The sequence below is a fragment of the Myxine glutinosa genome, chromosome 6 (assembly GCF_964187855.1).
Source record: "Myxine glutinosa chromosome 6, kmMyxGlut1.1, whole genome shotgun sequence".
Classification (NCBI taxonomy): domain Eukaryota; kingdom Metazoa; phylum Chordata; class Myxini; order Myxiniformes; family Myxinidae; genus Myxine; species Myxine glutinosa.
This window is the reverse complement of record NC_136266.1, coordinates 184,862,418-184,934,506: the sequence shown is the minus strand read 5'-3', so window position 1 is coordinate 184,934,506 and position 72,089 is coordinate 184,862,418.

The following is a 72,089-nucleotide window of genomic DNA, read 5'->3' as shown; positions in this document are numbered from 1 at the left end:
CCCCCTTGATAAGGGGAGAGCCGACGTTTGAGATCCGCAACAATATATATATATATGACGTCATGCAACATTTCATGTTGTCATTGTAAAGGAAATCGAGGTAAACCTACAACAGCACTCGGTAGAGGCAAGCTGAACAGTTTACCATTTGAATCCCACTGATAGGCTGGATCTGGATTCTGACCTGAACCAAAATCGAATCGAATCGTCTTGTTCTTGTCACCAAACCAACTCATCCACGACGTTTTGTCATTAGTCGTCCATAACTTTTTGAAATATCATGATATTCATCCTTCTTTGTCCAATCACTCAATGGTGGTGAAGAATCACAATTTTTTTTAATTCTCGTCCAAATCCGTCAACAACCTTTTTAGATTTTCTGCTCACAAACAGGCAAGAGCGAATCCATGACGTCGGTTCACCTTTGGTGGTCGAGGTAATAATTGCTCGTCCAAGGTTCACTAAACACCTTAAAATGTGAATTTAGGGACGTCTTACACTGTCACGTGACCATGTAAGTAACCATATGCATTGATTTGTGGTGGATTGGATTGAAAATTTTAAAAATCTGGATTTGTTCATGGATGAATGGTGGATATGCGTGGAAGTTACCTGATGCACCCTTTAAGCCTCATTTACATATCCGTGAGCACACCTTGTTCATTTAGCCCAATCCGGCACATCGTCACATCCTGCGATTGGCCATTCCCCCGGAGGGAGGAGGCGCTTCCCCAATCTCGGAGGGAGGAGGCGCTTCCCCAATCTCGGAGGGAGGAGGCGCTTCCCCAATCTCGGAGGGAGGAGGCGCTTCCCCAATCTCGGAGGGAAGAGGTGCTTCCCCAATCTCGGAGGGAGGAGGCGCTTCCCCAATCTCGGAGGGAGGAGGCGCTTCCCCAATCTCGGAGGGAGGGGGCGGTTCCCCAATCTCGGAGGGAGGGGCGGTTACCTAATCTCGGAGGGAGGAGGCGCTTCCCCAATCTCGGAGGGAGGAGGCGCTTCCCCAATCTCGGAGGGAGGGGCGGTTACCTAATCTCGAAGGGAGGAGGCGCTTCCCCAATCTCGGAGGGAGGAGGCGCTTCCCCAATCTCGGAGGGAGGGGGCGGTTCCCCAATCAGAGAATATAAAGGAAACACCGAGCTGTAAATTGTGCAGAAAGCAACACCTGTGCAGTCTCGAACCCAGGTCCTTCATTTTCCAGCATGCCTCGTACCATCCACAGAACTCAGACCGCCCAGGGGATCTTCCCCATGCTTCTCGTCCTGGGGGCCATTTTGAGCGCAGCCCACGGGGCTTCTCTGGTCCCAGGAGTGTGGGAAGAACGAGTTCAGCACCTGGAGAACGCAGCACGCCAGGTAATTGGTACTCGGGTGAACAAAAATTTGGTGGAATGATGTTTTTGGTGTAAAAGGGATAGTGTAATATTTAAATACAAATGTCTCGGCCTATTCGTTTACCTGTGTCGTCATACAAAGAAGCCAGGTTCGAATCTAATCCACCGGAATGCTCCCCTTGATCACCAGTTCCCTTGTACTTCATATCAGAGTATTAATTAATACCTGTTCATAATATAATACGGAATCATATAATTAACGTTTGTCCTGCATGTGATAAATTTACCTTGATGTCTCTTCAATCCTAATTTTTAAAAAATCACAAAAAATAGCGAAACTTTTTGTGGTGTTTATCCCAAGAGGGCAAGGAGGAATAGCCGGCACTGCCAGGCCAGGTGATCTTTTACCGGTGGTGGTGTCGGGATGTGTTGGACATTGAAAAGCTATGGAGTTATTGATCTCGTGGTAGTTACCTTTTACCTGCGGAGCCTTGTCTGACCCACATCGCAATATGCACTTTATAGAAACCTTTAGTGACCTCAAAATGGGCATCAAGCCCAACGATTGGTAGATTAAAACCTTGCACACATTCTGTGATACTGAGACACAAAATATGGAGACTCTTCGTACTACATTTCGACCATGAAAGAATAACCTAAACGCACACACACGAACACAAAGAAACAAACACACAAACAAATACAAACAAACACACAAACAAATATAAACACACAAACAAATACATCCAAACGAACACACAAACAAACAAACGAACACACAAACAAATACAAACGAACACACAAACAAATACAAACAAACACATAAACAAATAAACAAATACAAACAAACACACAAACAAACAAATACAAACAAACACACACACACAAACACAAACAGACGAACACACAAACAAATAAACAAATACAAATGAACACACAAACAAATAAACAAATACACACAAACAAATAAACAAATACAAACAAACACACAAACAAATACAAACAAACGGACCCACAAACAAACACTTGAAAATATGCTGTAAGCATCTCTGGCCATTCATTGGCTCTGCAGACCCACGATGTCTGACCCTTGTGAATCTTAATGGGAAGAATAATTAATAAACGCTCTCCCTATCCCCCTCCCTTTCTCTCTCTTTTTTGGTGATGCTCCAGGAGTTTGAACGGCAGCAGAGAATCATTCTCGCCACAGATCTAGCGGAGTTCGCAGCCAAATCAAAACTGGGTCCAGCTGGTTTTGGCTCTCGAGAAACCGCCGGAGAGCCGTCCATGCTGGCTGATCCCGCCTGGAGCGATGCTGCTGGAGCCATGGCGGGAGTCGGGCTCAATGCTGTGGAGCCGCGGGTGCGCAAGGCGAGCTGCAAGAATTTCTTTTGGAAAACCTTCACGTCGTGCTGAGAAGCCGCTTCCAAAACGTATCTCCATCCCAATACCTGAATCCATCAAACATGCCTTCACTATGTTCCTTTAAATCCTATATAAACACACCTCCATCCCATTCCCTAAACCCATCAAGTACACCTTCACCACAAACTCCTTAAATCCTATATAAACACACCTCCATCCCAATCCCTAAACCCATCAAGTACACCTTCACCACAAACTCCTTAAATCCTACATAAACACACCTCCATCCCAATCCCTAAACCCATCAAGTACACCTTCACCACAAACTCCTTAAATCCTATATAAACACACCTCCATCCCAATCCCTAAACCCATCAAGTACACCTTCACCACAAACTCCTTAAATCCTATATAAACACACCTCCATCCCAATCCCTAAACCCATCAAGTACACCTTCACCACAAACTCCTTAAATCCTACATAAACACACCTCCATCCCATTCCCTAAATCTCCCAAACATTCTTCCATCCCATTCCCTAAATCTCCCAAACATTCTTCCATCCCATTCCCCAAATTTCCCAAACGCACCTCCATCAGGGATCCACTCCACCAGGAACCCCAAATTCCCATTAGATCATGGATCTCATTTCCTCATCAACCTGATGCATCAATCCTCCGATTTCGCATCCCAATCACTTTCCTTCTCTTTTTTCGTTCGATTCCATTTCTTTATTTCACTTCATTTTCAGGCTGAGGTGTCACGTTTTGTTCTTTCTTCAAGTGTGACGTGTCTTTGGCAACGTCTTTGTATGAAGATGTGAATAAAGATGGCGAGTTCAAAACACCATTCATTCTGTATTTTTGGAATGTTACATTCAGGTGAAGTTTGCAATTTACATAATATTTACAGAACGAAAGTTTAATTTATTTTATTTTTAAAAAATAACTATTTGTAACTCAATGATTTTCCTTTTGGCAAAGGATGAGTGTTTGGAATTTTCATAAGGATAAGGTAAAAACACGAGCGCGTTTTCTGGGGGTCGATGCAGACAGATTATTATGAAGAGAGCAAACGCATTTTTTATTATTAAAAATAAACATAGAATTATTTTATTATTTAACATAAATATAAAGTATTATTTGCGGGAGAAAAGAGGAATGAAAGAGTTTGGTGAGCAGAGCAGGGTGCCAGACCGTATCGAAGGCACGTGATATGTCGAGGGAGACAGCTCTAATTTCCTGTTTGGTGTTGAGGACCTCCATCCATTGTTGAGAAAGCAGAAGCAGCATGTCCAGAGTAGAGTGACCAGGTCTGAAACCAAATTGATGATCAGAGATCAAGCCATTGGAGAAGAGGAAAGATTTAATATCTGAAGCAATGATGGATTCCATGACTTTGCTGATAATTGGGAGAAGGCTGATTGGTCTGTAGTTGCTGGGATCTGTTTTTGCACCTTTTTGTGCAAAGCGGTGATGTTGGCTGATTTCCAAGCAGATGGCAGATGAACTTGAGCAAAAGAGAGGGTGAAGAGAACAGAAAGTGGGAGTGAAAGAGCAGAAGAACATGATTTTAGGACCCGTGGGCTGATGCCGTCAGGACCAGTTGCAGAATCAGAGTCGAGGGTTGACAGAAACTTTTCCACCTTGTCAGGAGGAAAGGACACAGAGTCCAGGAGCAGCTGGTTACGACTGGGTACGGTGGGTACAGAGAGGGATGGGTTTGGGACACAAGATTTAGAGGCAAACACAGAGTTGAGGCATTCAGCTTTTTCATGTGCGGAGTCAGCTGTGTAGCCGTTTGAGGTAAGGGAGGGGATGGAGGGGGAACAAACACCAGAAACAGATTTGACCAGACGCCACCAGGATTTGGAAGAGGGAGACAGATAAGAGAGTTCGGTCTTGAGAACGGAGAGATATTGTTTCCTGGCTCTCCTGAGGGTGGACACTTGTTTCGGGCTTTGTGAAAGGAAATGAGATTTCCTTCCGTTGGATTTGCTTTCCAGGAGACGAAAGCAAGTTGTTTCTGGGCAATAGCCTCACCACAAGATTCCGTGTACCATGGATGGGAGGAAGGGTATGACAACTGAAGACGAGATTTTATTATTAAACATAAACAAAGAATTATTTTATCATTTACCATAAATAAAGTATTATTTTATTATTAAACACAAATAAAAAATATTCTATTATTAAACATAAACAATGAATTATTTTATTATTCAGCATAAATAACGTATTCTTTTATTATTGCACATAAATAAAAAAATATTTTATTATTTAACGTAAATAAAGTATTATTTTATTATTAAACATAAATAAAGTATTATTTTATTGTTAAACATAAATAAAGTATTATTTTATTATTAAACATAAATATTCTTTTATTATTAAATATAAATAAAGTATTATTTTATTATTTAATATAAATAAAGTATTATTTTATTATTGAACAAATAAAGTAATATTTTATTATTAAACATAAATAAAGTATTATTTTATTATTTAACATAAATAAACTATTATTTTACTATTGAACAAATAAAGTTTTTTAAATATTATTAAACATAAATAAAGTATTATTTTATTATTATTTAACATAAATAAAGTATTATTTTATTATTAAACATAAATAAAGTATTATTTTATTATTATTTAACATAAATAAAGTATTATTTTGTTATTAAACATAAATAAAGTATTATTTTATTACTTAAGATAAATAAAGTATTATTTTATTATTTTATTATTAAAGAAAGTTATAACATGGTGGGCTATCAGAACAGCCTTCATAGAGGTATGGGCATTGGGCACTCTCCTTTGAGTTGTCAGAATGCAAAAGACCTCAGACTGTGGTGAAGATTTACGTTCCAACAGGACAACGACCCCAAACATACAGCCAAAGCAACACTGGAATGGCTTCAGAACAAGAACTGGAAAGTCCTTCAGTGACCAGGCCAAAACCCCGACTTGAATCCCATTGAGAATCTGTGGAAAGACTTGCTGTTGAATATTCCTGTTCACCGACGCTCCCCATCCAACTTGACAGAGCTTGAGCAAATCTGCAAGGAAGGATGGGAGAAAGTCCCCAAATGCAGATGTGCACAGATACAGACAAACCCAAGAAGGCTCGAAGCTGTAATCGCTGCAAAAGGTGTTTCTACGAAGTATTGACTCACGGGGCGAATACTTATTTAAATCAGATATTTCTGTGTTTCATTTTTATTTAATTTGTACTGATTCCTAAAAAGAATTCCACTTTGATATTATGGGATATTATGTGTAGATCAGTGACAAAAAAATCTCAATTTAATTCATTTTAAATTCAGGCTGTAACAACAAAATGTGAAAAAGTCATGGGATGTGAATACTTTCTGCAGGTGCTGTATTCCTGGTGTATATCCCACTATTAATTAGCAATTGGTCAACGCCTTTGACACCGATACGATTTTTTAGCTCACCTGGAACGAAGTTCAGGGGAGCTTATGCGATGGCACGTCGTCCGTAAGTCAGTCCGTCCGTAAGTCAGTCCGTCCGTAAGTCAGTCCGTCCGTCGGTCCGTCCGTAAACACTTGCAACTTTTTCTCCGAAACCGCTGATGGGATTGCGACCAAATTTGGCACAAATGATATTTGTTGTGGTGTGACGAAAGTTTGTTCACGGCATTAAAAAATAATCGCGGTCTAAGGGGGTTTACCGGGGTCAAAGTGGATCCAGGTTTGACCCCCCAAAATAGGAATTTGCTTTTTCCTCTGAAACTACACACACTATTTTGCTGAAACTTGACCACAACCTTCATCACCCGTGATGTACCAAAGTTTGTTCACTGCACTAAGAAAAATTGTAATCCGAGGAGGTATACGGAGTTGGGTGAAGGGTGGGGGAGTTCCCCCCCAAAATAGGTATTTTTTGTTAATTTAAAGTCTTATGATTATGTTAGTTTGATTGTACCTGCTGCCCTGTCTTCCTGCAACCATTGAAATTGGTTTAAAATACCTTTAGTCAGTGCAGTATACTGTTTATTCCACCAGGTGTGTGCCAGGGGTATTGCCCATATGTTTTATTAGGTAAACGATACCCCTACCAGGGGTATTGTTTACCTCATCGCCATTAGAGGTTTTAAATTGCATCAGATGTGGCAGTAAATGTGATTTGTTGCTCCCAGCTTACCGGTTCATGACAGAATACGCCATTTGTGTTTTTGCCACCGCTTCCTCCATCCCTACTGCATTTGGAATCCAGTGCGGGCACAGATGGACGACTTGTCTTCACACAATGCGGGCACAGATGGGCAAATTGTGTTTGCACATTGCCAGCATGGATGGGCAACCTGTGTTCGCACAATGCAGGCACTGACGGGCAACTTGTCTTCACACAATGCGGGCACAGATGGGCAACTTGTGCTCTCACAATGCGGGCACAGATGGGCAACTTGTGTTCGCACATTGCCAGCATGGATGGGCAACTTGTGTTCGCACATTGCCAGCATGGACGGGCAACTTGTGTTCGCACAATGCAGGCACAGACGGGCAACTTGTCTTTGCACAATGCGGGCACAGATGGGCAACTTGTGTTTGGACAATACGTGCACAGATGGGCAACTTGTGTTCACACAATGCGAGCACAGATGGGCAACTTGTGCTCGCACAATCCGGGCACAGATGGGCAACTGGTGTTCACACAATGCGAGCACAGATGGGCAACTTGTGTTCTCACAATGCGGGCACAGATGGGCAACTTGTGTTCACACAATGCGAGCACAGATGGGCAACGTGTCTTCGCACAATGCGGGCACAGATAGGCAACTTGTGCTCACACAATGCGGGCACAGATGGGCAACTTGTGTTCACACAATGCGAGCACAGGTGGGCAACTTGTCTTCGCACAATGCGGGCACAGATGGGAAATTTATGTTCGCACAACGTGGGCACAGATGGGCAACTTGTTTTCGCACAATGCGGGCACAAATGGACAAGTTGTGTTCGCACAATGCGGGCATGGATGGGCAACTTGTCTTCGTGCAATGCGGGCATCTTGTTTTCGCACAATGCAGGCACAGATGGGCAACTTGTGCTCGCACAATGCGGGCACAGATGGGCAATTTGTGTTCGCACGATGCGGGCATGGATGGGCAACTTGTCCTCGTGCAATGCGGGCACAGACCGGCATCTTGTTTTCGCACAATGCGGGCACAGACGGGTAACTTGTGCTCGCACAATGCGGGCACAGATGGGCAACTTGTGTTTGCACATTGCGGGCACGGACGGGCAACTTGTGTTCGCAATAAAGTATCAGGTGCATGATCTACCTGTATTATGAATATATGAATTCCATACAAACACATTGTAGATTGCGAGGAACTGTCGAAAAAGCTTTGTGGGCAAGGAAACGCATTGGGGGGTTTGCCGTTGCCTTCCCAGCAGAAGTAGTTGGGGCAGGAATATTTAATTTGGTCACAATAGCGGCGATAGGTGAACTACTCTTCACGTAACATATCGTGGGAGTCTTCAACCAACGACCATGATGCTAGATGGGACACACAGCGCTGGGTGTGGCACACTCATTTATACACTTTGCTGTGAAGCACCAGGCCCAGGTAACCTCGGGAACACTAGAAAGGAACTCGGTAGAGAACGTACCTCCGCCATGTTGAACAGTTTCGGTATGTATTCCACTGATAGGCCAGACCTGGATTCGGACCTCAACCAAAATCGATTTACCTTGTCCACGTCACACACCCAACCTGTCCACCAAGCTTCATCCGATCTTCAGTGGCGGAGGTAATAATCCAGACTGGACTGCCCAAAGGTGCGTACCTTCCAACTGCACCTGGAAACTATATCCTGCCAAAACTACAGAATGTTCGAAACAACGAATGTATAACCGACCGGAATCTAATCATGAATATGATCACCTGGTTTCATCACCACAGTGCTGCTGATGCAGTGCCCCTGCAGGTTCGGAAAAGTAGGCGGGGCAGACGATGCCATATTCATTTCGCAAGGCATTGTGGGATCTTTACCATCCAATGTTGAATGTTAATGGACGGGACAGCGAGTTCATCGTCCCAGTCACCTCGAAGGACCCTACCTGACATAATTAGATAGGTAGTAGTAGTATGCTACTCCTGAAGGTGTGTCTTGAGTCCGCATGATGGACTCGAGATGATCATGGAGCGGGATGAAGACATCTTGCATCGCACAGATGCTTCCCAGGATTTGTAACACCAGGTGCCAGGTTTGTGTAAAATCTCCGGGTATAAAACAGGTATGACGGCTCTGGAATGATGAGGTGAATGCAAATTTCAGGTTATTACAACAAATACCGTCGCTATCGGTCTGAATTACGGAATGTCGCATCAACAGGTCGTTCTTCATCGATGCCTAGACCATTCATCATCATCACCTGGCACGTCAGGCCTCACATGCATGGTTACCTGCACCTGCACCCACCTTACATTTTCCTCCAACAACAAAACCCCCTACCACAAACAAACGCCATTCCTTCGACACTCCCATCGTCCAAACAAAATGGAGCACAGGTGCGCACTTACCTTTAAGCTAGATAGTCCAGGTTAAATTTACAACCCATCAACTGTGAGATTTGTGCTTCGCAGGTAGCGCTTTGTATCGCAAGGTGGGCATGGGCTCGGAGGGACTGGGCCGGCATTAGTTAGCGGATCCCACGTTGACCTTCATGAACGGGTGAGTTATCGCCGGCATCCTCTGGCAAATTACAACTTCCTGCTCTAACAGGGGGCACTGCATCAGCAGCAAGAACTGATGCAAACCAGGTGCTGAAAATAAAGAAAAAAAGCAAACAAAGCAGGTGGATGTTGAAGATCGTATAACGTCTTTCAATGAAAGGTAGGCGAGTTATCGCCAGCACCATGATAAGATTACAACTTCCTGCTCTAACCTACAGGGGGCACTCCATCAGCAGCAAGAACTGATGCAAACCAGGTGCTGAAAATTAAGGAAAAAGGCAAAAAAGCAGGTGGATGTTGAAGATCTTATAACGTCTTTCAATGAAAGGTAGGCGAGTTATCGCCAGCACCATGATAAGATTACAACTTCCTGCCCTTACTTGTCTTGTCTTGTTTTATCAAAGTAATATCCCATTAGAAGTTGACACTGGAAGCGATATTGGGATGATACTATAATTTTCCATGTAAAACACAATGTCGGTGGGAAGGAGATGTGAAAAACGAAGGAGATGGGAAAAACGAAGGAGATGGGAAAAACGAAGGAGATGGGAAAAACGAAGGAGATGGGAAAAACGAAGGAGATGTGAAAAACGAAGGAGATGGGAAAAACGAAGGAGATGGGAAAAACGAAGGAGATGGGAAAAACGAAGGAGATGGGAAAAACGAAGGAGATGGGAAAAACGAAGGAGATGGGGAAACGAAGGAGATTTTTTTTTTTTTTTTTTTTTTTGTATACTGAATCGAGGCTCGTGAAAGAGCTAACATTTACTTCACAAACAAATCAACCAGACAAACAAAACACACAAAAAGAGGGAGCGGAAAACAAGATGGGGAGAGAAGGGGAAGCACACAAACACAACATTTGAGAGCAGGGAGATGTGTGGAAGGGAGAGGGCTTGGGGGGAGGAGGCGTGGGAAGGGGGGGGGGGTGGAGGGAGAAGTATAAAACACAAGGACACCAAGGACTTCCAGGACAGAAGTTGGTATTTCAAAAAAGTGGAATTGGGGTGAAATTAGCGGGGGTAGAAAAGATCAAGGTTTTGGATGGGGGAAGATAAGAGATGGTGGTGAACAGCAGTTTTAAAGACCTGGAGGGTGGAGTGGGATTGAAGAGAGTGAGGGAGTTTGTTCCAGAGGCGGGAGAAGAGAGGAATGAAGGAGTGAAGGTGAGCAGAGAGTCTTGATTTTGGCAGTTTGACCATAAGAGCGTTGCAGGCAGATCTTGTGCGACCTGTAGGAATATTTGCGGGACAGAGCCCAGAGAGAGAGCTGGGGGGGCAAGGCCAGAGAGGAGTCGGTAGAAGATGGAAAGACCACCAACCTCCCTGCGGTGAATGAGTGAGAGGCCCTCGGAGTTAGCTTCATCGCGGGAGATTCCAATGATTCTGAATGCTTTGGTTTCAACAGAGTGAAGACGAGCTAGGTGTGAGGCAGGAGCACCAGCCCAGAGGGGAGAGCAGTATTCCATTGAGCTGCGGATGAAAGCCTTGTATGTGGTGAGGAGCTCAGGTATGCCAAGGAAGGACTTCGCACGACGGAGGATGCCCAGTCGGCGACTGGCTTTGGAGGCCAGATTTGAAATGTGGTTTTCCCAGGAAAGATCATGGCAGATAGTGAGACCCAAAAGCTTGAGTGACAGAACTTCTTGGAGAGGATTATTCAGAAAGTGGATGGGAGGGTTGGCCAGTCGGTCTTTTCGGAGAGACATCGTAAGAGTGTGAGATTTGTCAGGATTGAAAGACATGTTCCACTTGTTTGCCCAGTCTGTGATTTTGTCCAGGTCTGCAGAGAGTGAGGAGGCAGCAGACTGCCGATCTGAGGGATGAAGAATGGAGCGACAGAGAGTAGAGTCATCAGCAAAGAGATACAGAGGATTTTCAAGAGAGTCAGAGAGATCATTGATGAAGACCAGAAAAAGCACAGGGCCCAGAACACTGCCTTGTGGAACTCCAGCCTGAACAGGAAGAGGAGATGAGAGAAACCCATTCAGGGCCACACGTTGACTACGACTAGAGAGGAAGTCCGCCAGCCATGCGTGGAGATTTCCATGGATACCAAAAGAGGAGAGTTTGGTGAGCAGAGCGGGGTGCCATACCGTATCGAAGGCACGTGATATGTCAAGGGAGACAGCTCTAATTTCCTGTTTGGCATTGAGGACCTCCATCCATTGTTGAGAAAGCAGAAGCAGCATGTCCAGAGTAGAGTGTCCAGGTCTGAAACCAAATTGATGATCAGAGATCAAGCCATTGGAGAAGAGGAAAGATTTCATATCTGAAGCAATGATGGATTCCATGACTTTGCTGATAATTGGGAGAAGGCTGATTGGTCTGTAGTTGCTGGGATCTGTTTTTGCACCTTTTTTGTGCAAAGTGGTGATGTTGGCAGATTTCCAAGCAGATGGAAGATGACCTTGAGCAAAAGAGAGGGTGAAGAGAACAGAGAGAGGGAGTGAAAGAGCGGAAGAACAGGATTTTAGGACCCGTGGGCTGATGCCGTCAGGTCCAGTTGCAGAATCCGAGTCGAGGGTTGACAGAAACTTTTCCACCTTGTCAGGAGGAAAGGACACAGAGTCCAGGAGCAGCTGGGTACGACTGGGTACGGTGGGTACAGAGAGGGATGGGTTTGGGACAGAAGATTTAGAGGCAAACACAGAGTTGAGGCATTCAGCTTTTTCACGTGTGGAGTCAGCCGTGTGGCCATTTGAGGTGAGGGAGGGGATGGAGGGGGAACAAACACCAGAAACAGATTTGACCAGACGCCACCAGGATTTGGAAGAGGGAGACAGATAAGAGAGTTCGGTCATGAGAACGGAGAGATATTGTTTCCTGGCTCTCCTGAGGGTGGACACACACTTGTTTCGGGCTTTGTGAAAGGAAATGAGATTTCCTTCCGTTGGATTTGCTTTCCAGGAGACGAAAGTAAGTTGTTTCTGGGCAATAACCTCACCACAAGATTCTGTGTACCATGGACGGGAGGAAGGGTAAGACAACAGAAGACGAGATGGGATAAATCTGTGCATGAGAGAGAGCAGTTTGCTTTGGAAGAATTCCCAGGAAGAATTTATGTCAGAGGCAGTAGAGATGGGAGACCAGTCCAGATGATTGATGGCTGCTTGAAGACCGTGCCAGTTGGCCTGAGTGAAATGCCAGACTCGTCGACGCTGAGGAGGCTCTCTGAGAATGGTCAGAGAGATGTCCACTTTAACAAGCACATGATCAGATGAGCCGATTGGAGCAGAAGAAGAGCAGCAGACATTTTCAGGGAAGTTAGTCATAACCAAGTCCAGAAGAGAAGATGCTCCATTGACTGAAATCCGGGTCGGGAAATTGACAGATTGTGTCAGTCCCAGTGAGTCACAGAAGTCCTTTGCTGAAGAGCCATGGCTGGTGAGAGCGGTACCCACACCCAGCCAACTGGCATGGTGACAGTTGAAATCACCACATATGAGGAAGAGAGAGTTGGGATGGGTAGATAGAAGTTGGTCCATATTCTCAGACAGCGAGATGTAGATGGAGTCATCACTGTTTGGTGGACGGTACAACACACATATGAACAAAAGGTGGGAGCGAAGGGGAAGCCGTAGCCAAAGGTATTCCTGGGGGTGAGGTGGAGAGAGGGCAGTGCAGGGCGAGTGAGGAAGAGAGTTTGTTGTAAAGATAGCTACCCCACCTCCAGGACGAGGCTCAGGTCTATCATACCGGAGGAGGGAGTAACCTGGGAGAGATACCAAGGAATCAGAGACATCATGAAGGAGGAAAGTTTCTGTTAAGCAGATCACGTCTGGTTTGTCAGAAGCAACCTGTATGGAGAGATCAGACAAGTTTGAGCGAAGGCCTCGGATATTTGAGGTCCATACTGTTAAGGAAGAGGAAGGGGGAGCATCGGATACAGAACAGGGGGGGGGGGGGGAGCAGTAGGGTAAGATGTGGAAGAGGAGGAAGAGGTAGGGAGAGCTGTTGAAGGTGTGTCGGAGATTACAGAATAGCTCGGAGAAAGGGAAGAATGGGGCAAACAAAAGGTTTGATGGTGATTGGGAGAGGCGCAGTGAGGTGTTATTTGACGAGGGGGAAGAGCGAGGCAGAAGGTTGAGGGAGATGAAGGTGAAAGTTGGAAGGGGGAAGAAGCGGGGAGGACGCTTTGAGGGGGAGGGGTGAGAGGGGAGTCTAGGAGGGGAGGAGCGAGGGAGAGTCTCGGAGGGGAGGGGTGTGGGGGGAGATTTGAAAGGAATGGGTGATTGGGAAGATTTGGAGGGGAGGGGCAAGGGGGAAGATTTGAAAGAGATGGGTGATGGGGATGATTTGGAGGGGATGGGCAAGGGGGTAGATTTAGAGGGGAGGGGTGATGGGAAATGGGATTTTGGGGTGATGGGATTTTGAAAAGTGTACGATTAATGGGAAACGAACATTTATTGCAAAATGAGTTTCTTGAGACATTCGAGTCAAAAATACCTTTGAGGACGCTGAAGGATGGGTGGAGTGCTGGAGAGTTTAGGGAATGAATGAAAGATGCACTATAAGAGATGGAATTTTTTTTTGGAATGAATGGATTTGGTGAGCAAGTCGAAAGCATCCTTTTATAGAAGAAGAAGAAAAAGGTGTTATAGAATATGACAGAATACAGGTCTTCAGGGTTCAGATGAGACATTTTTTAACAACGTGATCACAAACGAAACAACGTGGTCGAAAAACGAACGAACGAACAAATAAGAACGAATAAACGAATAAGAACGGAAGGAAATGTTTTTGGTTTTATTTTTATTTTTTTGAGATTTTAAAACAAGGAAGTATGGGATGAAAAGACCGTGAAAAACAGAGACCGGAAAATAATTGCAGCGCGATCAGAGAACCGCTGAGACAAAAACGAAGCCTCAAGCCAAGGTCGGACACGGTAGCCTAGTACTACACTTAGGCCTCAGAATACGCGATAAGAGAGACCGACGATTCTGTACACAGGTATGAAAAACCAACGCCAAGAATACTATTCAAGACACCCCAATAGGTACATACAAGACCAGTTTCGACAAAAACACAATTGAGAAAAGTTACTTAACTTCTAAAACGAGCGTGCATGGACAGCTTTGAAGAGACGAACCCTCCAATCTGGCGTATGCGCATCAGCCATTCATCAGCCATTCAGATGGGAAAAACGAAGGAGATGCCCTTGAGATGTGTTTGTCTACTTCTGTGTTTACTTGTGACCATCTACTTGTGTGTATATCTACTTGTGACCATCTACATCTACTTGTGTGTATATCTACTTGTGACCATCTACATCTACTTGTGTGTATATCTACTTGTGACCATCTACAGCTACTTGTGTGTACATCTACTTGTGACCAACTACAGCTACGTGTGTGTGCATCTACTTGTGACCATCTACATCTACTTGTGTGTACATCTACTTGTGACCATCTACTTGTGTGTACATCTACTTGTGACCATCTACATCTACTTGTGTGTACATCTACTTGTGACCAACTACATCTACTTGTGTGTGCATATACTTGTGACCATCTACAGCTACGTGTGTGTGCATCTACTTGTGACCATCTACATCTACTTGTGTGTACATCTACTTGTGACCATCTACTTGTGTGTACATCTACTTGTGACCATCTACATCTACTTGTGTGTACATCTACTTGTGACCAACTACATCTACTTGTGTGTGCATATACTTGTGACCATCTACAGCTACTTGTGTGTACATCTACTTGTGACCATCTACATCTACTTGTGACCAAAAACCATCTACTTGTGACCATCTGCATCTACTTGTGACCAAAAACCATCTACTTGTGACCAAAAACCATCTACTTGTGACCATCTACATCTACTTGTGACCAAAAACCATCTACTTGTGACCATCTGCATCTACTTGTGACCAAAAACCATCTACTTGTGACCAAAAACCATCTACTTGTGACCATCTACATCTACTTGTGACCAAAAAACATCTACTTGTGGCCAAAAATCATCTACTTGTGACCAAACAACATCTACTTTTGACCAAAAACCATCTACTTGTGACCAAAAACCATCTACTTGTGACCAAAAACCATCTACTTGTGACCAAAAACCATCTACTTGTGACCAAAAACCATCTACTTGTGACCAAAAACCATCTACTTGTGACCAAAAACCATCTACTGGTGCCCAAAAACCATCTACCTGTGACCATATATATCTACATGTGACCAAAAACCATCTACTTATGCCCCAAAACCATCTACTTGTGACCAAAAACCATCTACTTGTGCCCAAAAACCATCTACTTCTGCCCAAAAATCATCTACTTGTGCCCAAAAACCATCTACTTGTGCCCAAAAACCATCTACTTGTGACCATATATATCTACATATGACCAAAAACCATCTACTTATGCCCCAAAACCATCTACTTGTGACCAAAAACCATCTACTTGTGCCCAAAAACAATCTACCTCTGCCCAAAAACCATCTACTTGTGCCCAAAAACCATCTACTTGTGCCCAAAAACCATCTACTTGCGACCTTATACATCTATATGTGACCAAAAACCATCTACTTGTGACCAAAAACCATCTACTGGTGCCCAAAAACCATCTACTTGTGCCCAAAAACCATCTACTTGTGACCATATATATCTACATGTGACCAAAAACCATCTACTTATGCCCCAAAACCATCTACTTGTGACCAAAAACCATCTACTTCTGCCCAAAAACCATCTACTTGTGCCCAAAAACCATCTACTTGTGCCCAAAAACCATATACTTGTGTGTTTGTACTGATGGTTCCCCCATCAGTGCCCTTGTGCCCAAATCCCCCCTCATAAGAACGATTTGAGTCGGGTTTTAAAGGTCAATCTTTTAACACGATTTTGTGTTCACTACGGTCTATTTTTGAGGATAAAACAAACTCAAGAAACATTTTCCATCTTACTATAATTCACCAAATGTCTGTCTGTCTGTCTGTCTGTTCGAAGGTACCGTAAAAACTGCTGAACCGATCGCAAAGATATTTTGGGTGGATAATCCTGTGATCTCCAGGAGTAAAATCGGCTATTTAGTTTTCCCAATTTCAGCTTTAGTCTCCAGCATTCTCAGGTTTGGACTCACGCATAACATTCGCGTTTGCATGACGTTCATTGTGACGTCTTCTTACGTCGAGCAACGGTACCCGCCCTATGGGCGGGGCTTCAATTTGGAGGCCCAAATGAAAAGGCTAAATATCGGAAATTGAAGGCTTTTTTTTCTTTTAAACGCTTTATATAAACATCCGTTAAATACGTGAACGTACCCGTTTGTTTGCGAACAGGTACGTTTTTCATGGAAGTCCTTCACGGACTTGCTGTCCATGTCTGACGTGCGTCTGAAGGTGCTACAGGAATGTGGAATTTATTGGTTTCATGCTTTAGCATTCACCGTATCTGCATTGCCTGTTTGCTTCTGGCCTCCCACCCGTGCGTAGCACAGGTATCTCACTAGTAAAGAACAATTAATTATGTCTCTTCTTTTGGAATTGCAGACGGTGGTTTGAAAACCGAGTCTCAGGGGCGGTGTACAGAAGAGTTTTTAAAAACAATAAATACAAGGTGTGGGGAGGTGAAATTCACTATACATGATGTGCAACGTGCCCAAAGTAAAACAGGTGTTCATTTACATCTATATGAAGTCGAGTAAATAAAGAAGATACAAGCACACCTGACACTAGGCCGAGGCTTCAGTCTTGAGCATGCTCACGAGGCTGCACCGTCGAATAAACTGTTCCAACCCGTCATTTTGACGGGATTTTATACTAGTATCTTACTATAATTCACCAAATGTCCATCCATCTGTCTGTCCATCCGTCTGTCTGTCTGTCCGTCCGTCCGTTCCCAGGTACCGCAAAAACGGCTGAACCGATCGCAACGATATTTTGGGTGGGTAATCCTGGGACCTCCTGGAGTAAAATAGGCTGTATTGTTTTTCCAATTTCAGCTTTGGTCTTCAGCATTTTCAGGTTTGGACTCCTGCCTAATGTTATTGTCCCAGGTAAAGCAAAAACGGCTGCACCGATCGCAATGATACACCTCCATGCCCGTGGGATTCCCACGGGTGACCCCACTAGTATCTAAAATGGAGCAAACGTGGATGTCACCAAATCTCCAAAATTGACATTTAACAGTTCTTGGGCCTACGTAGAGGTTCTACCTCTGGTTTCAACACCAACACAGTACTGGCCTTACGTGGTCGCCCAAGTCCAGCAGACGAGCATGTACCCAGCCACAGCTCAGATAAATGTTGGGGTCGGGTACGGTCCGCAACACCGATTCTGAGTAGCAAAGGTAAAAGAATCGTGCTGCGTAAATACTTCAATGTGTACCTTAATAATACGTGGTTCTAAATACCCTTATTTTACAATGGCAAGGTGGTCGCAAGAGCATCAAGCTGGCATTGGCCAGATTTTTGGTAAATATAATCGATCAATAATTTGGTCAAAAGGTCAAAGGTCAGCATCACAAAATAATCTATTTCCATCCGATTAACCTGAAATTTTAAGAATTTGCAAATTGGATCACTAAATTTGTTCACCAATCAAAAGTTAGTAGCCGATTTTTTTTAGATCAAAAGGTCAAAGGTCAAGGTTACATAAAATCGTCAATTTTGTAGATATATTTTTTTAGCTGGTTTTTATTTTCATGTTTAGCATACAGAAGAAGAAGAAGTCTGAATACAAAGCGGATGCGGACGGGCTTTCAATTTCCAGATGTTTTCTAGTAATTATATCGAGAATGATAAACAGCTTTAGTAACCTTGTTGTCATACTGGCGGAAAGTATACCAAGATCACCTGTCTCGTTGCTCTGCGCGTTTTTTGAAAAATCTCCGGGTGTAATTTGAAATTACTGAGAGACTGAAAAACGAGAATCCAGTGAATCAACTGTATTTGCCTCTCAATTTGATGGAAGAAACTCAGTTGTAAATATTAGTGATATTTTCCAATCATTGTGAATCCGCTTTGTCTTCTAATCTCTTTTTAAAAAAGCCGCACCAGAGTTTTCCAGGAGCAGGACGAGCAACTTTTGGTGGCTGCTGCCACTGGTTAAATTAGTCCTTTACTTAAGAGGTGAGAAAGGGATTTTTCCGCTTATTGTGTGATGCGTCTGAATGCTGAAAATGATGTTTAAATGACGATTTGAATGACACATTTGGTGCCATCAACGGCAGGGTAAAGGGGCCCGGTGATCAGAACCGAATCAGTGGAAACTCACACGCAGCGCATGCGCCAAACTCCTCGTTTACCATTCATTTGTCGTTTTGGAAGTGCCGTATTTGTTGTACGAGACGCGTACTTTTGTATCACGTGGGTCAAAGTTGCCCAGTGCATGCCACACCCTGAACATGTCATGTACATACCATGTACCACATTACAGGGAAATTGCACATGTTTTTATTTCAGCACAAAATGTGTGCATCTTTGGTCGATGCGTAAATACCATAAATACCATTTGTCCGATGGGGAACAGTTTAGAAGGGTGTTCTATATAACTGTACGTACTGTATATATAATTTAAAGCGTGCTTATGATCGTCGTCTGTGTTGAAGAAAAGTTGTACACAACTACAACTCCAATGTGAGACATTCTGTATCGTGTACACAAAATGTTGGTCTGTCAGTGTATGCCCACCTTTAATGCGTAGAGTTTCATGCGTGACCCAACCACGCAGCCTTGTACTGCTTACAGAGGAACAAGAAGATCACTTTAACATGTTACTGGTAATCTCTCTTGAATAATCACCTGTATTCACGTTATCAGGTGGACACGTCACCACAGTGTATGGCCAGCTTTCAACCTTGGCCTAGGCTAACCAGACTCGGTCGGTGGTGTACTGAGTGAGAGCAACCAACCCCTCTGAGTCTGAGAGGTTGGGGTTCAGAAGCCCGGTGAGTCATACAAAAGACTTTAAATGGTACGTGCTGCTTCCTTGCTTAATGCTCAGCATTTAAATAGGACAGAGCACGGACAAAGAACCATAGGTTGACAAAAGACAAAGAACCTCCTGGCTCCAGCATTGGAGTTCCTTGTATTAGGAAACTGAAGACATATTATTGAAACTTTTGTCATTCTTTATATTCACAATACACTGAGATTCCTTTGTTTGAGATGAATCTACGCAACTTCAGGGTCATCGTTCGGGTCTTCATTTTGCATCATTTCCTGTGAAATCGTCATGGGTCTTGGCTTTGCCGGTCTTGGCTATGCGGGTCCGACCTGCGGAGTAAAGTACAATCAGAGGGGAATCAGCAAAGTACAATCAGAGGGGAATCAGCAAAGTACAATCAGAGGGGAATGAGCAAAGTGCAATCAGAGGGGAATGAGCAAAGTACAATCAGAGGGGAATGAGCAAAGTGCAATCAGAGGGGAATGAGCAAAGTACAATCAGAGGGGAATGAGCAAAGTACAATCAGAGGGGAATGAGCAAAGTGCAATCAGAGGGGAATGAGCAAAGTACAATCAGAGGGGAATGAGCAAAGTACAATCAGAGGGGAATGAGCAAAGTGCAATCAGAGGGGAATGAGCAAAGTGCAATCAGAGGGGAATGAGCAAAGTACAATCAGAGGGGAATGAGCAAAGTACAATCAGAGGGGAATGAGCAAAGTACAATCAGAGGAGAATGAGCAAAGTGCAATCAGAGGGGAATGAGCAAAGTACAATCAGAGGGGAATGAGCAAAGTACTGTCACGCAACCGTGATTAACACCACAGTTACGGATGGCCGATTTCGAGACTTTACACTCCCGAGGCGAAAACTCAATGGCGGATTCAAACTCAACACAAAGTTAAACGCGCGGAAGGGCAGACACAGCAAGCTCCGCAGCCCTATCTATTAAAATGAAACACCCAGGAAAACTGCGTTCAGATATATACAGAAAATAATATAAGGATTTATTATTTATAAGTAAAGACAGTGAAAAAGCCCGCGCCGGTAATACTAATAACTCGAATAAGCCTAAATTGGGATCCCACACACAACAGATATCAAACACGATACGAGGGAGGTGAATACGAAAATAACACGTCTTTTAGTTTTATGCAAAGTGTATTCGCGGGTACGGCCTTATCTCGTCCTTGTCGTCTTGGTGACCGCCGTCCAACACCCGGCTCCTTTCGTCCCGCGGCACGCCTCACTCCAAGTTCCACGGCCCCGCGGCCCTCTCCGTCCGCCTCCAAGCGCCACCAGGCCTCGTCGGTTCAACGGCCCACCCACACCACGAGCTCCTTTGCTCCAACGGTCCAACGCAGGGCTGCACAAAGCAAACGAACTCCACTTGACTCGACTCGACTCTCTTCGGGAGTGCTGGCAGCCAAGTCCAACTGTTCAGTGCCAACTGCCAACTCCAACGAACTCTCCCTCAAAATGGCGTCCGACCGTCGAATATATCTCTCGCCGATCACGTCACATTGGCGCACTCCTCAGCCAATAATAGCCTCCCAACTCGCCGGCTCGCCCAGGTCACGCCCTCTGCGGCATCGCTCCTCTCCCGTCCCCGACCCCGCGGTCCTTGTGTTATAACACGTGCCAGGCGAGGTTTGTAGGCCTTGGAGGTGTAAACGGTGGCGGCCAATTGTGGCGGTGTTTTTGGCCTGGTTTCCTGTCCATTTGTTCCGAAGTCATTGTCAGGGAAAGGAATTATTTAATGTTGCGCTAAGGACCTAACTAATGTTTATGTGGTTTGCAGTGCCATAATGGACAAAGGTTTGACTACTAGGTGAGACTCACAGGGGCGTTACCTTTAATCCCTCACTATTTAACACTCGAACCTCCAGGTAGATCCACAATCATACATCTTCCCCCGACAAACGCCTAAACATCAAGAACTTATTACATGTAGAGTCCCTGTCACGACAGCCGAATACCTACCTATTCAGATCTACCTAGCTCTAGATGTTGCTCTACCAAATTCATAACAGTACAATCAGAGGGGAATGAGCAAAGTGCAATCAGAGGGGAATGAGCAAAGTACAATCAGAGGGGAATGAGCAAAGTACAATCAGAGGGGAATGAGCAAAGTGCAATCAGAGGGGAATGAGCAAAGTGCAATCAGAGGGGAATGAGCAAAGTGCAATCAGAGGGGAATGAGCAAAGTACAATCAGAGGGGAATGAGCAAAGTACAATCAGAGGGGAATGAGCAAAGTGCAATCAGAGGGGAATGAGCAAAGTGCAATCAGAGGGGAATGAGCAAAGTGCAATCAGAGGGGAATGAGCAAAGTGCAATCAGAGGGGAATGAGCAAAGTGCAATCAGAGGGGAATGAGCAAAGTGCAATCAGAGGGGAATGAGCAAAGTGCAATCAGAGGGGAATGAGCAAAGTACAATCAGAGGGGAATGAGCAAAGTGCAATCAGAGAGCAAAGACTTCAACAACAAAAACCCAATGATTCAACAACAAAAACTGATAAACTCTCCAATTGTACGAAGTACAGTATAGTTATTTTACTACAATTTAACCTTTGCTTATTTTTCATATCTACTTCTATAGTCCGAAGGCTTACGGATCAAGCACCCACCTGTTATAATGATATCGATAATTGAAGGCTTACGGATCAAGCACCCACCTGTTATAATGATATCGATAATTGAAGGCTCACAGATCAAGCACCCAACTGTTATAGCATCGACAATTGAAGGCTTACATATCAAGCACCCACCTGTTATAACTTCGACAATTGAAGGCTTACAGATCAAGCACCCACCTGTTATAACAGAGACAATTGAAGGCTTACAGATCAAGCACCCACCTGTTATAACATCGATAAAATTGAAGGTTTACAGATCAAGCACCCACCTGTTATAATGATATCGATAATTGAAGGCTTACTGATCAAGCACCCACCTCTTATAACATCAGTAATTGAAGGCTTGCAGATCAAGCACCCACCTGTTATAATGATATCGATAATTGAAGGCTTACAGATCAAGCACCCACCTGTTATAATGATATCGATAATTGAAGGCTTACTGATCAAGCACCCACCTCTTATAACATCGATAATTTAAGGCTTACAGATCAAGCACCCACCTGTTATAATGATATCGATATATAATAATTGAAGGCTGACTGATCAAGCACCCACCTGTTATAATGATATCGATAATTGAAGGCTTGCAGATCAAGCACCACCTGTTATAATGATATCGATAATTGAAGGCTTACAGATCAAGCATCCACCTGTTATAACATCGACAATTGAAGGCTTACAGATCAAGCACCCACCTGTTATAATGATATCGATAATTGAAGGCTTGCAGATCAAGCACCCACCTGTTATAATGATATCGATAATTGAAGGCTTACAGATCAAGCATCCACCTGTTATAACATCGACAATTGAAGGCTTACAGATCAAGCACCCACCTGTTATAATGATATCGATAATTGAAGGCTTACAGATCAAGCATCCATCTGTTATAACATCGACAATTGAAGGCTTACAGATCAAGCATCCACCTGTTACAACATCGATAATTATCTCACAATAAGATAATTATCAATAAGATAATTATAAGATAATTATAATTGAAGGCTTACAGATCAAGCACCCACCTGTTATAATGATATCGATAATTGAAGGCTTACTGATCAAGCACCCACCTCTTATAACATCGGTAATTGAAGGCTTGCAGATCAAGCACCCACCTGTTATAATGATATCGATAAATTGAAGGCTTACTGATCAAGCACCCACCACTTATAACATCGGTAATTGAAGGCTTGCAGATCAAGCACCCACCTGTTATAATGATATCGATAATTGAAGGCTTACAGATCAAGCACCCACCTCTTATAACATCGATAAAATTGAAGGCTTACAGATCAAGCACCCACCTGTTATAATGATATCGATAATTGAAGGCTTACAGATCAAGCACCCACCTGTTATAATGATATCAATAATTGAAGGCTTGCAGATCAAGTACCCACCTGTTATAATGATATCGATAAATTGAAGGCTTACAGATCAAGCACCCACCTGTTATAACATCGATAATTTAAGGCTTACAGATCAAGTACCCACCTGTTATAATGATATCGATAATTGAAGGCTTGCAGATCAAGCACCCACCTGTTATAATGATATCGATAATTGAAGGCTTACAGATCAAGCATCCACCTGTTATAACATCGACAATTGAAGGCTTACAGATCAAGCACCCACCTGTTATAATGATATCGATAATTGAAGGCTTACAGATCAAGCATCCATCTGTTATAACATCGACAATTGAAGGCTTACAGATCAAGCATCCACCTGTTACAACATCGATAATTATCTCACAATAAGATAATTATCAATAAGATAATTATAAGATAATTATAATTGAAGGCTTACAGATCAAGCACCCACCTGTTATAATGATATCGATAATTGAAGGCTTACTGATCAAGCACCCACCTGTTATAATGATATCAATAATTGAAGGCTTACAGATCAAGTACCCACCTGTTATAATGATATCGATAATTGAGAACGGTTGGTGAGTCACATGAGTTATTCGTGGAGCAAACAGTAGAAACCGGATCGGGTTTGTCATTCCAAGTGTACAAAAGGTGGGAACACAGAGCGGGGATTATTTATTTAATGCGAAACGACCACGTTCATTAGCTACAGGTACACACACGTATGTATATATTATTGCCATATACAATAGTATTTACTGGAACACCAGTTATATGGCTCGAACGTAATTAGAAGACAAAATACGGAAATCCTAATAACTCCACCCACACATGCTTGGCACACACACATACACGATACACACACAAACCATTAACCCTGACACACACACACACACACACACACACACACACACACACACACACACACACACACACACACACACCATTACCCCTAATATAACACACACGAGATGCTCGCGGTTGTGGTCTGACATTTAGACGCACACCAAAGCTCCCGGCGGTGATTCAGTGCGCGTCACTCGTTCGGAAAATGGTCGGATGGTCGGACCCGGCTCGCGGCGATAAAGCGATGCGCGCGACGCACGTGCGGGATAACGCGCTCCGGGGGGCGTGGGGGGCGCGTGGGGGGCACGCTGTCCGACGCGTGATAAAATGAAGTGAAAAAGAGAAACAAAGTAGAAAAGGCGCCGTTACCGTTCATGCTCGTATATCAGTCCGTAATAGACAGGTTTTTCATAAATATCTTCTTTATCATCACTCACTTATTCACTATGTTCGCAGCGATACGAAGCTTATTGTACACTGTGCAGGTACAGCGTACAGGTACGCGCGAAATGATAATACTTGTAACGGGATTCATAAAAGGATAAAAGGGCGCACTCAGGTTAACATTTTACATTATATTATATCTATGGACATAATTAGACATTGTCCGAACAGCTCATAAAAACACAGCCAACGATACATTCATAAAACTAGAAAGAGCAGGTTTCAGATCCTCGCCAGGACGTATTTTCAGTGGTTTTTAAGGCTTTTGTGTTAAAACAAATATGGCGGCCGAACCACGTGACCGATGACGTCATCATTACGATTTCTCCCCCAATTTATCCCAAGATGATGCTCAAGAAATTTCCATCTTGATCTGATGAAGTTTTGTACTTGTCGAATTATGATGTCATAATGAGGGCACCTATGACATCATCATTAACACATGTTATTCCACATGGAGAGTTCTTTACAATGAGCCATGTCTCAACTTTTTCTATTCTGCGCTTTCGGAGATATAGAGGTGCATAGTTTTTCGGTTTTCCAAGATGGCGGTCATACCACGTGACCTATGACGTCATAATTATCACTCAAAAATTATACAGGTGGAGTTGCACCTCTGGTGAAAATTTCCTGTCAATCGGACCATATATGGTGAACTGTCGTGTCAATCGGACCAAGATTTGCAGAGAAAAAAAATCATACTGATCGAATCAAGCGTTGTACTTGTCGAATTATGACGTCATAATTAAGGTACCGATGACATCATCATTAACAAACTTTATTCCCCAAGATGAGTACTTGACAATGAGCCATGTTTTAATTTTTCCTGTGCAGCGGTTTGGGAGATATAGAGGTGCAGCTTTTTTCGATTTTTCCAAGATGGCGCCTGATGGCCAAGATGGCAAGATGACGTGACATATGACGTCATAATTATCATTTTAAAAATTCTCCAGGAGGAGCCGCTCATATTCTGAAAATTTCGTGTCAATCGGACTAACAGTTGCCGAGGATTTTTTTTTTTCATACTGATCAGATCACGTGTTGTACTTGTTGAATTATGACGTCATAATGAAGGCACCGATTACATCATCATCAACATATCTTATTCCCCATGTGGAGTACTTGACAATGAGCCATGTTTCAATTTTTTCCATTGAGCGGTTTGGGAGATATAGAGGTGTAACGTTTTTGCAAGATGGCGCCCGTACCACGTGACCTATGACGTCATAATTATGAATAAAAAAACATTATACAGGCGGAGGCGCTTCTATGGTAAAAATTTCGTGTCAATCGGACCAACAGTTGCTGAGAAAATGAATTTTAAAAATGCAGACACGCACGTACTCACCCGAATGCTTAACCCTGCTTTTCGCTTCGCAAGCGCAAGGTAACTAGAAAACATCTGAAAATACGAAGCCCGTCCGCGTCCACTTGTAATCAGACGCCTTCTTCTTCTTCCGTATGCTCAAAATAAGGAAAACAGTCAAAAAAACACACAAAGTGAAAATTGATGAATTAATGCAGAATTAACTTTTTGATCTAAAAAAAACAATCGACTCATACCTTTTGATTGGTGAACCAATTCAGTGACCAAATATGCAAATTCTTAAAATTTCAGGACAATCGAATGAAAATTGACGAGTTTATGTCATACTGACCTTTGACCTTTTGACCAAATTATCAATTTGTCTTCTCCATATTCTCATAATAAAGCTTTTTTGAAAATTTGATGACCAAACTCAAATGGTAAAATGGTTACAGCCCGGAAAGACACACAAACACAGGCAAAACCTTGAGTAGAACTTGCTTCAAAGTGCAAACGACCTTAGACTGTGGCAGAGATTTATGTTCCAACAGAACAATGACCCCAAGCATGCAGCCAAGGAAACACTGGAATGACTTCAGAACAGAATAAATTCTGATCAGCTGTGTGTTGTCGTGATGAGCCCACAACAAGGGTGAAGTCTAGATCGACATCTCTGCTTTCGTCTATTCCTGACACCTGAGGCACACCTGAGCTCCTCACCACATACAAGGCTTTCATCCGCAGCTCAATGGAATACTGTTCTCCCCTATGGGCTGGTGCTCCCGCCTCACACCTAGCTCGGCTTCACGCTGTTGAATCCAAAGCTTTCAGAATCATTGGAATCTCCCGCGATGAAGCTATCTCTGAGGGCCTTTCACTCACTCACCGCAGGCAGGCAGGTGGTCTTTCCGTCTTCTACCGACTCCTCTCCGGCCTTGCTCCCCCAGCTCTCTCTGTGCTCTGTCCCCCAAATATTCCTACAGGTCGCACAAGATCTGCCTGCAACCCTCTTCTGGTTAAACTGCCAAAATCAAGACTTTCTGCTCACCTTCACTCCTTCATTCCTCTTTTCTCCCGCCAGTGGAAACAAACTCCCACACTCCCTTCAATCCCACTCCTCCCTCCAGGTCTTTAAAACAGCTGTTCACCACCATCTCTTATCTTCCCCCATCCAAAACTTTGATCTTTTCTACCCCCACTAATTCACCCCAGATCCACCTTGTTTGTAATTCCAACTTCTTTCCTGGAAGTCCTGGCAGTGTCCATATGTTTTATGCCTCTCCCACCCCCTTTCCCATGCCTCCCCCCCAAAGCCCTCTCCCTCCCACAGATCTCTCGATGTCTCCATGTCTCTCGGTTCCTGCTCTCAAATGTTGTGTTTGTGTCCTTCCCCCTCTCTCCCCATCTTGTCTACCGCTCCCGATGTTATTTGTTTTATGTGTCGGTTTGTCGGTTATGTGTCGGTTTGTCGGTTATGTGTCGGTTTGTCGGTTTGTCTTTCTGTGTGATAAATGTTCGCTCTTTCACGAGCCTCGATCTTGTATACAAAAAAAAAAACAACACACACACACACACACGCACAGACAGACAGACACACAGACACACAGATACGCACACACACACACACACACACACACACACACACACAGACACACACACACACACAGACACACACACACACACAGACACACACACACACAGACACACACACACACAGAGACACACACACACACACACACACACACAGACTGACACACACACACACACACACACGTTTATCCGTCATAACCGTGGTACGTTTATCCGTCATAGCCAGGTATATCTGGGAGGAGGTAAAGAAGGGAATTACTGTTGATAAAGGCTGGTGGAGGCCCAGGGCACGCCGGGTTGCCGAAACGTTGAGTTTTTAAGACAAAACTATAGTTTGAAGAACAGTAGAATTGATGTATTGGATATAATTCCAAACCGCCGTTCATTACTTGATTGATATATATATATATATATATATATATATATATATATATATATATATATATATATATATATATAGATAGATATATATATATATATTGTAACGGTTTTGAGAAGTGTAACGAATTTGAGAAGTGTAACGGTTTTTGAGAAGTGTAACAATTTTGGAGGAAGTGTAACGAATGTAAAAAGTATGGTTTTGTTATGTGTAACACCCTCGCAATGTAAATAATGGTCGCAGCCGTCCTCCTAGTTAATTCCATGAAACTTACACACAGGCCACGATATATCTTTTTAAATAGTGTATTTCCTTATTCTATGTAGGCTAAATATGTGTTTCCCACTAGATTGACTCTGCATTGTATCAACCGAAATAAGCGTAGGCCCTTCCAATTTCCCCAATCATCTCCGCCCTCCAAAGTTCCTTTCAAAAGCGGTGCGAGTGGTGTTCAATCCCGCAAGCCGCCATTGCCCATGTGCTAATCTCGGAGAAGAAAGGCGTGTCTCCACCTCGTCATAGAGGGGAGGAGTGAGCCAACCCCACTTGGCCAACCAGCACCGCGGTTAGCGACCCGGTAGGCGTGCCCTCGCAGCCGACGGCTTGATTCCGCCCGGAGTAATAAAAGGGACTGGAAGGGACTGCTTCAAGAGATGAGCGAAGAGGCGACATACAAGAGGAGCTGTGAGCTGAGCTGTGAGCGGTGAGATGCGAAACGCTCCAAGCCAAAGAGGAGAGGTACTCGGAAAGGAAACCAGCTTTGGAGAGACGCGCTGAAAGGAGGGAGACGGCTCCACCAGAAGGAGAGGAGCAGGTGTGCCCGAGCCAGCGCGTGACGTCTACAGCATCGGCAGCGGATACGCGAAGGAGGGTTTTCCCGCCAAAAACGCAAGGAATTGAGAGCTGCTGCCTCCGACCCTGCCTCCCTCTCCAGCAATCCACCTCAAGCCCTACCTGCCTGCAATATCCCCCGTGTAAGTGTGAACGTCGTCTGTCCTACTCGTTGTCTTGGGGTTAAGTAAATTGAATAGAATAAGCTAACGATGCACTGTGTGACTGTTTTTTTTCCATCCATTGCTTGTAAATAATTTTGGTCGCTCTTTCTTTTTGCTTGTGTGTGTATAATAAATCTGTTCTTCCTCCGTACTCTGTCTTCTTCTCTTTTCCTTCTCTTTCGGTCGCTTTAGAGGTTTCCCGATTGAATATCTGCGGTGCGATCTGGTCAACGTCGGGTGGAATCGGGCCAATTGGGGATCCTGTTAGGTCGCGGTTGAACCATCCGCTCGGCCCATCATAACATCTAAACCGCGATCTGTAACAATTGGTTGTCAGGAGTTGGATTCGGACCTGGGACTAAATTCATTTAGCCCAAATTTTGGAACACCAATTGTACTATTAGAGTAACAATTGGTGTCTGGGAGTGGGATTCGAAGCCCGAACCAAATTTTTAAAACGTGTAGAGAAAGAAAAAAAAAATTTGGTCAAAATTACGAGCTGCCGAAATTGTTTTGTTTTATAAAACCCGAATTTTGAGATCGCGCCATGGACAATCAAGGCGATCGGATGTCGGTGGGGGAGATAGACGGGTTAGGGGTAACCCAGGACTTCGGGGAAGAAAGGGAGGAGGAGAACATTGGCAATGTGGTTGAGGGGGTATCAGGCGCGCAAAATGGCGCCTCGCACATGGCTACGGCGACGGCGCCCGTGACCGTAGTATTGTTGGATTCGAACCTTTTGCTACAAATGGAGGCCCTCATGCTAGAAATGGAAAACAGAATAAACGGAATGAGGGCCGATAGGGAGGAAAGGGAGCAGAGGGACAGAGACCGCAAGTTCGGCGAAAGGGTCCCAGGGGTGCACGACGAGGTAACGCGGGTCGAAAAGCGCTGGTTGAGCGAAGCGGAGGAAAGCGCGGGTACAATGACGGGGGTAGAAATCGCGACACGGGGTTTGGAAAAGCCGGCGACCGATGAGGTAGAGGGAATTTTATTAAAGCCAACGGTCGTCGAGGTGAGTAAAGAAAAAGCGGAAGTGGGCATTGAAATTGAAGAGATGACGGAGGTAGCCCGGGAATTGCAGGGAGAAATGGAAAATGTACAAAGTCCCTGCTCAAATCATGATGATGTACTCGCTAATCCAAATGGAAGTTTGCAGGTTTTGGTGCAGGGAAGAAGAAGAACCCCGAAGGTGAGCCGTGCTGTTGTGTATTGTGCGGGGAGATTTTGTAAGAGGATGTTTGGCGACAAAAGAATTTTCACGCGCTTGGGATCGAGGAAGCATCCGGGCGTTGGTGAGGGGTCCCGTGTGAGTGGAAATGGCACGCGTGTGGAAAAAAAGTGTGCGTCAAGGGGTGAGCGTGTTACGAAGCGCGAGTGTGATACCGAGTGCGAGCGAGAATGCACTTCGGGGTGTACGGAGTGTGACACGAATAGTGAGTTGGTGATGGCGCAGGTGCGAGAGGGCACATCGGAGCGCGAGTGTGAAACCGAGTGCGAGCGAGAATGCACGTCGGGGTGTACGGAGTGTGACACGAATAGTGAGTTGGTGATGGCGCAGGTGCGAGAGGGCACATCGGAGCGCGAGTGTGAAACCGAGTGCGAGCGAGAATGCACGTCGGGGTGTACGGAGTGTGACACGGAGAGTAAGGTGGTGGTTGAACGTGTGCGAGGAAGCACACCTGAGTTGGTGGTAGCGCGAGTGTGGGAGAGCCCATGTGAGCGCGTTAGTGGGTGGATGCCAGAGTGCACGCCCATGGTGAGTGTTACGGAGGACGTAACGGAGGAGAGGTGTGGACCGAGGTGTGCGCAAGAGTGTGCGCGAGAGGAGTGGTGTGTAACAGGGAGAGCGTTGGTGGAATGTACGGACGGCGTTGGAACGCCAGGTTTTGTGAGGGTGAAAGGGGTAGCGTATGCTTGTAAGCATGCAAGTAAAGCATCGACGGTAACCAGGTTAGTGGTTAGAGCGACGGATAGCCGATGCGAGCACTCGGTGCGAGGGGTGCTTTGTTGGGTGCGAGGCCCGGCGTGGGTCGATGCTGCGTCGCTTCTCTTCGAAGCGTCGTTGCCGATTCGGGCTTGGCCCCGCCCCGCACGGTCGAGTCCGGGCTTTGTCGGGCGAGGCGACCGGTCCGGTTCAAGGGCGAGTGGGAGGAAGCGGAACGGTGCCCCCTCGTGGGGACGGGGTTCCGACCGGGGGAGATTGAGCCATCGGGCCCGGGACCGCAAGGTGCCGCGCCGAGATGGTGCGTGGAATCTCGGCCCAACCAAACCACCTCCCTTGAACCGAAAGCCGGACGGATTCAACCTGCAGGTGACCAAACCACCCGAATTCATTGCTCGGCTTTACGAACCGAGTTTAATGATGTCACGACGCACCGAGGCTAGGATATAGTGGACTGTGATGATGGTGATAGTGATAGTGGTAGTGATTTGATACGAAATTTATAATAGTGGGTAGAATTGGCAGTAAATGGAAAATTTTTGAATTGGTTGGAATTTGGATGAGCCAAATTTGTAGTGGGAGATGCCCGATGTGGTGGGATGGCAACTCTGTCATCCCTCACAGTGGGGCAAATGCGCGATAGTTTATGGGGTTGATGGCAGTGAAAACTAGCCCGGGTGGGTTAGGTTATATCGTGTGTAGGGATCTAGCGAAGATGAGATTAGGTAACGTTAAGGTTCGTTAGTGACAAGGATACCTGTAGTGGGGACGCAGGTAGATTAGTGTGGATGATAATGACGTGGGAGCGCAATAGTTTAAAGGGACGACTGGGAAGCGCAAGTTTCAGAGGGGAGTAGTTAGCTGAGATGATGCCGTGTGTTTGAGGATTGAACAGGTGTGATTGCACAGGTGTGCAACTGAACAGGTGAATGGAGCAGTGTATGAGGGAGTAGTGGTGATTGCGTGTTGTGTTGACCAAATGGTCCAGGAAGGAAGGAGGGTGCAGGTGGCACCAGGTGTGAGTGCACAGGTGTGCAACAACAGGTGTATGTGGCTGTGTGGAATAAATGGTAGTGTGGAATAAATGGAGTATTGGAATGGATGGTCGTGGAGTGAGTATGGTGGAAATTGTGGAGTGGAGTGGATGGTGCGAAGGTGTGAATGGGGGAAGAGTGGACCCCCATCACGGATACCCGGGGCGGGTAGTGTAAGTGTTAGGTAGAGGGTACAGGTAAATTGTGGTTGGATATTGGCGTCTGTGGTGCGGGTGAAAGAATGGTCTTTGGATGGGTGCATTAGTGTTGTGGAAATGGCTGGGCGTGTAGCCTGTTAGTGTGTGTAGTTGGTTCGGCGCTCCACCACTGTGAGGATGTCGGCCAGGTGAGGCCGCAGGTGGGCTCTGGGAGCCGGTAGTAGTTGTTGTGGATGGGGCCCGAGGATCCGGAGGACGGACCCGGGTAGCCCAGTGCCAGAGGGCACCGAGTGGGGTGACAGAGCCAGGAGGGGCTGTCCCCAGTTAGTTAGGTTAGGGTGAGGAGCTAGGTAAGCTCGGGTGGCAACTGCAGTGATGGAGGTGTGCAGGTGGGTAGACCTGCTGGGAGAGCTACACGTCGCAGCCCAGAAATTGTGCGAGGGCACCGGGAGATGAATCGGGGGAGTGAGACCCCAAATTGAGGAGCACCACAGTTTGGTCAATGGGAATTGGTTTTTAGAACCCATAGTGTAAGTTGGCCAATGGATTGGCAGGGAAAGACCCCGGGTAGTGTAAAGTGTGTTAATGTCATTTAGAAAGTAGTTAGGATGAAGTCTCCTCGCACCATCTGCATCCACTCACCTGAGGTGACAGGTACTCCACACCATGCCATGTTTTGATTATTTTTTATGATGCAAATGTTTGGATTGTGAGACGCATCATGACGTGGGTGTGACATTGTGCGTAATTCCATCTCTTCCTCCTTATGAGGATTGATGATGAATTTGGTGATAGCAAATTTTGAAGTCGAGGGATTGTGGAGACGAATTTGGTATAGGAGAAATATGGGGAAGACATGACAGTAGTGACGAATTTGTAAATGGGTAGATTTTGTAAATATGGGGTAAGGGCAAGGGTAGTGTAGGTGACAGGGGGGTGACGTACGGTAGGGACGAGCTTTCTCACTTCGCCCTCCGTACGCATTTCGCATTGCATTGCCTTATTGACGTGTACCCTTGTGACCTTACCCCTCGCTCAATTGTCTTCCCCCCTTTTGTCTCCCACTTGAGGACCTGTGCGCCATTGGGTGCCGAGGGGAGCGTGCGTGAGGTGGCCATTGTGCGCACGAGATTCCCAGAACCAGCATGCATTGCGTTGATGTACCACTTTATGGACCGCTGTTCTGCGGCCAAGTACCACTTGATGGACCCCAGGTTCTGGGGCAGGGCACCTCTGTTGGAGACCGGCCATAGTGGCCAGGGAATCTTGCTTGCGGACCTCGGTAAGGTGGCACCTATGCCAAACAGGTGGACCACCCTTAGTTGGCCCCTGTTGCCCTAAATAAAAATGGACACGGTTGTGCTTTTTATATTTCCAAGTAGGCCACATGAAGCCAGAAGACGTCGGGAAGAACATCGGCCCAGCAGAGAAAGAGAAGACCACCACCAGTTGTTTTGTTGTGTTTATTAAGAACCATGGTGACTGTGCACCGAGTGGTGCTCTGTGGTGCTTTGTGGTGCTTTTGGTGCTTTTGGGTGCTTTGGTGGTATTGGTACTGGTGCATCGATGCAATGCGTGCTGTCTCCTCCCTCCCAACAGGAATTTCTTTTTCTTGTTCCCTAAAAAGAAAAAAAGAAAAAATCACAGGTCCTGGGTTGCGTTGTAAATAAGAAATCACATCATTGTAAATAATGCTCCCCACCGTAAATGTATAGTTTGAGAATAATTCCGTAATTCGGTTAGCTGTGGGCTTGAGTCTGTTAGACAGGGTGCAATGCAATAGGGGGACATACTTATTTGTGTTTTAAGATTGTCACACTCAGGGTCAGGTTAATTGTAGAGAGAATTACACCTACGTGTCACACTAAGTTAAAGTTTTGTAGGCCCGAGCACGGGCCTGAAGAAAGGAGGGTGCAGTGTAACGGTTTTGAGAAGTGTAACGAATTTGAGAAGTGTAACGGTTTTTGAGAAGTGTAACAATTTTGGAGGAAGTGTAACGAATGTAAAAAGTATGGTTTTGTTATGTGTAACACCCTCGCAATGTAAATAATGGTCGCAACCGTCCTCCTAGTTAATTCCATGAAACTTACACACAGGCCACGATATATCTTTTTAAATAGTGTATTTCCTTATTCTATGTAGGCTAAATATGTGTTTCCCACTAGATTGACTCTGCATTGTATCAAACGAAATAAGCGTAGGCCCTTCCAATTTCCCCAATCATCTCCGCCCTCCAAAGTTCCTTTCAAAAGCGGTGCGAGTGGTGTTCAATCCCGCAAGCCGCCATTGCCCATGTGCTAATCTCGGAGAAGAAAGGCGTGTCTCCACCTCGTCATAGAGGGGAGGAGTGAGCCAACCCCACTTGGCCATCCAGCACCGCGGTTAGCGACCCGGTAGGCGTGCCCTCGCAGCCGGCGGCTTGATTCCGCCCGGAGTAATAAAAGGGACTGGAAGGGACTGCTTCAAGAGATGAGCGAAGAGGCGACATACGAGAGGAGCTGTGAGCTGAGCTGTGAGCGGTGAGATGCGAAACGCTCCAAGCTAAAGAGGAGAGGTACTCGGAAAGGAAACCAGCTTTGGAGAGACGCGCTGAAAGGAGGGAGACGGCTCCACCAGAAGGAGAGGAGCAGGTGTGCCCGAGCCAGCGCGTGACGTCTACAGCATCGGCAGCGGATACGCGAAGGAGGGTTTTCCCGCCAAAAACGCGAGGAATTGAGAGCTGCTGCCTCCGACCCTGCCTCCCTCTCCAGCAATCCACCTCAAGCCCTACCTGCCTGCAATATCCCCCGTGTAAGTGTGAACGTCGTCTGTCCTACTCGTTGTCTTGGGGTTAAGTAAATTGAATAGAATAAGCTAACGATGCACTGTGTGACTGTTTTTTTTCCATCCATTGCTTGTAAATAATTTTGGTCGCTCTTTGTTTTTGCTTGTGTGTGTATAATAAATCTGTTCTTCCTCCGTACTCTGTCTTCTTCTCTTTTCCTTCTCTTTCGGTCGCTTTAGAGGTTTCCCGATTGAATATCTGCGGTGCGATCTGGTCAACGTCGGGTGGAATCGGGCCAATTGGGGATCCTGTTAGGTCGCGGTTGGACCATCCGCTCGGCCCATCATAACATCTAAACCGCGATCTGTAACAATATATATATATATATATATATATATATATATATATATATATATATATATATATATTGTAACGAATTTGAGAAAGTGTAAAGAATGTGAGAATTATGGTTTTGTTGTGTGGAAATGTCACCCTCCGTAATGTAAAGAAAGGTCGAAGGTCGTCCTCGTAGTTAATTCCATAAACATACACGCAGGACACCATATATCCTTTTAAATAGTTATTCCCTTATTCTATGTAGTTTAAGGCTGTGTTTCCCAATAGTTTGATTCTCCATTGCATCGAATTAAATAAGAGTAGGTCCCATCTGCAAAGTGTCAGGTTTGGATGGTTTTCGCCGCAAATGGACTCCATTGAGCACGCGGTCGGTTGGAAGAAGAAAGGCGTGTCTCCACACCTCGTGATGGAAAGGAGGAGTGAGTCGGCCCCGCTCAACCAACCCAGCACGAAGGGGTTTGGCTTGAGCGGGCGGAGAGAGAACGATCTGGGAGGTTCGCGAAGGTCCAAGGGTGGGGCTTATATAACCCGTGGGAGACGCCCCCACCTGAGATGAGCAGATGAGTCCAAGCAGCTGAGATACGTGCCGCGCTGCAGAGGAGATATTGACCGAGGCAACGCAAGGAGCGCGCGATGCAGCAGTGCGGAGAAAGGAACTTCGCCCACGCAGTTTGAAACCGCGGGAGTTCGCACGACCGCGGCTCGGCTTTTTGACGGCGGTGCCTTCCGGCCCGACCGTGCCCAGTCCCCACTGAACCTTCCTTGCCTCTCCAACCCATCCATCTTCAGCCATTCATTCCTGCCTGCATTCCCCGTGTAAGTGTGATCGTTCGTCTGTCTTTCACGTTGTCCTGGGGTATTAATTAAGACTGTTTATAGGTAAGCTAATTTGCACTGTGTCTCCTTCCATTCTTTCTGTCGTTATTTTCTTATCCTTCTTTCTCCTTGGTTATTTTGATGATTTGTAAATAATAGTAATAAATTATATTTGTTCTTCCTACCTTCGTCTTCTTCTTCACATTCGGTCGCTTTAGTGATTTCCCCCATTGAGGGCCCGTGGCGCGATTCGGCCGAAGAAGATTAATCGGGTCAGTCTTGGTAACCGGCTCACGGTGCAGTTCGCTTCGCTCGGTGCAACTAGTCCATTACGCTGCGACCGTGGGCGGGGGAGTATTTCCTTGCGTACCGGTGGGTGTTGGTATTTAGGTCATAGGACGGTTGGGCCTAATACCCTACCCAGCGCCGACCGGGCATGACGTCATACCCCCAGGACCACGTCGGCCAGTCGTAGACGAGGGGACTAATCCCCCCTTGGTAAGTGGGGAAGGCCGACATTGGATTCCGTAACAATTGGTGTCAGGAGCGAGGTTCGAACCCGAAGCGTGCTTAACGCGCTCAAAATTACGAGCGGCCGAAATTTTATTTTATTTTAAAATCTCAAATTTAAAACTTGCGCCATGGACAATCAAGGCGACGGGGTGCCGGTGGGAGAGATAGAAGGGGTAGAATCGACCCAGGACCTCGGGGAAATGTATATGGGGAAAATGGAGGAGGAGAGCAATGGTAATGTGGTTGTGGGGGGATCAGGCGCACAAAATGGCGCCCTCGCGCACGTGGTTGTAGGGACACAAAATGGCGCCCTCACGCACATGGTTGTAGGGACACAAAATGGCGGCTCGCACGTGGTTGCGGGGGCCACACCCGCGGCACCAATGGGCGTGGTCCAAATGCAAGCCTTCATGGCCCAATTCATGGTGGAAATACAGAAAAAGAACGACAGTATGGAACGAATGGAAAACAGAATGAGGGCTGATAATGAGCAATTGGGAGCAATGAGGGACGAAGCAAGGGGTACCAGTGAACGTATGAAAAATAAATTTGAGGGGCTCAGAAGCAAATTGGAGGGACTCAGTGGCAAATTGGAGGGACTCGGAGGCAAATTGGAGGGACTCGGAGGCAAATTTGAGGGACTCGGAGGCAAATTTGAGGGATTCGGAAGCGGATTAGGGGACAAACTGGGGGGCATGGTTGGCCAAGCCAAAGAAATTAATGAGGGGTTGGAGAGGGACAGAGACCGCAGGTGGGGCGAGCAGGTCCCACGGGTGCACGAGGAGGTAAAGCGGGTCGAGGAGCACTGGTTGGGCGAGGTGGAGAAAAGCACGGGTAAAATGACGGGTATAGAGATCGCGACCCGGGGTATGGGGCAGCCGGCGACCGCTGAGGTAGAAGAGGGAATTTTATTAAAGCCAGCGGTCGTCGAGGTGAATAAAGAAAGAGCAATAGTTATGGTTGAAATTGAAAAGACGACAGAGGTAGCCCGGGAATTGAAGGGAGAGATGGATATTGCTCAAAGTCTGAATGCACATCCTGATGCCGCACTTGCTAATCCTTATAAAGATTTGCAGGTGCGCATGGAGAAGAGGATCCCAAAGGTGAGACGGGCTGGATATGGCGCTAAGAGGTTTTTTGGCAGAGTGTTCGGCGCGAAGAGAATTGTCGCGCGCTTGGGATCGAGGAAGCACCCGGGCGTTCGTGGAAGGTCCTTTGTGTGCTGTGTTAAAGCGAATGGCACGCGTGTGAGAAAAAAGTGTGCGTCAAGGAGGGAGCGTGTTATGAAGCGCGAGTGTGAAACCGAGTGCGAGCGAGAATGCACGTCGGGGTGTACGGAGCGTGGAACAAAGTGTGCGAACGGTGAGTGTGCGCAAGAGGGTGCACGAGAGGTGTGGTGTGTAACAGTGAGTGCGGTGGTGAAATGGACGGAGTGTGTGGAATGTACGGACGGCGTTGGAACGCCGGGTTTTGTGAGTGTGAAACGGGTCGCGTATGCATGTGAGTATGCGAGTAAGGCATCGACGTTGAACGGGGTAGCGTGTAGGGCGACGGATAGCCGACGCGGGCACTCGGTGCGCGGCGCACTTTGTTGGATGCGAAGCTTCGCGCGGATCGCGCTTTGTTGGATGTGAAGCTTCGCGCGGATCGATGCTGCGTCGCCCCGCTTCGGAGCGTCGTGCACGATTCGGGTCAGGCGAGGCGACCGGTCCGGTTCAGGGGTGGGTAAGAGGAAGCGAAACGGTGCCCCCTCGTGGGGACGGGGTTCCGACCGGGCGAGCCTCGGTCATCGGGCCCGGGACCGCAAGGTGCCGTGCCGAGATGGTGCGTGGAATCTCGGCCCGACCAAGCCCCCCCCCCTCCCCTGAACCGAATACCGGACGGATTCAACCTGCAGGCGACCAAACCACCCGCGTTCATTGCTCGGCTGTGCGAAGCCGGGCTTTGAAAATGTAACGACGCACCGAGGCTCAAGTTTAATGGACGGTGATGATGATAGTATTTTTGGATTCGAAATTTTGGGATAGGGAATTTGTGATTGGTTGAAATTTAAGAGCAAAATTGGTAGGGAGAGATGCCCGATGTGGTGGGATGGCAACTCTGCCATCCCTCACAGAGGTGGCAAAGGAGCACTAGTTATGGGGTTGGCAGTGAAAACTAGCCCGGGAGGGTTAGGATATCGTGTGTAGGGATCTAGAGAAGATGACCATAGGTAACGGTAAGGTTAAGTAGCGACTTTGAACAGGTAGTCAGGGACATAGAGAGGTTAGAATGGTTGATAACGACGTGGTATGTGCTTAGTTTAAAGGGAAGACGGGGAGCACCAAGTTAGCGGGCACCAGGTAGTTCAGATGATGCCGTGTGAGTGTTGGAGGTGTACTCAGGAGTGTATTGTGAGAAGCTGATTGTGAGTTGTATTGAGCATGGAAGTGTATTGTGAAAAGTGAGTGAGGAATAATTGTGATTGCACAGGTGTGCAACTGAACAGGTGCATGGAGCAGTGTATGAGTGAGTGATGGTGATGTGTGTTGTGTTGACCAAATGGTCCAGGGAGGAAGGAGGGTGCAGGTGGCACCAGGTGAGATTGCACAGGTGTGCAACTACAGGTGTATGGAGAATGGTTGTATGGAATAAATGGTAGTGTGGAATATATGGAGTATGGAATAGATGGTCGTGGAGTGAGTATGATGGAAACTGTGGAGTGGAGTGGATGGTGCGAAGGTGAGAATGGGGGAAGAGTGGACCCCCATCACGAATACCCGGGGAGGGTAGTTTAAGTGTTAGGTAGAGGGTACAGGTAAATTGTGGTTGGATATTGGCATCTGTGGTGCGTGGTGGAAGAATGATGGTTGGATGGGTGCATTAGTGTCGTGGAAATGGCTGGGCGTGGAGCCTGTTAGTGTGTGTAGTTGGTTGAGCACTCCGCCACTGTTAGGATGTCGGCCAGGTGAGGCCGCAGGTGGGCTCTGGGAGCCGGTAGAGTTGTTGTGGATGGGGTCCGAGGATCCGGAGGACGGACCCGGGTAGCCCAGTGCCAGAGAGGGCACCGAGTGGGGTAAGCGCCAAGGAGGGCCTTCCCCAGTTAGATAGGTTAGGTCAAGGAGCAGGTAAGCTCGGAGGCAACTGCAGTGGTGGAGGTGTGTAGGTGGGTAGACCTGCTGGGAGAGCTACATGACTCAGCCCGGAAATTGTGCAAGGGCACAGGGAGTTGAACCGGGGGAGTCAGACCCCAAATTGATAAGCACCACAGTTTGGTCAATGGGAATTGGTTTTTAGAACCCATAGAGTAAGTTGGCCAATGGTTTTGCAGGGAAAGACGCCGGGTAGTGTAAAGTGTATTAAAGTCATTTAGAAGGTAGTTAGGATTGAGATCTCCTCGCACCATCTACATCCACTCACCTGAGGTGACGCTACTTCACACCATGCCATGGATGTTTTGATTATTTTTATTGTGCAAATGTTTGGAATGTGAGATGCATCATGACGTGGGTGTGACATTGTGCTTTGTGTTCCATCTCTCCCTCCTTATGAGGATTGATGATGAATTGGTGATGGCAAATTTTGGTTAGAGGGATTGCGGTGATGAATTTGGTATCGGGGAAATATGGGGGAGACGTGACAGTAGTGACGAATTTGTAAATGTGTAGGTTTTTTTTTGTAAATATGGGGAGGGGCAAGGGGGGGGTAGTGTAGGTCACATGTGGGGGGCATACGGTAGGGACGAGCATTTCTCACTTCGCTCTCCGTACGCACCTCGTCCTACATTACCTTGTTTGATGTGTACCCTTGTGACCCTACCCCTCGCTCACCTGTCTTCTTCCCCCCCCCCCCCTTGTCTCCCACCCGAGGACTGTGCACCACTGGACGTCGAGGGGAGCGTGCGGAGGTCGCCTTGTGTGCCAGGACTCTCGCAACCAGCATGCATTGCATTGATGTACCAATTTATGGACCGCTGTTCTGTGGCCAAGTACCACTTGATGGACCCCAGGTTCTGGGGCAGGGCACCTCTGCTGGGGACCGGCCATAGTGGCCAGGTAATCTTGCTTGCGGACCTCGGTAAGGTGGCACCTATGCCCAACAGGTGGACCATCCTTAGTTGGCCCCTGTGGCCCTAAATAAAAAATGGACACTTTGTGCTTTTTATAGTTCAAATAGGCCGCATGAAGAGAGAAGACATCGGGAAGAACATCGGCTCAGCAGAGAAAAGGAAGACCACCACCAGTTGCTTTTTTGTGTTTATTACAAAATGTAATGACTGTGCACTGGTTGGTGCTTTTGGTGCGTTTGGTGCTTATGGTACTGGTGCATCGATGCAATGCGTGCTGTGTCCTCCCTCCCAACAGGAATTTCTTTTTGTTTCCCTGAAAAGAAAAGAAAATCACAGGTCCTGGGTTGAGTTGTAAATAAGGAATAACGTCACTGTAAATAATGCTCCCCACCGTAAATGTATAGTTTGAAAACCATTCCGCAATTCGGTTAGCTGTGGGTACGAAACTGATAGATAGGGTGCAATGGAGTAGCGGGACATATTTATTTGTGTTTTAAAATTGTCGCACTCAGGGTCAGGTTAATTGTAGAGGGAACTACACCTACGTGTCACACTAAAAGTAAAGTTTTATAGGCCCGAGGACGGGCCTGAAGGAAGGAGGGTGCAGTGTAACGAATTTGAGAAAGTGTAAAGAATGTGAGAATTATGGTTTTGTTGTGTGGAAATGTCACCCTCCGTAATGTAAAGAAAGGTCGAAGGTCGTCCTCGTAGTTAATTCCATAAACATACACGCAGGACACCATATATCCTTTAAAATAGTTATTCCCTTATTCTATGTAGTTTAAGGCTGTGTTTCCCAATAGCTTGACTCTCCATTGCACCGAATTAAACAAGATTACCCATCTTCAAAGTGTCAGGTTTGGATGGTTTTTGCCGCAAATGGACTCCATTGAGCACGCGGTCGGTTGGAAAAAGAAAGGCGTGTCTCCGCACCTCGTGATGGAAAGGAGGAGTGAGTCGGCCCCGCTCAACCAACCCAGCACAAAGGGGTTTGGCTTGAGCGGGCGGAGAGAGAACGATCTGGGAGGTTCGCGAAGGTCCAAGGGTGGGGCTTATATAACCCGCGGGAGACGCCCCCACCTGAGATGAGCAGATGAGTCCAAGCAGCTGAGATACGTGCCGCGCTGCAGATGAGATATGTGCCGCGCTGCAGAAGAGATACGGACCGAGGCAATGCAAGGAGCGCGCGACGCAGCAGTGCGGAGAAAGGAACTTCGCCCGCGCAGTTTGGAACCGCGGGAGTTCGCACGACCGCGGCTCGGCTTTTTGATGGCGGTGCCTTCCGGCCCGACCGTGCCCAGTCCCCGCTGGACCTTCCTTGCCTCTCCAAGCCATCCACCTTCAGCCATTCATTCCTGCTTGCATTCCCCGTGTAAGTGTGATCGTTCGTCTGTCTTTCACGTTGTCCTGGGGTATTAATTAAGCTTGTATAGTTAAGCTAATATTTGCACTGTGTCTCCTTGCTCCTTTCTGTCGTTATTTTCTTATCCTTCTTTCTCCTTGGTTATTTTGATGATTTGTAAATAATAGTAAAAATTATATTTGTTCTTCCTACCTTCGTCTTCTTCTTTCCATTCGGTCGCTTTAGTGATTTCCCCCATTGAGGGCCCGTCGCGCGATTCGGCCGACGAAGATTAATCGGGTCAGTCTTGGTAACCGGCTCACGGTGCAGTTCGCTTCGCTCGGCGCAACTAGTCCATTACGCTGTGACCGTGGGCGGGGGAGTATTTCCTTGCGTACCGGTGGGTGTTTGTATTTAGGTCATAGGACGGTTGGGCCTAATACCCTACCCAGCGCCGACCGGGCGTGACGTCATACCCCCAGGATCACGTCGGCCAGTCGTAGACGAGGGGACTAATCCCCCCTTGGTAAGTGGGGAAGGCCGACGTTGGATTCTATAACAATATATATATATATATGTATGTGTATATATATATATATATATATATATATATATATATATAGATAATATATATATATATATATATATACTCAAAGGCAAAAGTTATTGTGACACACAAACAACAAACAGAATCAGTGTTAAACTTTTACTGCCACGAATGAAATGTTATTACATGGAAAGACAAATGTTTCAAGGTATGGTAACGATCAACAGTCCATAAGAACAGTGCACCTGGCATATGCAAATGAGCCACAACACAAGAGGGGGTTCACAAGCAAGTTCACACAGTCAGTAGCGAGTGTGTCCACCTTGTGCATTGATGCAGGCCTGGCACCTTCGCCTCATTGAGGCCACTAAACGTCGATGAAAGTCCTTGGGAAGATCATGCCATATCCGAGGAAGGATTTGGTGGAGTTCCTGCAGCGTTTTTGGAGGATTCGGATGACGTCGTAAACGTCGCTCCATTTCATCCCAGACGTGTTCAATGGGTGACAAATCAGGGGATCTTGCAGGCCAGGGTAACACATTAACATTGTTCTGATTAAGATACTGCTGTACAACTCGAGCAATGTGTGGTCTGGCATTATCGTGTTGAAACGTCACTCTAGGGCCGTTCTGTTGCAAAAACGGTAAAGCGGCCATTTGCAAAATCTCGTCTCGGTACCTCACAGCATTCAAGTTCCCCTCAATCACAATCATTGCCGTTCTTGCTGCAGCTGTTATCCCACCCCAGATCATAACGCCCCCACCTCCAAAACGATCCCCTTCCAGAACACATGGCCTGATATAACGTTCACCTGTGCACCTGTAGACACGTGTCCTACCGTCAGCTCGGTGAAGCTCTGCCAAATGGTGTTTCCATGGACGTTGAATCGACGAGCAACATCACGCTGCGAGGTACCAGACTGAAGCATACCTATAGCTCTCCATCTGTCATTTTCCCCGAGGCGTGGCATGTCGAACGTATTCCAGAACGATGAATAGAGGTGTTTTTCTGACTTCTGCACTTCTTAAGACTGCATTGAGTGGAAATGATAAGCGTCTGGTTGTCTGGCCTTTTAAAGTGAACATTGCTGGCCATTTTTCTCGAATATGTCATGCTTCTTGCAAATTTCATGCAATTCGAACAACAACTGCTTGGTTGCGTTTCTTCGACCATTTTAACACACTCTTTCTCTGGTTCAAATCCAAAAATTCATTCACAAGATTACCAATGAAAAAATTCCATGTCACACTAACTTTTGCCTCTGAGTATATATATATATATATATATATATATATATATATATATATATATATATATATACTGTATATATATATATATATATATATATATATATATATATATATATATATATATATATTGAAGGAGCTGTGCTCCCACGTAGTCGGAAGAATGGACGCGACAAAAAGCTGGAATTCGTCCGAGTTTCTTTATTGTCACAAAACAACTCCGGTACTCTGAAAGGCCCGTCTTTCGGGCAGCAATATATATACACACATTATCCCGGAGCGTTTGCCCGGGAAAGGCGAGAGGGGGCGTGTCCGGGCGTCCTGGCCGCGGCCTGGCAAGTCGAGGGCGGGCATGCCCGGGCATGCCCGGGCGTCCCGGACGCGGCCTGGCAAGTCGAGAGCGGGCGTGGCCGGGCGTGTCCGGGCATGCCCGGGCGTCCCGGCCGAGGCCTGGCAAGTTGAGCGCGGGCCTGCCCGGGCGTCCTGGATGAGCCCGGCATGGTGATCGCTCCGCGTCCTTGGTAGGTGCAAGGCGATTGTGTAAACCCAGCGGAAGCCGCTACACACTTCCCCCCAGAATCGACTTGCACCGGCAGGGTCAATTTGAGGGGGGTCCTGATGACCCGGCCGAAGCGACCCCTGGCGGGTCGTGGGGGGGGGGGGTCCGGTGTGGTGGTGGGCGGTCGAGTGGGGGGCACCGTGGATGGGGGGGCGGCCTCGCCGTGGCGGAAGGGCCAACCGTGGCGGTTGGTCGATGTCCACGTGCGCCGGCTTGAGGCGGTCCACCGCAATCCGGTCCGACCTGCCGCCGATGTCGATGACGAACGACTTGTCGTCCCGTCGCAGGACCCGGAAGGGCCCGTCGTACGGCGGCCGGAGTGGCCCCCGATGTGCGTCATGACGCACAAAAACGTACTCCGCTGTGCGAAGCGCTGGGGGGACGTAGGACTGGGGGTCACCGTGGTGGGATGTTGGCACGGGGGCAAACCGTCGGGCAGCCTCCTGGAGGTCCGAGCGCTGGTGAGCTGCGGACCAGGGACTGGTAGCGTCGGGCACGAATTCGCCCGGGACGCGTAGCGCCTGGCCGTAGACATGCTCGGCGGTGGATGCCCGGAGGTCCTCCTTGGGGGCCGCGCGGAGGCCCAAAAGGACCCACGGCAGCCGGTCGGCCCAACAGCCGTGTTGAAGGCCGGCCATGAGCGCGGTCTTCATGGAGCGGTGGAATCGCTCGCACAACCCGTTGGCTTGGGGGTGGTAGGCCGTAGTACGGTGGAGCTTGACCCCCAGGTTGCGGGCGACTGCGCCCCACAGCTCGGAGGTGAACTGCGGTCCGCGGTCCGACGATGTCCGCCGGTGCGCCGAAGCGGGCGACCCAGGTGGCGATGAAATCCTGCGCCACATCGGCGGTGGTGGTGGAGACGAGGGGAACGGCCTCCGGCCACCTGGTGGTCCTGTCCACCATGGTGAGCAGGTGTGTGAACCCCCGTGATGGGGGGAGGGGGCCCACCAGATCCACGTTGACGTGGTCGAAACGTCGTTCGGGCATGGTGAAAGTTGCCAGCGGGGCCTGGGTGTGTCGGTGGACCTTGGCCTGTTGGCAGGCTGTGCAGGTGCTGGTCCAATCGCGGACGTCCCGTCGAAGGCCGTGCCAGACGAATCGTGCCGACACCAGCTTCTGGGAAGCTTTCCGGCCCGGGTGGGAAAGGCCGTGGAGGGAGGCGAAGATGCGGCGTTGCCAGGTAACGGGCACGATGGGGCGAGGCTGGCCTTGGGAGACGTCGCAGAGCAGGACAGTGTCCGCGAAGGGGATGTCGGCCAGGCCGAGGCCCGTGTCCGCCGCCCGGAGGGCTTGCACCATGGTGTCGGTGGTTTGGTCCGCTGCCATAAGCGCGAAGTCCACGCCGAGGTGGACCGCGTTCGCGCTGGCCCGAGAAAGACAGTCGGCCACGGCGTTGTTTTTGCCGGCGACGTGCCGGATGTCCGTGGTAAACTCCGACACGGCGAAGAGGTGGCACTGTTGGCGGGCCGACCACGGCTCCGTGACCTTGGCCATTGCGTAAACCAACGGCTTGTGGTCGACGAACGCCGTGAAGGGTCGGCCCTCCAGGAGGTGGCAGCAATGGCGAATGGCCAGGTGTAGACCGAGGAGCTCACGGTCACACGTGCTATATTTGAGCTCGTTCGGCCGGAGCTGCCGGCTGAAAAAAGCGAGTGGCTGCCAAACCCCGTTCACCCATTGCTCATGTACGGCGCCCACCGCGTAGTCGGAGGCATCCGTGGTGAGGGCGATGGGAGCGTTGAGCACCAGGTGAGCGAGCAGCGTTGCGTCGGCAAGGGCCCGCTTTGAGCTTTAGAAGGCCGCGTCCATTGGTGTGGACCAGACGATGTCGTGCTTGGCCGGCGTGCCCCGGAGGGCTTCGTAGAGGGGCCGATTCCTGCAGGGCCTTTATGGAGCGGGGACGCGGAAACGTGGTGATGGCCTCAACCTTGGTTGGCAGTGGCACGGCCCCGTTCTTGCTGATGTGGTGGCCCAAAAAATCAATGGCCGTCGTGCCGAAGTGTCATTTGGCCGGGTTGACGATGAGGCCGTGCTCGCTGAGGCGCCCGAACAGTGTTCGGAGGTGGAGGAGGTGCTCGGCCCGGGACGTGCTGGTGACGAGGATGTCATCCCGGTAAACGAAGAGGTACGGCAGGTCACGCAGCACGCCGTCCATCAAGCGCTGGAACGCCTGAGCCACGTTCTTGAGGCCAAACGGCATCCGTAGGAATTCGAATAAGCCGAACGGCGTGATGATGGCCGTTTTAGGGACGTTGGCCGCCCTGACAGGTACCTGGTGATATCCCCGTATGAGATCGATTTTTGAAAAAATGACCCGTGCTGCCAGACGGGCGGAGAAGTCTTGGATGTGCGGGATCGGATACCTGTCGGGGGTGGTAGCGTCGTTAAGGTGGCGGTAGTCGCCACATGGGCGTCAGCCGCCCCCTGGTTTTGGGACGATGTGTAGTGGCGAAGCCCACGCGCTATCGGAGCGCCGCACGATGCCGAGGTGTTCCAAAGCGTCAAACTCGGCTTTGGCCACGGCGAGCTTGGCTGGGTCGAGGCGGCGGGCTCTGTCGTAGACCGGCGGGCCCGTGGTTGGTATGTGGTGCTCGATCCCATGTCGTACTGCGACGGCCAAAAACGTCGGCCGCATGAGGGCCGGGAACTCCGTGAGCAGGTGAGCAAACTCGTTCGCCGCCAGGAGGGCGCATGCCAGCTCGGTCGGAGCGGAGCTGCTCAATGTGCATACCAGGGAGCTGAAGGTCTCGGCGTTGATGAGGCGACGCCGTTGGACGTCCACCAGCAGTCCGTGTGCACAGAGGAAGTCGGCGCCTAGCAGAGCCATGGGCACGTTTGCGGTTACAAATGTCCAAGTAAAGCGTTGGCCGCCGAAGCAGAGGGTGACGTTGCGCGGGCCGAAGGTGCGGATGGCCGATCCGTTGGCCGCAACCAAGGAGGGGCCGCAAACCGCAGACTGCCTGTCCTGATCGGAGGCGGGTATGACGCTCAGTTGGGCGCCAGTGTCGCACAGGAAGCGCCGTCCGGACGCTTTGTCCGTGATGATAAGTAAGTTGCCCGTGTGGCCGGCGCTCATGGCTGGTAATGAACGCCAGCCCGGCCGTTTCCCAGCCTGCCGAAGGTGCACGGGGGTCGGCATGTCCGGGCCTTCTGTCCGAAACTGGCATGATAGTAACATCACGCTTGGTCAGGTGGAGGCCCCGGTCGTCGTGCTGGAGGTGGTCGGCTCGGCGTTGCGGCCGCCAATTGCGTCGGCCGTTCGGTCGTCGACCGTGCCGGGTGCTCGGGCGCCATGGGCGTTGCGTCGGACGGCGGTGTGCCCCAGGTCGCTGCTGCAATGCGTTGGCCTGCCGGGGAGATCTTGTCGGCTTCCCTGGCGAGGGCGCGGGGATCCGTGATCGTCGTGCTCGCCAGGGCGAGGCGTACAGGGCTAGGCAGCTGACGGAGGAACAGCTCCTGGAACAGGAATGCCGGAGAGTGCTCGCCGAGCAGCGAAAGCATGTAGTCCATTCGCTCGGACGGGCGCGTGTCGCCGAGCTCGGGCAGGTCGAGCAGGCGCCGTGCGCGTTCCGTCGATGGGAGGGCGAAAGCGTCGAGGAGGAGCTTTTTAATCGCGCCGTATTTGTCAGCGGCTGGCGGGCTCTCGAGGAGGCTCAGGGCGCGGGCCACGGTGGCTGAACCGAGCGCTGCTACCACATGGTGGAAGCGGGTGTCGTCGGCCGTGATGCCTCGCAGGGCGAACAGGGAGTCCGCCTGGGCGAACCAAACCGCCGCGTGAGCCTCCCAGAAGGTAGGCAGTTTAAGGGCAACTGCCGTGTCCATGTCGGTAGGTCACCAATGAAGGAGCTGTGCTCCCACGTAGTCGGAAGAATGGACGCGACAAAAAGTTGGAATTCGTCCGAGTTTCTTTATTGTCACAAAACAACTCGGGTACTCTGAAAAGCCCGTTTATCGGGCAGCAATATATATACACACATTATCCCGGAGCGTTTGCCCGGGAAAGGCGAGAGGGGGCCTGCCCGGGCGTCCTGGACGAGCCCGGCATGGTGATCGCTCCGCGTCCTTGGTAGGTGCAAGGCGATTGTGTAAACCCAGCGGTAGTCGCTACAATATATATATATATATATATATATATATATATATATACAGACTTGGCATTTAATGTGGAATTGTTTTTTTTTCTTAACTTGGGTTTACTTTCTTAACTCAGTATATCAATCTGGTGAGTTTCTTTTACACTTTGGTGATTTATTTGTTAAAAGAACCATGTCACTGATTGTCTGTCGCAGCAAGAAGTCAACAACAGGATTATATCACAGGTGGCGTGACAAAATGTACGGACAGGTACATTTGTTGATTGGCTTCACAGTCGGGTATATAAGGGTTGTTGCATTCTGTATTAGTGGAAAACAACTGCTGCACGTCTACAAACGTTATTGCCGCTTCCTCTGGAGATGGTCTGTCAACTCAACAATGCTGTTTGTCATGGAGTTGTGGCTTTACGAAATTCCGGCATGAAACAGCGTGCTATTGCTCGGCAGTATGGCATCACTCAAGGTCAGGTGTCAAAGATCCTGAAACGAAATGCTCAGAGGGGTGTCCCTACTCCAATACCGAGGCCAGGACGTCCCCGCAGGACCACAAGGAGGGATGATCGCCAGCTACACCGGTTAGTCCGCAATGGCCATACCAAGTCAGCAAATCGGCTTAGGGCTGAGTGGCAGCAACTGACAAATGTGCCTGTATCCAGAAGGCTAGTCGACCAACGACTGGTTCAAGCAGGCTTTATCAATTTGATATTGCATGCCAGACGTGCCAGGCATACCCTGAGAAAGCCACGCCTGACCAGACAACACCGCCAGCGCCGATTGCAGTAGGCCAGAGAACACCCTCAATGGCATCCAGGACACTGGAATCACGTGATCTTCAGTGACGAGTCTAGATTTCTGGTCTATCGTCAAGATGGCCGCGTCCGAGTGCGCAGACAAGTGCATGAAGCCTACAACAAAGATTGTTTTGTGCCAAGAGTCCAAGCTGGAGGTGGTGGGGTGACCGTTTGGGCTGCTTTTCATGCAGGGGGCAAAACTGACCTGGTTGTTCTGAATGGAAACCTGAACCAGTTCAAGTGCAGGGCCATTCTGGAAGAAACATTGCTTCCATTTGCTCGTGCAGCCTTTCGAGGAAACTTTGTGTTCCAAGATGACAATGCACGGCCTCATCGTGCTCGCATGATCCAACACTTTCTTGCTGACCGTGGTGTAGAGCATATGGAGTGGCCTGCCATGTCCCCGGATATGAATCTGATAGAGAACCTGTGGGCAGAATGAACGCGTCAAATCGACCACTTGGACCAGCAGCCGACCTCTGTGCGTGAATTGCAGCAGGCTATTGTCACTGCATGGCAAGTGATTCCTGTCCAAACCTTGGCAAATCTCGTGAACAGCATGCCTCGACATTTATGTGCTCTCCTGAATGCTCGTGGGGGTTACACGAAGTACTGAACTGTAATTTTACTGTCCGTAATCCCAGTCGTAATTTAACTTTTGTTTTTGTTAAAAAAAAAATTTGGCTAATGTGCCAAATAATAATAATAATAATAATAATTCATTTATTTTGTATAGCGCTTTTCCAGAAGCCCAAAGGCGCTTTGACAGAGTGGCAAACATAATGCATAACAATACATGAAAACAACAATTGCAAAAAAGACAAGAATCAATAGGGAAATATTTAAAGCAAAAGGAGGGAGAAGGAGAAGAGATAGTCAGGGGTTAAATGCTGTGGGTTGAATGTTGAATGCAGTGTTGAACAGGTGGGTCTTTAGTGATGTTTTGAATGTGGTGAGTGAGGAGGAGTCTCTGATGGTGTGAGGTAGTGAGTTCCAGAGGGTGGGAGCAGCGATGGAGAAGGCCCTGTCCCCCCAGGATCTGAATTTGGTCCGGATGGAGGGGGTCAGAAGGTTGGTACCAGCAGAGCGGAGGTTGCGGGTGGGAGTGTGTCTGGAGAGGAGGTCAGCCAGGTAGGATGGGGCCAGGTTATGGAGGGCTTTGTATGTCAAGAGGAGGATTTTGTACTGGATTCTCTGGGGGATGGGGAGCCAGTGAAGCTTGTAAAGGACGGGGGTGATGTGGTCACGGGTCCGGGAATGGGTGAGTAGACGGGCAGCGGAGTTCTGAATGTATTGGAGTTTATTGGTGATTTTTGAGGGTGAACCATAGAGGAGGCTATTGCAGTAGTCCAGACGGGAGGTGATGAAGGCGTGGATGAGGGTTTCTGCAGCCGTGGAGGAGAGGGATGAGCGGAGACGGGCAATGTTTTTCAGGTGAAAGAAGGCTGACTTTGTGATCTGTTTAGTGTATTTGTCGAAGGAAAGGGTTTGGTCAAAGATGACGCCAAGATTCCGGATGTGAGGGGAGGTGGATACTGGGATACCGTCGATGTTGAGGGCAAAGTTATGGGTGGATTTTGTGAGCGTTTTTGGGCCAATGATGATTATTTCAGATTTATCACAGTTAAGCTTGAGGAAGTTGATTTGAAGCCAGGATTTTATTTCAGTGATGCAGTTTGTCAGGATAGAGTGGGTGTCGGTGGAGACGGACTTGGTGGAGATGAAAAGCTGGATGTCATCGGCGAAGCAGTGGAATTGGAGACCATGACGGCGGATTAAGTGACCAAGCGGGGACAGGTAAAGGATGAAGAGGAGGGGGCCAAGAACTGAACCTTGGGGGACACCTTGGGGGAGGGGAGCAGTGGGGGATTTGCAGTTATTGATGGAGATGAACTGGCATCTGTCAGAGAGGTATGATTTAATCCAAGAGAGGGCAGTGCCGGTAACGTTAAAGGTGGATTCAAGTCGGGTGAGGAGGATAGTGTGATCGATGGTGTCAAAGGCAGCGCTGAGGTCGAGGAGGACGAGAATGTTGAGGTTGCCAGTGTCAGAGGAGAGGAGAAGGTCGTTGGTGATTTTGAGGAGAGCAGTTTCAGTACTGTGGTTGGACCGGAATCCGGATTGGAATGTTTCATACAGGTTATTGGCAGAGAGATGATGTTTGAGTTGAGTGGCTACAGCGCGTTCCAAAACTTTTGACAGAAAGGGTAGGTTGGAGATGGGTCTGAAGTTGTTTAGGGTGTCAGGGTTTAGACCAGGTTTTTTTAGAATGGGGGTAACAGCAGCAATTTTGAGGGAAGGTGGGACGATGCCTGTAGACAGGGAGGAGTTTATTGTTGCAATGATAAGTGGAGAGAGAGCAGGGAGGGAGGCTTTGACAAAGCTGGAGGGGATGGGGTCAAGAGTGCAGGTGGCAGTTTTCATTCCTATGAGGAGTTCAGAGAGGTCAGTAGGGGAGATTGGGGAGAACCGAGACAGGGGATGGCAGGACAAGGGGGGGCAGGTGGTTGGAGGGGGAGCGGGTGCGGCGGTGGTCAAGCTGTTGTAGATGTTGTCAATTTTGCGTTGGAAGAAAGAGAGGAAGGAGATGCAGTTGTCTACTGTGAATGACTGGGTGGTGGTGTTCAGGGGGCGGAGGAGTTTGTTTATTGTCGAGAAGAGTGCTTTTGGGTTTCCGGAGCCAGAGTGGATAATTTGAGAGTAGTAGGCAGAGCGGGCGCGGGAGAGGGCATCTTTGTAGTGTTGTAGGTGGTCCTTGTAGGCTTGGGAGTGAACTGTGAGACCCGTTTTATTGCGGAGTCTTTCAAGTTGGCGAGCACGAGTTTTCATCAGGTGGAGTTCAGGGGTAAACCAGGGAGAAGAATGGGTGAAAGAAACTGTTTTGGTTTTTACAGGCGCAAGCTGGTCAAGGCAGGAGGAGAGAGTGTGGTTGTAGTAGTCAGTGAGGTCGGAAGGGGTGTGGAGGTCAATGAAGGGAGAAGTGGACATTTTTTCAGAGAGGGTGGATGAGAATGAGGTAGGTGAAAGAGCGTTTAGCTTACGGAAGTTGATTGTGCGATAATGCCTTGGTGTTGGGGCGGGGATGTTGATGGTCAGAGTGATGGCTAAGTGGTCAGAGAGGGTGAGGTCGGAGCCATAGAGATGGTGCAAATTTAATCCAGTGGAGCAGACAAGGTCCAAAATGTGACCACGGATATGGGTAGGAAAGTCGACATGTTGAGTGAGGTTAAAGCAGGTGAGTAAATCAGTGAAGTCAGTGGTTATTGTGGAGTCAGTGGAGTCCATGTGGATATTGAAATCACCAAGGAGGAGGATTGAGGGGGAGAGGGAACATAGCTGGGTCAGAAAGTAGGAGAAGTCAGACAGGAATGATGGGTGTGGTTTGGGAGGGCGGTAGACGACAGCCATGACTGACTGCGTGCGACCAGAGAGTTTTAAAGCCAGGTGTTCAAATGATGGAGCAGATGAGATGGAGATGAGGTTGGTCTTGATGTCTTGATGGTGGATAACGGCAATTCCACCACCTCGGCCCTCCGAGCGTGGTTTATTGACGTAGGAATATCCATTGGGTGTGGTGAGGTTAAGTGTGTAGTAGTCCAGAGGTTGTTGCCAGGTTTCGGTGAGACAGAGAAAGTCCAGTTTGTTATCCAGGATGTATTCGTTCAGGATGAGGCATTTGTTGTTGAGGGACCGGGTGTTGAACAGGGTGAGCTTGATGTTGTTTTGAACAGCAGGGATGAATTCAGGTGATTTAGCCAGGGTTCGTAGGCAGGAGGTGCGATCGTGTGCGTTGCTGTGACCAGGTGCGCTGGGACGAAGAGTGAGAGTGCGCTGAGCCGACCAGAGGACGGGGATGGAGTGACCTGATTGCAAATAAACAAACTTACGACCGGAGCCACGGTGAATGTACCTGGGTCGTCGGAGGAGTCCATTTGATTTGATGGCAGAGATGCATGATGGGGTGGAGCGGGTATTGAGCAGAAGAAGCCTTGCGGCGGAGTACCTTAGAGCCATGCCAGGCAGGAGCGAAGGGACGAGTACGAGGCCAAGGTCGAGGAGGCAAAGCGGCAAACGCAGCGGCAAACGACTGCAGCCGCTAATCAAGACCACAGCGGCAAACAGCCACCGCCGCAAACAACGGGAGCGGGCCTGAGGAAACAGTGGAGGAGCCGGGCAGGCGAAGCCAGGAGCAGAGCCGGGACCGAGCAGAGGGCAGACCCAACGGTCAAAAATCCGCCACGACCACCAGAAAAGCAAACTATGTACAATGGCCCAGTCGGAGAAGCGGCGAACAAGTAACGCCAGCGTCCTCTCCAGACCGGACCGGAAGCGGAAGTGCATCTTTCAATCATGGTGCAATGTGAAGCGGAAGTGGAAGTGCATCATAATAAATAAAGAGATACTTCTGGAAAACGTACAGAAGTTTAATACAGTACTGTCCGTGAATTGAGTTCGATATCAGTTTACATCACTTTCAAGGATCAATTTATTTGCTTCGAAATGTCAAATGTGGTTTTTGTTTCTTTTAAAGGTCACATTAACAAAATCTAGAATAATTTCAACATAATTCCAATGAACTTTTGGTTCTAAGACATCTTGAAAAGTAAGTTCACCCCCACAAAAAAATATTCCATATTAAATGCCAAGTCTGTATATATATATATATATATATATGTGTGTGTATATATATATATATATATATATATATATATATATATATATATATATATATATATATATATATATATATATATATATACATACATATATATATCTATCTATAATTCCACTAATCTCTGTCTGTGTGTGTGTGTGTGTGTATGCGACCGCTGTTTCTCGACAACTACCAGTCCGATATACTTGAAACTTGCCAGGTATATTGCTGGGGACCCGAGGATGTGCCTTTTCAAGGTTTCATATTAATCGGACAAGTAGTTACCGAGCTATGTCCAAAAAACGATTCAACCAATCAGAGAGCAGCGAGCTATCACGTGTGCCGAACGTGCCGAACAGACTCTGCCTCGGACGGCACATTTGAGAGCCTATTCATTTATTTCACGTTGGCAAACTATGTTGGCGTTAAACTATGTTTTAAAACTAATTAAAACTACTTTGCGATTCATCGTAACTGCGATTCGTAACTGCCGTTCGCTTTGGCTTTGCGAATGGACCAAACCATTTCATGTAAATAGAGGGGGGGGATTGTCACCGTACTCGCAAGCCGTTCGCTTTGGACCAAACCATTTCATGTAAATAGAGGGGGGGGATATAATTTTAGATATAGATATAGTACGGGCATGCCCTAGTATATATGACAGGATTTCAAACCTCTGTGTGGTTAAGAGCCTGGTGCCCGCTGTAGCCTGGTGTTGGCTTAGCGGTTAGGGTGCCGGCTTGGGATCCTCGGATCCTGGGTTCGAATCCTGATCGATCGCTGAATTAACGCCAGGGGGGTTGACTCACTGACTCAGCCTGTCATCCTTCCGAGGTCGGCAAATTGAGTACCAGCTTTCTGGGATGAGTGATCATGGTGTGTACCCCGGTTTAGAATAGGTACACCGTATCCATGCGCATCATAAGAAGCGACCAAGGGTTGGTGTCAGGAAGGGCATCCAGCCATAAAAACACTGCCTCAAACAGGGAACCATGATTGTCATGGGGCCCGCGAGGCTAACCCCGCCTCTAGTGGGGAAAATGGCCTTCAAACGATCATTCATTCATTTCATTCGTGTGGTTAAGGGAAGCCATTACTATGAGCAGGAAGGCATGGCCAAAAGCACGGCTCAGGTGACCAATGGCGAGCCGGGAACCCGTCGCCATGATGTGACAAGCCTCAGCCAATGGGAGGCTGTGGAACATTTTTGCATGCATGGGCGGATCTGGTAAAAGCCCAAATGGATCGCAATTTCATTCTCTTGCCTTGGATTTCGCCACATGGACGACACCCCTCTTGGACTCTGCCTCGCTGACGATAGTGCTCTTTGCCTTGGATTTCGCCACATGGACGACACCCCTCTTGGACTCTGCCTCGCTGACGATAGTGCTCTTTGCCTTGGATTTCGCAGCGCAGAGGACACACCTGAGCTCTTGCCCTTTTCACCACGCCCACGACGAGACCTCGCTTGCGTTTTCATTCCTACCACGACACGTGTTTGTCCTTTGTGTTCTTCGTCAACACCCATCGCTTCTGCGCCGATTTCTTGCGCCATCCGGCTGACCTGCAAGCGTCGGCTTCTCCCATGACTCACCTGAGCCGAAGTTTGTCTGCCTGCGTGGCAGCTTGTCCCACCTGTGCTAAGTTCGCCAGCAAGACGACTTTGAGGCGGTGGTTCCTCTTTTTGACCTGACCTCGTCCAGGCTGCACGTGAGGACCGAACTGCGCACACCAGACCACGTGGCCAATTGTGAGGCAATCCCAGCACGTACATCGGTACGCCCTTAACCAGAGTGTTATTCCCTGAGTGTGAGTGTGTCAGTGTGTGAAGGCACCAGTGGGGTTTATTATTAGGTAAGAATTCGTAAGCTGTATCTTTTGTCTATTCTGTGTGCCTTCTAAATAAAAGGCTGTACATTTGGTTACTTTCCAACCTATTCGGATACGTCTTTTCTCCATTGGCGTAGCATCATCTGAGACCGAATTTGGCTCGAATCGGGTTCATAAATCACGTCAGGTAACGCCGCTTTCCACACCGTGCAAATCCGCTCGGCACGCAATTGAATTAAGGTGTGTGGAAGTGAGGGTTCGATCCCCGGTTTCTCCGGTCACGTGTCTTGAAGGTATTTGGAATATTGACCAGTAAACTCTTCGACACGTGACTGGGAAATTGACGATCGGAATTGCTTAGCAATCCGTCAATCACGAACTTAGTCGTGGACAGCGGCCTCAGTGGACCCGGAGTTTGAGGGGGAGCAGGGCATAAACCCCCCTTAGTCCATCGACGAACCCGGGATCCGCAACAATTTTGGTGTCCGGGAGTGGGATTGGACCTGGTGTGTGTTTCATGTACTGCGAAATTACGAGCATGTGGAAATTTAGTTTAAAACAAATTAAAAAATTAAATTCGGATGATGACGGGCCAAAACGAGCAGGTTCCGGTGGGAATAGAAAATGTGGAGAATGTCGAGGATAAATTAATGGAGCAGGACACAAAAGAACATAATGACCTTGGAGTTAATCACGGCACAGCAGGGAGTGAAGACAATGGCCGCGCTTCGCGAGCAGGGCCGGCGGCGGAGGCTGAACCCGTTGTACAAGCTCGGTTTAACATGGTTGTATTCAGTACTCAACTCAACGCCGCTGTGCAAGCTGGGTTTAACATTGAGTTATTCTTGACTGAATTCAAAGCATGTCTTGAGGTGCAAATGGATAGAATATGTGATCGAATGAACAGGAGGGAGGAGGCGAGATGTGAAATGAATAAAAGGAGTAATCAGATGGACGGACACCATGAGAGATGAATCAAGCTGCGGTATGAAGAGGATGAGCGAGGAGGTCGCGGTGTTGCATGACGAGGTGAAGCAGAGTGAGATGCGCGTCCAGCGAGGGTAGAAGGAGAGTATGGCCAAACTGACTGGGGGGATGGAGGTATTGATGCAGGAGGTAGAGGGACCGACGAAGGTAGAGTTCGAGCAGGAAATAGTAGAGGTGCAATGGGAAATAACAGAGGTAAAAGAGAAGCTAGAGGAGGTGAAAGGAGAAATAATAGAAATTAAAATGACAGAAGGGGAGACGGGGAATGAATTACGGAAGGAATTGATGGAATGTGTGCAAGAGTGGTGCTCGGACCGTGATGAAATACCTGTTGATCAAATAAAAAGATTACAGGTTATTGAAGAGGACCGGGAGAAGGTGGGTCCCGAGGTGAGTGGCGATGATTTCGGGAATGTGTTTGGTGCGATCGGGTGTTCAGCGAGCTCGGGAGAAAGGATAGACCCGGGAGTTCATGAAGGGCCAAGTGTGAGGGTTACGAATGGTGCGGAGTGTGTGGAAAGAGTGTGCGCACCGGTGTGTGTGAGTACAGAGTGTGTGGAGAGAGTGTGCGCACCGCTGTGTGCGAGTACAGAGTATGTGGAGAGAGTGTGCGCACCGGTGTGTGCGAGTACGGAGTGTATGGAGAGAGGATGCGCACCGGTGTGTGCGAGTATGGAGTGTGTGGAGAGAGTGTGCACACCGGTGTGTGTGGGTACGGAGTGTGTGGAGAGAGTGTGTGCACCGGTGTGTGCGGGTACGGAGTGTGTGGAGAGAGCGTGCACACCGGAGTGGGCAAGTACGGAATGGGATGCGAGGGGTAATCGACCAACTCAGGCATCGACACCGACCGGGGTAGGGGTCAGTGAGATGGGTAGAGTACACGAGCCCCCGATGAGTGGTGTACCATGGGGACTGGAGTGAATCGGTGCGGCGTCGGTCTCGCAAGGACCGGCTTGCAGGATCCGTACCTCCGGCACCCGCACGGTATTGTTGGCGCCGTACCGCAGCAAGAGCGATCGGCGGGGTTCGAGGGGAAATTCGGAGTTTTGGACGAACGCACCTTACCAGGTGAGGTTTTGTAACCGTGGCCGGTTGGGTCATCGTGCGTGGGACCACAGGGCCCCGCGCAGGGATGGACCTCGGCACCTGGGACTGACCAAGCACCCTCATGGATCGCTTTGGCCTTAGAGGCCGAGGCGCGACCAGGTACCTCCACAGGGAGGGTCTCATAGCATAGAAGACTGGGGGAAGTATGTGCCCCCATGTGGGGGTATGGTGGTGAGACCATTCCCCACGTGGATGGGGCCCATGAACACTAGTTTAGGGGGATAGCATTGTTAGGCCCATGGAGGGGCCAGCAATGGTTGCTCCATGGGGGCACCGAAGCACTAGCTGAGGGAGGGCTAGGATAATGATTAGGGATCTAGAGAGACCTTAGGGACAAAGATTTAAGTTGTGGCACTGAACTGTAGTGGGGATGTAGAGAGTTTTAGATGGTTGTTAACAAAGGGTGTGCATAGTGCAAACGGACGATGAGGGAAGCACGAGTTATAGGGGAAATTAATTAGATAAATGATGCTGTGTGTTTGAGAATAAATGGAATTGAGTTGTGGTGTGCAAATAATTGGTGTGGAAATAAATGGTGTGGAATGCATGGTGTAGAATGCATGGTGCGAAGGATTGAATGTGGGGGAGTGGAACCCATTCACGAAGACCCAACGGGGTGGTTGAAAGTTAGATAGAGGGTACAGGTAAATTGCATGGATATTGACACCTGTGGTGCTGATTGTGGAAATAGTTTTTTTTTTGTGAGGTGCAGGAGGCAGTGAAATGGCTGGGTGTGTGGCTTATTAGTAGTAACAGTTATTGGGACACTCCGTCACTGGTAGCTCGTCGGCCAGGTAAGGCCGCAGGTAGGCTCAGGGAGCCAGTATTGTTCAATGGGGCCTGAGGATCCGGAGGACGGACCCGGGTAGCCCGATGCCAGAGAGGGCGGTAGGGGGTGAGAGTGCCAGAGGGCCTTCCCCAGGTAGGTTAGGGTGATGAGCAGGTAAGCTCGGGAGGCAACTACAGTGGTGGAGGTGTGCAGGTGAGCGGACCTGCTGTGAGAGCCACACGACCCAGCCCTGAAATTGTGCGAGGGCACAGGGTGAAGAATCGGGGGAGTGAGACCCCAAATTGGTGAGCACCACAGTTTGGTCAATGGGAGTTCGGTTTTTAGAACCACATAGTGTAAAATGGCCAATGGTTTGGCAGGGAAAGACCCCGGGTAGAGTAAAAGTGTTAAAGTCATTTAGAAGGTAGTTAGGATTGAAAGTCTCTTCGCACCATCCGCATCCACTCACTAAGGTGACAGGACTCCACACCACAGTTTTTTTGCAAATGTCTGGGATGTAAGACGCATCATGACGTGGGGGTGACATTGTTTATATTCCATCTCTTCCTCCTTAGGAGGGATTGATGAAGAATTGGAATTGATGGCAAATTTGGTTTAGAGGGATTGATGACGAATTTGGAATTAGGGGAGATATGGGGAAGACAAGACGATAGCGACAAATTTGTAAATTGTGTAAATACGGAGTAGGGGCAAGGGTAGATTACTGTAGAACTGTAGAAACGAGCTTTCTCAGCTCGCTCTCCTGCGCACCTCACCCTGCATTGCCTTGTATGGATGTGTACTCTTGTGCCCTTGTACCCCGCTAACCCTGCTTTGTCTTCCTTCCCCACTCATGGACCGTGGTCTTTGTGTGCCGAGGGGAAAGTGTGCAGGTGTCGGCAATTGTGCGCCCGCACCCTCGCTGCTTGCCTGCCTGGACCGGTACACCACTTTATGGACCACACGTTTTTGTGGCCGAGCACCACTTATGGACCCCACGTTTTGGGGCCTGGCACCTCTGCTGGGGACCGGCCATTGTGGCCAGCGAAATCTTGCTTGCGGACCACGGTTGAGGTGGCACCTAAGCCACGCAGGTGGACCACCCTTAGTTGGCCCCTGCTGGCCGTAAATAAAAAAGGCGGACGCGTTGTGTGCCCTTTTTATTTTCAAATAGGCCGCAAGCAAAGAACAAGAAGAACATCAAGAACATCGGCCCAGCAGCCAAGAACATCGGCCCAGCTGAGATGACGTCATCATTTATAATAACAAATGTGATGACTGTGCACCAGATGGTGCTTTTTAAGCACTGGATGGTGCTTTTTGTGCTTTGGTGCTTTTGGTGCTTATTTTGTTGATTGGTGCTGGTGGTATCGGTACAGTGTAGTGCATGCCTTTCCTCTTTTCAAACCATCTTCTTTTGTTTCCCAAAAAGACAGGCCCTGGGTTCGCGTTGTAAATACCAAACTAGTGTTCTTGTAAATAATGCTCCCCACCGTCAATGTTTAGTTGTGAAGACAATTCTGCAATTCGGTTATTCTGTTGGCGTGTATCTGTTAGGTAGAATGCAACGCAGCAGGTGGGACATACCTAATTGTTTTAAAAACTGTCGCACTCAGGGTGAAGTTAAAAGTAGAGGGTTACCACACCTGAGTGTCACACTAAGTTAAAGTTTGTCGGCACGGGACGTGCCTGGAGGAGAGACGGGTGCCGTGTTATGGTTTTTAGAACCTTCACTTTGTAAATAATAATAAGCCTTGTAAATATTCCCCTTTGTAAAGGTTGCACCCTAGATAGGCCACGAGCAACACGTAGGACACCATAGGATCTTCTTTAGTTATCCCATTTGTATGTGTTTCAGTTAAGGATCTGTTCCCAATAGTTTGACTCTGTGTTGTATTAATCAAATAACCTAGGCCCCTTTTCAAATCGCCTTCATTTTGCGGCGTAGCCTCTCCAAATTGGTGTTCCACGCTTTTGGTTGTTCGCTGCAAGCCGCCATAAGCCACGCGGCCGAGTTGGAGAAGAAAGGGGAGGAGCACCCGGAACGAAGGCATGGCCCATCAACGCACCATCAAGGGGTGGACCAGTGAGCGCTCGCAACCAATCAGGGCCGAGGCAAGCTCACTGGTGGGCGTATCCTAAAAGCAGGCGGCTTAATACGCGAGTGGCCCATATAAGCGGCCGCGTGGGACTACTTCAAGAGATGTGCCCGGGAGAACGACTTCAGCAGATGAGTGAGAGGACCAGATGAGAGACGGGTCGTGCGACATAGAGTGGTGAAGGAGTCCTTGCTTGCCGTTTTCACGAACTGTTGGAGGCGTGCAACTGGTTGAAGGCGAAGGAGTCAATCTATTACGTACGCAGCATCCCTACCAGCTGCCTGGACCCTTCTCTTCCTTCCCACCACCACCACCTTTTCGTGTAAGTGTGTTTGTTCTGTCCTGGGCGTGTTAATTAAGAGTGTTTAAGGATTGCCCTGTGTCCTTTTATTTCCTCTTCTGTATATTCTTGCCCTTTCGTTTCCTCTTTCATTATTGTTAATAAATTCCTGTGTTCTTTCTTTACTCTGGTTTCTCTCATCCGATCGCTTCCGTCCTGTCCCCAATTGATGTACGTGGCACGATTTGACCAATCGCTCTGAATCGGGTATAGTCTATTGTTAACGGCTCGGATTTCGGACTGCTAACCGCTCGGCAAACTCCATCTTGTCCGGGTCCAAGCAGGGAATTATATCCCTGCTTTGCGGAGGGATTGGCAAAGGTATTTGGGAGCCCATCTTGACCAATCACCCTGGCCAATCTCACCCCGCAAAGGAGCATGTAATTTGCAGGAACGGAGGATCGGCCAGTGTAAAAGAAAAGGGGATTAACCACCCCTTGGTAAGGGGAGCGCCGACCTCCGAATCCGCAACAATATCTTTATATATATATATATATATATATATATATATATATATATATATATATATATATATATACATACATACATACATACATACATACATACATACATACATACATACATATATATATATATATATATATATATATATATATATATATATATATATATATATATATATATATATATATATATAGACAACTCTTGTATGGTGCTGTTCTCTATTGCGTTCTCATCTTGTGTAATACTGCGCATTGTTATTTGCATATTCTGTATCTATTATCTTATTCTAATATCTACCATCGCTTTCTTTGTCTTGCAGATTGATTGTTCATCGTTGTTGCTAATAAACCTGCATTCAATTGATACATTCTTGTTTATGAACAATCAACTCATCTGAAGATGCCTGCTGCAGTCTGCCCCTTCCCGAGCTGTGTCTACGTTACTGACAGCACTGACAATGCCGTTGCTGCTATCCAGCTCTCCATCCACGCCATGACCCACACGTCCATTGCACCAGCCAAACCGGACAAAGTCAGCCGTCCTCGTATCCAAACCGGCGGTACCAGCGAAGATTGGCAATATTTCACCAGAAGATGGGATGGTTACAAGGCAGCGACCCAGATAATCGGCAATGATGTTCGCGTTCAACTCCTTGAATGTTGTGATGATAACCTACGACGTGACCTCCACCGCAGCAACCCACGCATTGAAATCAAGGACGAGGCAGCTATACTACAAGCCATTCGGTCCCTTGCTGTCCGAGAGGAGAATACCATGGTGTCCCGCGTAAACCTCCACAACATGCGACAGGACCGAGAAGAACCAATTCGTACCTACTAGGCTCCGGGCCAGGTATGGTCCATCTGCACCCCCCCCACAACTCTCCGACCCTGGGTTTTTCTGAACCATTGGGGTGTCCTGGGGTGGAAATCAACTGGTAACAGTAAATAAACTTGGACTCACTACCCATTTGGTACCTATATTGGATGGTACCCTCAAAACAGCATATTTTTAAATCCGCGTTGCGCCATATTCGACACACGTGTTCTTTTGGTATTTGTGCCTGCTAATATTAACTCAGAATAAAAAGTTATATACCAAAAGAAAGCTGTTCATCTACTGATCATCATAGAATATTGACACATTACTTATAATGGTACCTTAATGGTCATAACTAGTGCTGAATAGCAGTACCCCACTTTAACGTAACATAATTCGGTATCGACCGTACTATTTCATCTTACACACATAATATGAACACATTACACCTGATATGCTTACATATATATTTTATTGGCTTTCTCCTGTATATCAGCTTTAATTTGATACCAGATACATCCCCATAGCTTCAATTCTCTTTTTTATACAGCGTGTCAAAGATACTACCTGTTTCGCGGGAACCATGAATCATATAATCTCGGTAACAGTCTTTGTCTATATTCAAAAGAACTGCCTATTACACTTATAAATGTCATTCATAATCGAATATCATAATCATACTGCCATCTTATTAACATATTAAACAAGAAAAACTTGTTTATTAATCACAGTAGTTTTTAATATCATCATATTAATATTCATACACTGGGTCAAACACCTTCCACAGAACAGTAACAATGTAATGCTCGAATATTTACTGTAAAAGTAAAAATATTTCTTATTTGAAACTAAATTTTAACATCCCATTGAAAAAATTTTTAGTATCGAATATTTTGATGATAAACCAAACATTATTGCTCAACAACAGATATCATAATAATATTAACAGTCAGTTTTATCCCTACAATTACATATGTATGTCGTACACTCAGTTAACCACATTATATCATATAATACAAGTATCCACTCTCAAAAGAACACAAACAAACAATTGCATTTTGTTAATTATCAACAAAAGTCAAACACTGCATGAGTGCAGTCAAGTTGGCTTGCTTGCACGAATGGCATATGTCCATCATGATCAGTCATCGTCACTGTCACTTTCATCGGTATCACTGTACAAAACACGATCCATATCATCAGGTGTTTCATCACCTGATTCATCATCACTCTCATCGTCGTCTGACATGACCTGAGCTATATCAGCCAGCTCACGCGGAAGCATGTCTCCATCATACCAGAGAGGATCCAGGCAGCCTTTCTCCTCTTCCCAGCCATGGCCTGGACTTGCTTTGGGAATCCTTGGTCGAGGAACGTGAGCTCTCTTCCAAATTCCCACTTGGTGGTTGACCCTTCGGATGTGCTGTGTGAGGCTCCTCATACATGGTGGAATATTGGCCATGTCTACATTGCCTGAGGGTAGGTGACGATTCTCCTTGGCACATAGCTCATTTATTCTCAGGAGTCGCAGATCATCAACATGTGATACCTTTCCTCTTCCATACATGGCACATGTGAAGCTGTCTAGTTGATTGTTCAGCTCTTCTGGCACATCCCACGTATCTCCAAGCTTGTTGAGAATAGGGATGTATTGCGGCAGACGAAGCAGCGTTTTAACAGGTTTGATTTTTCCAATCCCTCGGAAAGCGCTAGTGCTGTCACAACCGCTGTAGGCGTGAAGTGCCATAAGAGCAGTACTCTTCTCTTGGCCGAAGTCTGCTGCGAGTTTACTGACGTTTATTAGCCTCTGCTTGTTTCCTGTGCCTGTGTCAAACAGTATCTTTATGTCGTTTATCGATGCGGCGTAGTGCAGTAAGATGAAGAATACATCCGAGTCTGGGCTCTTCACTCGAACAAACTCATATTTCTGGCTCCTGGCGTAGTTTACGTATAATATCACGCGCGAGTCTGTTTCTTCTTGAGACGATTCCAGCTGAGGCAACTCTTTGGCATTTGTTGTCTGACCATCTGTGGATGTGAGTTGGTATGCCTTCCCTTCACATATCAAGATCACTTTTCGACCATGGCACCGAGAAGCATACTGGTCACTGTTCCAGAGCCTGAGTAGCAGTCGGATGAACTGGATTTTATTCTCGTCGTTCGAGAGAAACATTTTCCAATCTTGCGGTTTCTTTGTAGCTTCTCCTTTTAGAATCAACTTTTCTCCACAGCCGCGACGTCGCCTCTCCATCGACTTCACTGATCCAGGTAGGTATTGATCTGTGCTGAACACCACATCTCCTGTCTTACTGATGCTGTCAAAGACCTTGGAACAGATCTGGCTGAAGTTGTTAGGAATGTCTTTTAGATAGTAGAAGGTGGCATTTCCGTCATACACTGTCAGAGTGACCCTTGCCTGTGGTACAGTGATGTCAGTACAGTCCTTGGTCAGGAGCTGGAATGCCTTTGCCTTGTCTGTCTTTGCTAGGTACCCATCTCCGGTCGCCAAGCTGTATGGTACTGGAGTTAATGGGTATGACATCAGTTCCTTTAGGTCAAGTTTAGGTCAGGTCTGTCTAAGTTCATCGTGAAACGCTTGTAACACTCCCAGTGGAAACCATGGTGTTCGGCCAGAGATTCAGGGACCAAATCACATGTGTCCTTCATAATATGCGGAGACTGTGGGGGTTGTGCAAGGCGTCTTTCTTTGACCTCCTGCAGCTTGGCCAATTTCTTCTCAGAATTTTTGAGTCCAGATAACAAGTGCAACTCTCCATAGCTCAGTCCCTTTACATGAGTTATGCACACAATGGGTGGTTGTTCACTCTCACGTGTACGTTTCGCTCGCGCCGGATGTTCCATATTAGCGTTGTTACTTCACCTGCAAAACACATCAAAATATTGGTAAGTACCAAGCTGAATAATTATTATAAATTGCATCTTAATTATAAAAAATATCTTATATTGCATACTTAACTATGTAAAAAAAGGTGTTTAACTTAACTAATTGACTCGTTCTGTCGCTGTAAGAGACACTTAAATAACATAATTGTACAATCTGATGATCTCAATTTACGCAGGATACAAACATGGAAGGATCTGCATGCCATTTTCGTCAAAATTCCTGCAATAAACTACAGTGATACATCAATACAACAATATATTAAGTAACACATATTAACAATACATAGATTTTGTCATGTGTCCAACATATATGTACATGATATACGTGGCAGCATTTGTAAATTGACAAATGCAGCATCGCCTACAATATCACCCCATACCGGTAGTATCTTTGACACGCTGTATAAAAAAGAGAATTGAAGCTATGGGGATGTATCTGGTATCAAATTAAAGCTGATATACAGGAGAAAGCCAATAAAATATATATGTAAGCATATCAGGTGTAATGTGTTCATATTATGTGTGTAAGATGAAATAGTACGGTCGATACCGAATTATGTTACGTTAAAGTGGGGTACTGCTATTCAGCACTAGTTATGACCATTAAGGTACCATTATAAGTAATGTGTCAATATTCTATGATGATCAGTAGATGAACAGCTTTCTTTTGGTATATAACTTTTTATTCTGAGTTAATATTAGCAGGCACAAATACCAAAAGAACACGTGTGTCGAATATGGCGCAACGCGGATTTAAAAATATGCTGTTTTGAGGGTACCATCCAATATAGGTACCAAATGGGTAGTGAGTCCAAGTTTATTTACTGTTACCAGTTGATTTCCACCCCAGGACACCCCAATGGTTCAGAAAAACCCAGGGTCGGAGAGTTGTGGGGGGGGTGCAGATGGACCATACCTGGCCCGGAGCCTATACGCAGCCCGTCTGGCTGGTCAAGCTGAGATCTGCAAGTTTTCTGTTGTATGCTCATGCAATCCCCCTACTGATGTCAACTACACCAAGGACATGGTTCGCGATGTCCTATGTCGGGGACTCGCCGATCAAGATATACAACAGGACATTCTCGGTGATCAAAATCAGAACATGAGCTTGGAGGAAGTTCTCATTTTCGTCGAGGCCAAGGAAGCAGGGAAACGTTCCCAGAATGCCTTGCTCGATAGTGAAGGCGCTCATGGCGCAAGCCAATACAAAAACTGGAAGAACAAAAGAGCCCTGATCACTACCGACAAGCAGGCGGCCATTTGTAGTTATTGCGGCAAAACTGGTCATGGCAAACAGCCGAACATCGACCAAAGGCGTCAATTCTGCAATGCCTACGGGAAAACATGCAGTAAATGCGCCACTCGCGGCCATTTTGCACATGTCTGCCGGGGAGGCACGAAAAAGGCGGACAACAAACCTACGGACAAATCAATGGATGCTCATGATGTGGATGAAAGCAGCCAGGTCCACGATCTCCTCTGCTCTGTCACGGAACGAGAAACGGCCATTTGGAAGCCGCAAATTAAAAGGGCCATGGCCACCTTGTCAACTCCACTACACCTCGACCACCATATATTTGACCACCTCTCTGGCTGGACCAAGAAGAAGTCTCAACCACAGCCGTACATAAAACTCATAGCACGGATCGATAAGGAATCTTATGACCATTTCGGCCAGCCACTGTCATCCCGACCAAAATCGGCCAGGCTCCAGGCCATGGCCGACACTGGCTGTCAAAGCTGCCTCACAGGACTTAATATTTTCCACAAACTCGGGCTGCGTAATGAAGACCTGTTACCTGTCAACCTGAAGATGAATGCTGTTAACAGTGGAAGGGTCCGGATTATCGGCGCCATGCTCCTACACCTGTCTGGTCGCACAGCCAATGGCGACATTATTGAAACCCGACAAATCTGCTACATCTCACCTGACACACGGAACATGTATCTCAGTCGTGAAGCATGCGTCGATCTAGGCCTCGTGTCTAGTAGCTTCCCAACCATTGGCGAATCCAACACAGTTGGTGCTGCAGTGGCAGCAGTTATCGATGCAAATTGTAACTGCCCGGTAAGATCGCTTCCCCCTACACTGCCTACATCTATCCCATTTCCGGCCACTGACGAGAACCGAGAGAGGCTGGAGAAATGGCTACTGGAGTACTACAAAAGCAGCACATTCAATGTCTGCGAACACCAGCCACTACCCCACATGGAAGGTCCGCCTCTCACACTGATGGTTGACCCCGAGGCAACACCAAAAGCGGTGCACACCCCAGTGCCTGTCCCCTTACACTGGCAGGCAGAAGTCAAGGCTGGTATCGATCGCGACATCAGGTTAGGGGTTCTGGAACCGGTGCCAATTGGTGAACCAGTGACATGGTGCAGCAGAATGGTCGTCTGTCCAAAGAAGGATGGGACCCCACGGAGGAAAGTTGATCTGCAACCACTGAATGCGCACTGCACACGTGAGACCCACCACACCCAGTCACCCTTCCATCAAGCAATGGCGGTGCCACATAACACCAAAAAGACGGTAACAGACGCCTGGAATGGCTATCACAGCGTTCCAATCAGAGAATGTGACCGCCATCTGACAACGTTCATCACACCATGGGGCCGATACCGTTACTGCACCACTCCCCAAGGTTACATCGCTTCAGGTGATGGATACTCCAGACGATTTGACGAAATCGTATCGGACTTCAAAAACAAGTCCAAATGTATTGATGATACCATCATGTGGAGCGACACATTGGAAGAGAGCTTTTTTCAGACATGCAACTGGCTCGACCTGTGCGGCCGTAATGGGATTACGCAAAATCCGACGAAATTCCATTTTGGTCAGGACACGGTCGAATTCGCTGGATTCGAGATCACCATGGACAGTGTACGACCATGCCAAAGGTATCTCCAAGCGATACAGGACTTCCCCACACCAAAAACAATTACTGACATTCGCTCCTGGTTTGGGCTGGTCAATCAGGTAACATACTGCTTCAGCATGACCGAGAGGATGCGACCTTTTCGGGACCTCCTAAAACCATGCACCCCCTTCTACTGGGATGCAACACTACAATCCCTATTCGAAGAATCAAAACGACTCATCATATCTGAAGTCGCAAATGGGGTCCGGATCTTTGACAAGGAACGGACAACATGTCTCGCAACTGACTGGTCGAAGGATGGGATTGGCTTCTGGCTCCTCCAAAAACACTGCAGATGCCCTGGTGAAACCCCACAGTGCTGCCCCGATGGCTGGAAAATCACCCTTGCTGGAGGCCGCTTCACCCATGCAGCGGAGTCGCGCTATGCTCCGATAGAGGGTGAAGCTCTAGCAGTGGCGGACAGCCTGGAAAAAGTAAAGTATTTTGTGTTGGGATGCAAGAACCTGATTATTGCCGTCGATCACAAGCCCTTAATCAAGCTTCTTGGTGACAGACGATTAGAGGACATCCATAACACGCGGCTTGCCAACTTGAAAGAAAGGACCCTAGCATATCGTTTCCGAATTATCCACATCCCGGGAAAACGACACTGTGTACCAGATGCGATTTCACGACATCCGTCGGGTGCCAGACCATCGGAACGACTGCCACTGGTGGATGACATTTCCTCCATTATGGATGTGGCCACATCGACTACACTAAGACAGCACACCTTGACTGGGCTGTGGACCACAGATGACGACTCTGGCATGGAAATGGCTATTTCTATGGCAGCCATCAAGACACTCGATTCTGTGCGGTCCGTCACTTGGGACGATGTTCGGGACGAAACAGCAAGTGACACTCAGATGCTGCAGTTACTCAATTCTATTGAGCAGGGTCTACCTGCCAGTCGGGACGATTTCCCTGTGTCCATTTTGGAATACTTTCCCTTCCGTGAACACCTCTACACTATTGATGGCATAGTGGTCTACAAGGGGAGGATTATCATCCCACCGAAGCTACGGAAGCTTGTCCTTGAGAATCTTCATGCTGCTCACCAAGGAGTCACGGCTATGACCACCCGGGCCAGCAGCTCGATCTTTTGGCCTGGAATCACTCCCCAGATTCATGAGATGCGCAATCGCTGCTCACACTGCAATCGGATGGCCCCATCGCACCCAAGTGCTCCACCTACAGCCTCAGCTGAACCTGCCTACCCTTTCCAGTACGTTTGTTCAGATTACTTTCATCACAAGGGTCGGAGTTATTTGGTCACCGTTGATCGTTACTCTAATTGGCCAATCATTCAGCTAACTACTGGCGGGGCACAAGGCCTAGTGAAATGTCTGCGGTCGAACTTCGCCACTTATGGTATCCCCGACGAATTGGCATCTGACTGTGGGCCAGAATTCACGGCACATGACACCCAAGACTTCTTGCGTCGGTGGGGCGTTAACCATCGGTTGTCATCCACTGCCTTCCCACACAGCAACTGTCGTGCCGAGATCGCAGTCAAAACATCGAAAAGAATGATCACCGATAACACTGGTTCCAATGGTGAACTAGACACTGATCGGTTCCAACGTGCAATACTCCAGTACCGGAATGCACCGGATCAGGACACTAGGTTGTCTCCAGCCATGATCATCTTCAAGAGGCCAGTCAAGGACTTCATACCCATCATCCCAGGCAGATACTTGCCATCGGACACCTGGCGGGAAACACGCAACAATCGTGAGGAAGCTTTGCGCATTCGGCATGCCAGGGAGATCGAAAGACTCTCTGAACACACGACAAAACTACCTCCACTGGCCGTCGGGGACCATGTCCGGATCCAGAACCAGACCGGCCTGGAACCACGAAAATGGGACCGGACCGGAACCGTGATTGAGGTAAAACAATTCGATCAATACGTTGTCAAGGTGGATGGCTCCGGAAGAATCACTCTCCGGAATCGTAAGTTCCTGCGACGTTTTACGCCTTTCAGCATGACAACTCCCACTACGACTGGCAAAAGTGGCATGCTGCCAACCGTTATGCCAAGTGTTATGCCAATCGTACCGAAATACTTAATGTCTGGTACCCAACCCATCGCCGCTCCAAGAGTCTGTCTCAATCCTGTTACCACTCCCCAGAAGGGTGAACCCCAACATGTCATTGCGCCGGGCTTACCATCACAGACACTCCGCTCCACCACCATCGATGACACCACCCGCGAGAGTCGCTAACCAACCACATGTGCAGACCACCGCCACACCTCCACGGTCACTGCCTATTTCTGCCCCCTTGACGGTTCGGGTGATGATGGACCAGCTGGAGGGGACTCCGGCGTCGGACAGGGCGATAGTGAACCACCCACCGGAGACTCCCACAATGGACCAGGAAATTACGAACTGCCCTCAGAGGACTCCGACGATTGATCGGGTGGTGACGGGCCGCCCGAAGCGAATTATCAAACCACCAGCCCGATTCAATTCAGAAGAATATCAATTATAAACTCATGTGATCCTTTTTCTCGGTCTCCAGTTTCGTTCTATTCTGTGTCACAATTGAACGTTTTTGGGAAAGGGAGATAGACAACTCTTGTATGGTGCTGTTCTCTATTGCGTTCTCATCTTGTGTAATACTGCGCATTGTTATTTGCATATTCTGTATCTATTATCTTATTCTAATATCTACCATCGCTTTCTTTGTCTTGCAGATTGATTGTTCATCGTTGTTGCTAATAAACCTGCATTCAATTGATACATTCTTGTTTAATATATATATATACAGTATGGTATGCTCGTGAGAGATGTGTATATGAGATATATATGAGAGAGATTATTGCAATTTATATTGATGACGTGAACATCATGATTTATTATGGCAAGCTATTTCTTCATATATCATTTTATCATAATGACTGCTCAGTGAATATCATTCTGTTGGATGCAGCTGCTGGGATATTGTTCTGTGTATTGAAGTTGAATAAAAGGATCGCGTGCCACGGTAAGAAAACGAGTTACCACCGGCAAAAGCAGATTATAGCTGAGAGCTATATTATTTCAGGAAAGGGAAATGCTTTGAATTGTTTTGCAGTGAAAGCCAAACACAGTTGCTTACAGGCTACAGCTCGTCAAACGTGATAGCGGAAATAGTCGAAATACCAAAGGAATACTAGAACAGTACTCGGTAGAGTGCATACCTCCACCTGGTGAACAGTTTATGTTTTCTATCCCACTGATAGGCCGGATCTGGATTCGGACCTGAACCAAAATCGAATCGGCATGTTCTTGTCACCAAACCAAGTCATCCACCAAGTTTTGTCATAATCTGTACATAACTTTTTGAAATATCGTGCTATATATCGTTTTTGGCCCAATCACTAAATGGTGAACAATCACCTTAAAAATAGAAAAACCTATTATATCCGGATTCGGGTCTTCACCAAATATAATCAATCCGTCCTTCTCACACACCTAAACTGTCCACCAAGTTTCATCCGAATCCGTCCATAACTTGTTGAGATATCATCTTATACAGTGGGACCCCGACATTTGTAGGAGATGCGTTCCTGAAAACTACCGTGAATCCGTGAATAGCGGGCATTGTTTCAATGGGAAAAGCAGGGAAATATTTGGGAAATTTTCAATGGGAAATTTTAAAAAGTTTAAGAACACTAAGGCACAAGTTTCATTAAGAATGCTTACAAACAAAAATAACAACAACAGAAGGTACACGAAACTATTTTTATTTACTTTTGATGTGGTGATGATGATGATGAGTTAGAATCCAGTGAACTTCTCTGACGAGGACGCAGGTGAGAGTGCTGGAGAGTTGTGCACTGAAGAGGACGCAGGTGAGAGTGCTGGAGAGTCGTGCACTGAAGGGGATGTAGGTGAGAGTGTTGAAGAGTCGTGCACTGAAGAGGACGCAGGTGAGAGTGCTGAAGAGTCGTGCACTGAAGAGGACGCAGGTGAGGGTGCTGATGGTGTTGTGGTGGAGGGACCAGAGTGACAAAATGTGTGATAGACAGCTGTCTTGCTGATTGCTGCAGGTTTCTGTGCAGCTTTTTGTATGATAGCAAAAGATCGTCCAGGCTCCTCTTGCA